Source organism: Triticum aestivum, chromosome 4A, assembly GCF_018294505.1.
Source record: "Triticum aestivum cultivar Chinese Spring chromosome 4A, IWGSC CS RefSeq v2.1, whole genome shotgun sequence".
Lineage (NCBI taxonomy): Eukaryota > Viridiplantae > Streptophyta > Magnoliopsida > Poales > Poaceae > Triticum > Triticum aestivum.
The window spans coordinates 609,183,447-609,254,456 of NC_057803.1; the positions used below are offsets into that span (position 1 = coordinate 609,183,447).

At 46.3% G+C, this 71,010-nt stretch overlaps 1 protein-coding gene, 1 non-coding gene and 1 pseudogene across 2 annotated transcripts; all 3 read right to left on the reverse strand.

Annotated features, from left to right (window-relative positions):
• Nucleotides 1–19,798: 19,798 nt before the first annotated feature.
• LOC123084049 (caskin-1) lies at nt 19,799–54,028 on the reverse strand. The gene is made up of 5 exons (XM_044505853.1): nt 53,530–54,028; nt 43,912–44,104; nt 23,271–23,897; nt 20,196–20,398; nt 19,799–20,067 (listed from the first exon to the last, which is right to left on the reverse strand). Exons 1-4 carry the CDS (start codon nt 54,026–54,028, stop codon nt 20,329–20,331), a joined length of 1,389 nt encoding a protein of 462 aa, XP_044361788.1. The 3' UTR covers nt 19,799–20,067; nt 20,196–20,328.
• Nucleotides 22,063–22,156, reverse strand: LOC123088893 (uncharacterized; annotated as a pseudogene).
• LOC123088891 (small nucleolar RNA Z103) lies at nt 22,410–22,505 on the reverse strand. The gene has a single exon (XR_006442151.1). It is a non-coding gene; the product is annotated as a small nucleolar RNA Z103 (small nucleolar RNA).
• Nucleotides 54,029–71,010: the final 16,982 nt, after the last annotated feature.

Here is a 71,010-nt window from a genome sequence, read left to right on the forward strand (position 1 = left end):
CGTCTCGGCGCTCTCACCTTCATCGCCGACGACTCCGCCTGGCTCCAGGAGGCTCCACTCGACGTTGATGCGCTCCCCGTCCGCGGTGCGACGCATTTTCGCGCATGTGTCCGCGGCGTTCTGCTGCGGCAACCGTCGACCCCGTATCGGTCGACTCCTCCATCGTCCACCCTCCCGGTCTCCCGCCAGCGCAAGCGCTCGGGCCGGTCGAGGCTTCAGCGATGGGTGAGGCACGCGGTGGCTCGCCAATCGGCCACCACCCAAGTTGCGGCAATCGAGCCCGACGAATCTCTCTACGGCTTGTTCGATCTGTCGACTGGCTCCGTAGAGACTGCATCCGAGTGCGGTAGCAGTGATCCAGCGGCGGAAATCTTGATGGTCGACGGGCCCCGCAGTCCCCCTGGCTTCGCCCGTGATGATGGAGCAGGTGACGGAGGCGACCCCGCACGACGCCACGAAGAGTACCAGCCCGAGCCACTCGACTCTCTGCAAAGAGAGGAACTTCGCCGCAGGAACGTGGATGCCCTGCGTACTCCCATCGCAGGAGAAACCCCCGAGGCTCGTGCCTTGGAGGAGGCGCGTCTGGCCAATTTGGCCGAACGCACTCGACTGGAGAATCTTCAGCGAGCACTCGACGAGCGCGCGCGGCAACGAGTTCCCGACACCAGTCGACGTCAACTCTTCCCGCCGACTCAGGTATATCGAACCCCAATCCAGAATTTAGCAGCTGCGACCCGTATAGCAGAGTCCATCCAGCCTTCGCAGTCGGAAGCTGGCAGAGGTTTGCTGCAGATCAGGGATCTGCTCCGGGCAGCAGGAGATCAGAATTCAGCCGTGTCTCAGTCGCGCAACAGAATTCACAGTCGATCCGTCACTGCGAATACGGTTCAGTCGGCTCACAGCCCCAGATCGCCTCCGCGGCGTGAAGGGCGCGAGAATCGGCGAGATCAATATGGTGACCGACTCGACCGAGATGATAGGCGTCGAGTGCCCCATTCCCCTCCGAGGGGTGGGTCTTACGCTCCTCGGCAGCAAGATGACAGGCGTCAGTACAGTACAGGGCGAAGGGTTCCAGTCGACCCCAGAGAACCAGGCTTCGACGCGCGATCCATTATCGTGCAAGGTTTGGTCGACCGGAACAGAGCCCATCGAGGCGGACTCGACAGAGATGCACCCACAAGCAGTCGAGTGCATGTTTCTGGTCCTGAATGTTTCAGCAGAGCTATCAGAGCCGCAGTTATCCCTCCCAATTTCAGGTTGGCAACAGGAGTCAGCAAGTTCACTGGTGAGTCTAAGCCTGAAACTTGGCTTGAAGACTACCGAGTGGCAGTTCAGATTGGTGGTGGGAACGACGAGGTGGCCATGAAGCATTTGCCCCTCATGCTGGAAGGTTCTGCCAGGGCATGGTTGACTCAATTACCTCCTAGCAGCATTTACACTTGGGAAGATCTGTCCCGAGTGTTCATCAGAACGTTTGAAGGAACTTGCAAGCGACCAGCTGGATTGACAGAGTTGCAAGTCTGCGTGCAGAAGGCTAATGAGACTCTCAGAGAGTATATTCAGAGGTGGATCACTTTGCACCACACTGTGGAGAATGTGTCTGATCATCAGGCAGTCTGCGCCTTCAAAGATGGCGTCAAGAACAGAGAACTGAGTTTGAAGTTTGGTCGAACCGGTGACATGACCTTGAGTCGGATGATGGAGATTGCTACCAAGTACGCCAACGGCGAAGAAGAAGACCGACTCCGAAGCGGCAAGCACAAGCCGAGTCAGTCGGAAAAAGGAAACACCAGTCGGAAACAGAAGCGGAAGGCTGAACCGGCAGCTCCTGGAGAGGCTCTGGCCGTGACTCAGGGAAAGTTTAAGGGGAAACCAAAAGGATCCTGGAACCCCAAGAAGGTAAAGGATAAAGAAGGGAACGACGTAATGGATATGCCATGTCACATCCACACGAAGAAAGACGAAGAGGGGAATATCATCTACCCGAAGCACACCACTCGCCAATGTCGACTCCTGATCCAGCAGTTTCAGGGAAAACAGTCTAAGGACAAGGAGAAGGAGTCGGACAAGGCTGAAGACAAGGAGGACAGTGAGGAAGGATATCCGCATATCAACTCCACTCTGATGATCTTTGCAGATGTGGAAAGCAAGAGTCGACTGAAAGTCATTAACCGAGAGGTGAACATGGTTGCCCCAGCAAAAGCAAATTATCTGAAATGGTCTCAAATACCCATCACATTCGACCAATCTGATCACCCGACTCATATTGCCACCCCTGGGAGGCAAGCTTTGGTGGTCGATCCAGTTGTCGAAGGCACTCGACTGACAAAGGTGCTGATGGATGGTGGAAGTGGGCTGAATCTGTTGTATGCAGACACACTGAAAGGAATGGGCATTCCGATGTCCCGACTGAGCACTAGTAACATGAGCTTTCATGGAGTTATACCAGGGAAGAAAGCCGAGTCACTCGGCCAAATAGCTTTGGATGTGGTGTTTGGTGATTCGAAACACTTTCGCAAAGAAAAGTTGACGTTTGAGGTCGTGGATTTTCAGAGTGCATATCATGCCATTTTGGGGAGACCAGCTTACGCACGGTTCATGGCTCGACCATGTTACGTGTACCTCAAATTGAAGATGCCCGGCCCCAAAGGAGTGATCACTGTCACCGGTGATAGGAAAAAGGCAGAAGAGTGCTTTCAGAAGGGCTCCAAGATTGCCGATTCCCAGGTGACAGCGGTCGAGTTCGAGGAATACAAGCAAAACGCAGATCCGAGTGACTTGCTGCGATCAAAGAAACCCGCCACAGAATCTGCATTCCAGTCGTCCGGTGAGACGAAGCCTGTTCACATTCACCCGACCGACCCCGATGCGGCTCCGACCCGCATCTCCACAACACTCGACCCCAAATAGGAAGAAGCGCTCATCCAGTTCCTCCGTGAGAACTGGGACATTTTTGCATGGAAGCCCGCTGACATGCCAGGTGTTCCCAGGGGACTGGCTGAGCATCGCTTAAGAGTCGACTCATCTGCAAAACCAGTCAAAGAGCATCTTCGGCGGTCCGCCGTCCAGAAGAGAAAAGCCATTGGTGAAGAAGTGGCTCGACTGTTGGCGGCAGGATTTATCCGAGAGATATACCACTCCGAGTGGCTCGCTAATGTCGTCATGGTTCCTAAGAAGGACAAGTCGCTCCGAATGTGCATTGATTTCAAGCACATCAACCGGGCCTGCCCGAAAGATCATTTTCCTCTCCCTCGCATAGATCAAATTGTTGACTCGACCGCAGGATGCGAGAGGCTATCTTTTTTAGATGCCTACTCCGGGTACCACCAGATCCGTCTGTACGGACCCGACGAGGTAAAAACAGCTTTCATCACTCCATTCGGGTGCTTCTGCTATATCACCATGCCATTCGGCCTCAAGAATGCCGGAGCCACATTTATGCGAATGATTCAGAAGTGTCTACTCACTCAAATCAGTCGGAATGTGGAAGCATATATGGATGATATTGTTGTCAAGTCACGAAAAGGTTCCGACCTGCTCGCTGATCTCGCCGAAACATTTGCCAACCTCAGAAGATATGATATCAAGCTCAATCCATCAAAGTGCACATTTGGAGTTCCTGGTGGCAAGTTACTCGGTTTTCTCGTTTCCGAACGGGGAATCGACGCTAACCCAGAGAAGATTGGCACTATTCTCCGAATGAAACGCCCTGTGCGAGTGCACGATGTCCAGAAGCTTACTGGATGCTTGGCCGCATTAAGTCGATTCATCTCACGACTCGGTGAAAAGGCATTGCCTCTTTACCGACTGATGAAGAAGACAGACAAGTTCGAGTGGACTCCAGAAGCTGATGCAGCGTTTGCCGAGCTAAAAGCTCTGCTCTCCACCCAGCCGGTGCTTGCTGCTCCAATCAGCAAAGAGCCTCTGTTGCTCTATATCGCAGCCACAGGACAAGTCGTCAGTACTGTGCTTACGGTCGAGCGGGAAGAAGAAGGAAAAGCTCTCAAAGTTCAGCGCCCAGTGTATTATTTGTCTGAAGTCTTGACTCCATCCAAGCAGAGATATCCTCATTATCAGAAGCTTGTGTATGGAATATACATGACCACAAAGAAGGTTGCTCATTATTTTTCTGATCATTCCATCACAGTCGTCAGCGACGCTCCACTATCAGAGATTTTGCACAACAGAGATGCAACTGGTCGAGTGGCCAAATGGGCGATTGAACTTCTTCCCCTTGATATCAAGTTTGAGGCAAAGAAAGCCATTAAGTCCCAGGCAATAGCAGATTTCCTCGCCGAGTGGATTGAACAACAGCAGCCGACTGAAGTTCACTCGGAGCATTGGACCATGTTCTTTGATGGCTCTAAGATGTTGAATGGTTCCGGTGCTGGGGTTGTCCTGGTTTCCCCCAGAGGAGATAAGCTCAGATATGTGCTCCAGATTCACTTTGATTCCTCCAACAATGAGGCAGAATATGAGGCCCTCTTATATGGGTTGCGCATGGCCATTTCACTCGGCGTCCGTCGCCTGATGGTCTATGGCGACTCGGATTTAGTGGTCAACCAGGTGATGAAAGAGTGGGACGTGAGAAGCCCAGCCATGACTGGATACTGCAGTGCAGTGAGGAAGCTGGAAAAGAAGTTCGAGGGGTTAGAGCTCCATCATATACCCCGACTGAAAAATCAAGCAGCTGATGATCTAGCAAAGATAGGTTCCAAGAGAGAAGCCATTCCGAGTGGTGTGTTCTTGGAGCATATACACACTCCGTCAGTCAAAGAAGATCCTTTCACCGAAGAAACTCCACAGCCCAAGAGTGCCACGGATCCGACTGAGGTTGAAGTCCCAGCGGTGGTCGACTTGATCATGGAGGTCTTGGTGGTCATTCCCGACTGGACAGTTCCATACGTCGCGTATATCCTGAGAAAAGAGCTCCCGGAGGATGAGGAAGAGGCTCGACAGATCGTCCGTCGATCTAAGGCCTTTACCGTAATCAAAGGACAATTGTACAGAGAAAGTGCGACTGGAGTTGGTCAGAAGTGCATAACACCAGAAGAAGGTCGACTCATCCTCAATGATATCCACTCGGGGACCTGTGGTCATCATGCGTCCTCTCGGACCATCGTGGCCAAAGCATACCGAGCCGGATTTTACTGGCCAAAGGCGAATGAGATGGCAAAAGAGATAGTGGATAAGTGCGAGGGATGTCAGTTCTACTCGAATATGTCGCACAAGCCTGCGTCAGCTCTGAAGACCATCCCACTCGTTTGGCCTTTCGCAGTATGGGGACTGGACATGGTCGGTCCTTTGAGAACAGGACGAAGCGGCTTCACGCATGTACTGGTGGCAGTCGACAAGTTCACCAAGTGGATAGAGGCTAAACCAATCAAGAGCCTTGACACCGGTACTGCTGTTAGCTTCATCAGAGAACTAATATTCAGATATGGAGTCCCGCACAGTATCATTACGGATAATGGGTCGAACTTTGACTCGGAGGAATTCAGAGATTTCTGCAACTCCCAAGGCACTCGGGTCGACTACGCTTCAGTCGCCCATCCGCAGTCGAATGGACAAGCAGAGCGAGCTAATGGACTGATTCTTAAGGGATTGAAGCCCCGACTGATGCGTGATCTCAAACACGCGGCTGGAGCTTGGGTCGACGAACTTCCCTCAGTGCTTTGGGGGCTGCGGACCACACCTAATCGGTCGACCGGAAGAACTCCATTCTTCTTGGTCTACGGAGCTGAAGCAGTCTTGCCGAGTGATCTTCTCCACAATGCTCCTCGAGTTGAAATCTACAACGAAGCAGAGGCTGAACAAGCGCGGCAGGACGCAGTCGACCTTTTAGAGGAAGAAAGGGAGATGGCTCTGATCCGGTCGACCATCTACCAACAAGATTTGCGTCGTTTCCACGCCAGAAATGTGAGAGGTCGAGCCTTCCAGGAAGGAGATTTAGTTCTCCGAGTGGATCAGCACAAACCACACAAGCTTGCTCCTTCTTGGGAAGGTCCCTTCATCGTCACCAAGGTTCTCCACAACGGGGCGTACCGTCTTTACAACGTCGAGCATAATATCGACGAGCCCCGAGCTTGGAACGCGGAACTACTCCGCCCATTTTATACTTAAGTTTTAACACTCGGATGAGTTGCAATAAAGTACTTCTGTAGTCCATGGACCTCAAAATAATAGTGTCATAGTTCCTCCATAATTTCTGTCACTTTTTATTTTTGTCCAATAAAATTCCCCCTCAGTGGGTGACTTAGCTGCGAATCCGTTTCGCCTAAGTTTGTAAAAATCCTACCGAGTGGTGAGCCAGACTCCCACTCGGAGGCTTAGCTGCGAATCCGTTTCGCCTAAGTTATCAAAATCCTACCGAGTGGTAAGCCAGACTTCCACTCGGAGGCTTAGCTGCAGTCCAAGGACTCGCCTAAGTTTATCAAAATCCTACCGAGTGGAGAGCAGACCTCTCACTCGGGGGCTTAGCTGCAGTCCAAGGACTCGCCTAAGTTATCAAAATCCTACCGAGTGAAGAGCAACTCTCACTCGGGGGCTTAGCTGCAGTCCAAGACTCGCCTAAGTTTAAAAATCCTACCGAGTGAAGAGCAACCTCTCACTCGGGGCTTAGCTGCAGTCCAAGCACTCGCCTAAGTTATAAAAATCCTACCGAGTGAAGAGCAACCTCTCACTCGGGGCTTAGCTGCAGTCCAAGCACTCGCCTAAGTTATAAAATCCTACCGAGTGAAGAGCAACCTCTCACTCGGGGCTTAGCTGCAGTCCAAGCACTCGCCTAAGTTATAAAAATCCTACCGAGTGAAGAGCAACCCTCTCACTCGGGGCTTAGCTGCAGTCCAAGCACTCGCCTAAGTTATAAAATCCTACCGAGTGAAGCCTCTCACTCGGGGCTTAGCTGCAGTCCAAGCACTCGCCTAAGTTATCAAAATCCTACCGAGTGAAGAGCAACCTCTCACTCGGGGCTTAGCTGCAGTCCAAGCACTCGCCTAAGTTATAAAAATCCTACCGAGCGAAGAGCAACCCTCTCACTCGGGGGCTTAGCTGCAGTCCAAGCACTCTCCTAAGTTATAAAAATCCTACCGAGCGAAGAGCAACCCTCTCACTCGGGGGCTTAGCTGCAGTCCAAGCACTCGCCTAAGTTACAAAAATCCTACTGAGTGAAGAGTAACCCTCTCACTCGGGGGCTTAGCTGCAGTCCAAGCACTCGCCTAAGTTACAAAAATCCTATCGAGTGAAGAGCAAACCTCTCACTCGGGGGCTTAGCTGCAGCCCAGTGCTCGCCTAAGTTATAGAAATCCTACCGAGTGGTAAGCCGGGCTTCCACTCGGAGGCTTAGCCGCAGCCCAGTGCTCGCCTAAGTGGACTAAAGAATAAGTCGATTGCAGTAAAGGCGCCTTGCTTTGAACCTGCAAAAGACATTTCGAGCCAAAGGCAATCTTATCCAAGCACCAAATTCAAGTTTGAATCGATATCTAAAGGAACCAAAAGTGCTCAGGCGTTAAGCCTGTTAAGGTTTATCGGTTACAATTCCACTCGGCATACCGAGGCAAATTTAAAGCGTCGAGCCAGAAGAAGTTTTTTACCCCTCCTGTGGAGGGCTGGAAGGTGCAACGAATTCATCAAGGTCGATTCCGTCGGCGATCCGAGTGGCAGCTGCAAGGAAAGTTTCCATAAAGGACCTGAAGTCGTGTTTCTTGGTGTTGGCCACCCGAAGAGCCGCCAGCTTCTCTTCTCGCGCATCTTTACAGTGGACTCGGGCCAGACACAGAGCAACATCTGCACCACACCGAGCCGAGGACTTCTTCCATTCCTGCACTCGACCAGGGATCGTGTTCAAGCGGGCCATCAGCGACTCAAGGTCATTCTGAAGTGTCTCCTCAGGCCAGAGCGTCGAGTCGATGCGAGATGTGGCGGCCTTCAGCCTTGCGAGATAGTCCACGACAGCTGCAACACGGGACTCCAGTCGGAAAACTTCCATGGCAACTTCGTCGTTCACCGGAGAATTGACGGGGTCGAGGTTTGGCTCCAGCCGGCTAGTTTCTTCTTCAAAGTTTTGACAAAATTCTGCAAGGGTGATCACTAAGTCAAAAGGATGGTCGAATGGAAAAACCACAATTGGAAATGTTTGCCAAGCATAAAGGTTTACCTTCAAGCATAAGAAACAGCCTCTTGGCAAGACCACTCAGGAAGGCCTCCAGATCGTTTTTCTTCCCAGTCAACTTATTGACTTGGTCGGTCAGGGCAGCTCTGTCAGTTTTTAGTCGACTGACCTCCTTGTTGGCGATCCCAAGAGCAGCTTTCAGATTGGTATTGTCTTGTTCAAGCTTGGTGACTGAAGCTAACTTCTCGTCAGCAAGCTTGATCTTCTCAGCTAGTTCGAGGTCTTTCTTCTGCTGGGCCTCCCTTACCTTGCCTGCAAGTTACAGCAAGATCAGATTTTGAAACAAGCAAGGGGAAAAGCAGTCGTCAGGGTCTCACCAAACATACCTTCGGTATCCTCCTTTGCCTTCGTCAGCTTCTCCTGAACCAACTTCAAGCTCAGCTCGAGTTGAGTGTGCTTGTTTTCCAGCTCAGAGTAGCGAGCCACAAGATCACAAGAGTTCTGCGAGGAGCCAATCGACTAAATGTCAAATATAATTCACTTCCGAGTGAAAAAGGAAAAAAACACACGTTTCTAAGACTACAGCCGAATACAAGCATTCGACCGTAGTCTCGGGGACTACACCCAGTGGGTGCACTCAGCATGCCCCCACTAATTATGTTGAAGACAAAGTCGACCAGTCGACCTCAAAAAAAACGAGATGTATTCTTTAAGACTGTGATCAACTGCAAGCAGTCGACCACAGTCTCGGGGACTACACCCAGTGGGTGCACTCAGCGTGAGTGGGTGACTACTATAAATTCCGGAAAGGAAAAGTTTTTGGCAGCATATCCAACAGAACAAGCTGTGGTCGACTGACCTGAACATTGCTCTGGAGGGCAGAACTGGCGTCATAAGCTGCCTGGCTCGCGTCCCGGATGGTCTTCAACTGCTCCATCATGATTCCCGCCTGGCGTATTGCCTCCTTCGCCGCGCCGGCTTGGTCCTCCGGGACGTGGTGCGTCGTGAAGAGAGAGGGCTGTGGAGCACTCGTCAATGGATCTGCGAAGGACACCGTGTGTCGAGTGGTGTTCTCTTCCTCCGCAATCAGAATCTCAGGCGCCGTCACATCCTGGGGCACCTTACTGGCGGACGCTTTCCTACTCCTCCTGCGCTTCAGTGGTTCTTCATCCTCATCATCATCAGGGAGATTGATAACAGTATTGGGTGGAGCTGCGGAGAAGAATCAGGATCAGAGATCGCGAGTCAGTCGACTAAGAACGGCGTTAAGAATACAGCACCTGGGTTCGAAGTTGCTGCGTCCTCCATCTCGTGGTCGTCAGCCCGGGCTGAGGTTTCAGAAGTAGCAGCACTGCAACTCCAAAGGATCAGTCGACTAAATTTCAGCGTCGACCAGAGACAAAGTTCACACAAAATAAGAAGACTTAAGCAGCACGATTACCCTGATATAGTGGGGATGGACACCTTCATCTTCGGCAGGAGCTTGATCGGCTTCGACGAGGCCGCCCTGGGCTGCTTCGGAGCCTTTTCAGTCGGCACCGGAGAGGTGGTCCGAGGGCGCTTGGTCGACTGAACAACGGTCGCAACCCCCTTGCCACGTTCAGTCGAAGGGTCATGGACAAGCTTTGACCGCCTTTCTGAGCGCGGTGGTACGACCTCCTCCTCCTCTTCTTCCTCGTCCTCAACGTCATCTTCATCACCGTCATCATCATCATCGTCGTCATCATCCTCTGCAACGTCCGAGTCCCATTCCTCCTCTTCCTGGCTCTCGCCCCCACTCGCCTCGCCCTCCTCAGTCGAAGCTTGTGCCCCATTGGGCATCGAGTACAGCTCGGTGAGAGCCTAGCAGATATCAAGACGAGGATCAGTCGACCAGTCGGCAGGATAAACGGAAATGAATGCGACAAGAACACAGTGGAGAGCAGAGCAAGTGTACCTTGTTTGGATCGCTGTGGTGGTCGAGTGGAGGAATCCTTCTGGCTCCGCGTGGGTTATCCTTATTCCGGTAACGGCTACCATCCATCTTTCCAGAGTGACATCGTCGACTGCTTCTGGATGGACTCTAGTCTCGTCTTCAGTCCCACAGTACAACCACATGCAGTGGCTCCGGAACTGAAGGGGCTGGATGCGACGCCTAAGGAAGACCTCCAGGAGATCCATGCCCGTCACTCCCTCCCGAACCAACTGTACCACGCGCTCCATCAACATCTTCACGTCAGCTTTCTCCTCCGGAATCAACTTCAGAGGGGAGGGCTTGTTCACTCGGTCCATGGTAAACGGAGGGAGTCCACTCGACTGCCCTGGCGTCGACTGGACCTGGCAGTAGAACCAAGTCGACTGCCAGCCTCTGACGGACTCGGGAAAGGTCATGGGCGGGAAGGTGCTCTTATTCCTCACCTGGATCCCCAGACCCCCACACATTTGGACAACTCGGGTTTTCTCATCACCTGGGCTCGCCTTCTTCACGGTCTGAGAGCGACACGTGAATATATGCTTGAACAAACCCCAGTGCGGTCGACAGCCCAGGAAACCCTCACACATGGACACGAACGCGGCAAGATAGGCAATAGAGTTTGGGGTAAAGTGGTGGAGCTGCGCTCCAAAGAAATTCAAGAAGCCACGGAAGAAAACACTCGGCGGCAAGGAAAATCCACGATCAACATGGGTGGCCAAGAGCACACACTCACCATCTTCTGGCTGGGGCTGCCACTCCTTCCCCAGAAGCCTTGCAGCTCCATGAGGGATCAAGCCCTCGTTGGCCATGTCGAGGAGGTCATTCTCTGTGATGGTCGACTGGATCCAGTCTCCTTGGACCCAGCCCTTCGGCAGGCGGGATCTGGACGAGGACCCGCCGCGGCTGGTGGATCTCCCCTTTGCCTTCTCCGACGCCGACGCCCTCTTCGCACGTTCCAGCGCCGCCGTCTTTTCCTTGGCCATGGTTGCCGGCGAGGTGCGCAAAGGGAAGTGGTGCGGGGGCGAGAGCGAGCACGCTGGGCGGAGAAGAAGGAAGCAGAGAGAGAAAGAGAGAATGCTGAGGCGCAGTACAGAAACCCTCGCCGGGCGCATTTATAAGGTCCCTTCCGAGTGGATGACAGGTGGGCCCGGTCAATCTAATCATATCAGGAACAGTTATGCAGACGGGATACGTGGCGAAGAAAGCGGCGCGGAGATCGAGGCGTCTATGTCCCGTCCCATCCGAACACCGCGGTCCGTTCCGCTTCGCGCGCGTCCCCAAATTTCGCATCCCACGGAATCCGCGAACAGCATATCAGTCTGTCAGACACGGGGTTTCCCGCGATCCGTCGCTCGGAGATCGTCGAAGCCCGAAAGATCACTCGATGAAAGAAGAGAATGGATCGAGTCGACCGAAGACAAGTTGCTCACTATCGACGAAGAAATTCTTTGGCCCAGAACAACGCACGACCAGTGTGCAAAGGTTAATCGGAAACGACATCAACTCCTTCCTCACTCGAAGCCTCAATCCATTCGGGGGCTAATGATGGGGACATGTACCTAGGGTAGGGTCATGGACCTGATCTAAGTACCTTACCCAAGGACACCCTTAGAAGAGGTCGCCTTCCAGTCGACCAACGAAGGACTCACTCGACTGACTGAAGGACTCGACCACGAAGATTCACTCGACCACCAGGAGGTCAAGAGGCACTCTGCACTGCAACGGCCTGTAATTAAGTAGGCTTTATGATAGTAAAGACACTTTATGTGGGGCGTTACCAGTAACGCCCCAGACTTAACTCACCTTAAACCCTCTCCTACGTGGGCTGGCTGGGGTCCTGGCGCACTCTATATAAGCCACCCCCCCACCACAGGCAGAAGGGTTCGGCATCTTGTAACTCATATACTCATAATCCACTCGACCGCCTCCGGGCTCCGAGACGTAGGGCTATTACTTCCTCCGAGAAGGGCCTGAACTCGTACATCCTTTGTGTTTACAACCTCTCCATAGCTAGGACCTTGCCTCTCCATACCTACCCCCCCCCCACTCTACTGTCAGGCTTAGAACCACGACACAAAGCACGAGGACCACCACTCTGAATCCCAATTCAACGCTTAAAGGATAAGAAGATTTGTTCTCTGGTCAGGTTCTGTAGCTATGGTTCATATTCCTTTGCTCTTGCATGACTGTATTTACTCATACCAACTATTTTCAAATTTGAAGGATGGAATTGAAACTCCAATGGCGCAACAGGTATGTTTTAAACCTGTTTCTTTAACTGGTTTGCTGTTGTAACCTGCTCTATGTTGATTTCAGTTTCAATTGAATAAACAGTTATGTTCTCATGTCATGCACATTACAAGTGTTGTTATTGCTCTATAGTTACCCACACTTATATTCTGTCTATTCTGCTTTGTCTTGAACAAATATTATTTGAACTGTGTCTCTATCTTGATTTGGCAACAAAAACAAGAATGATATAGACCATAAAGTGACCGTGGTACATAGATATATGTTTGTTTCATGTTGTTATCCTGTCCACTTTATTACTGAACTCATTTACCAAACATGGTAAACATGTGATGTGTCTGCTTGTTTTTCTTTTAGAATGCGGACAAAATATTGGAGAACAGTACCGCGTTATCCAATGGTAAAGGAAGTAATGCAGATAAGGTTCAAGATAGTGAGACATCCCTGTTGGTCTCCAACAAAGCTGATAAAAACTATCTGGACGACAGTGAGGGAACCCAAAAGTCCTGTCTTGATGTAGTGTTCGAGTTACTGGCCACTACTACTGGCACAAGCTCTTCGAACTCGCTGCCTGAATCAGTTCGTCTTCTTGAGTCTCAACTTCAAGTTGAAAGACATCGATCAGATGTGCTGCGACAGGAAGCTGAAGGACTGAGGAAGTCCCTGCAGAATTCAGATGCATATTTTCTGGTGCAACAGCAAGTACTGGAGGATTTAAGCGCCAAACAAGAGAAAGTTAATAAGCTTGCTAAGCATCTTGCCAGCATTATGGGTACGCAGGATATTGTTTCTTGAGATCTTCTGAAGTGGTTTCAGTTCTGGATTTGTTTTGCTGTGGCATTTATTTGTGCTGGTCGCCAACTTTGACAACCAGTGTATATGATATGCTGCTTTGTTCCCTATATTTGCACTGGTGGCGAACTTTGATGCCCAGTGGATGTAATATGTGTAATAGCCGTGATAGCCTAGCGTTAGTTGCTTGCTTATTTATTTCCTTGTTGTCTTGTTTATTTGTTTGCTTGTAGTCATTGCAGTTCTTTTTCCGCGGTTAGCTAGTGGCTGCAATAACCTATTTTTTAAAACTAGGCCACAATAACCATGGGCTAATATTTACTGTAGTGACACTGGGCCTTCTACGGGTCGTAGAAACAATGGGCCTTCTGCGGGACGTATTATCAATGGGCCTTATACGGGTCGTATAATCAATTGGCCAAACATGGGCCAAACAGACCGCATTATGGCCGTAAACCGGCTAGAGTTGGAATCGTCCGTTCATGGGCCGACCATAATGGTCCATCGTTAATAGGCTGTATTTGATGACGCTATGAAATCGGCCCAACATATTAACGGACCACAGGCCGACTGTAACCACGGGCTGAATTTGGCCCACAAGCAGAAAATGACAGTAACGGGCCGTAAGTAAACGAATGCTGGAAATGAGCCCAAGAATAAATGGGATCTGAGAAGGCCGAAAGATAACATGGGCTGGAAATGGCCCAACGGAATAACGGGCCGTTAATGGGTATAAAGTGATACACTGTTCATTACGGGCCAGTTTCACCACGGGCCATTAATGGGTGTAAAGTGATACACTGTTCATTACGGGCCAGTTTCACCACGGGCCGTTAGTAGGCCAAGAGTTACATAGGGCCTCATATGGGCCGAAAGACATCATGGGCCATACATGGGCCAGAAGTGAAAATGGGCTGGAATCATATTGGATGGCCCAGATGACGCTACTGGGCCTAATTCGAATAGGGCGTAACGGGCCTTGGGTTAGCGGGCTGTAAATGGACTATATTCGAACAGGCCGTTAACAGGCTTTCCATGGGCCGGCCCGCCAGCTTTTGACCAAGTCAAACGGGTCAGCCTTTTCACGGGAATGGGCCTCTATTGGGCCGTGCCACATGTCGATGTATCATAGGCGCCTTCCGTCCAATGAGTGGTTGCCATCTGTCCCAACAATGAGCCGACACGTGTTTCCTCCAGCCAATGATGATTTTACAAGTGGAAAATCCCCATTGGTCGGGGCTGTTAACGGGTTATCGAATCCAAAACCCGACCCGATAACTTAACGGCGTTCCGTTACGGTGGATGCCACGTGTCGGTCACCCTTGATGAAAGCACTTCTGTGACGCGCGATTTATCGTCATGTAAGTGGAAACTTCCGTGATGATAATTTTGTTAATGTCATGGAATACTTCTACGACAGCACAAGTATGACTATCTTGATTCTGTCATAAATTTGTCATGGATGTACATGCATGACAGAAAACGCGACCTACTGTGATAAACACGTATCATCACGGAAGTATATTTTTTTGTGTATGGACCCGAAGGTCTGAAGTAAACTACTCACACATCACCGAAGAGGCCATGGAGTTGATGTAGAGGCCCTTCGTGATTGATGCCACCTTCGGTGGAGCTCCGGAAAAGGCCCCAAGATGGGATCTCTTGGGTACAGAAGGTTGCGGCGGTGGAAATAGGGTTTCGTGGTGCTCTTGGTTGTTTTTGGGGTATATGAGTATATATAGGAGGAAGAAGTAGGTTGGTTGAGCCACGAGGGGGGAGGGCGCGCCCAGGGGGTAGGCACGCACCCCTGCCTCGTGGACTCCTCATTTGTTTCTTGATGTCCACTCCAAGTCCTCTGGATCACGTTTGTTCCAAAAATAACTCTCCTGAAGGTTTCATTCCGTTTGATATTCCTTTTCTGTGAAACATTGAAATAGGCAAAAAAAACAGCAATTTGCACTGGGCCTTGGGTTAGTAGGTTAGTCCCAAAAATAATATATAAGTGTAAAATAAGGCCCATTAACATCCAAAACAGATAATATAATATCATGGAACAATCAAAAATTATAGATACGTCGGAGACGTATCAACGGTCAACCAGATCAAGGTGTGTGCGATATACGCATGCGGTTCACTAGGCCCTTGTCGTTAGTGTGTGACCTCTGTGGCAACCGTTCGCTCCTCAGGCGCCTCTTCGTGTACCGTGGCAACCGTCCACCGACTCTTCTCCTTTCCCTCTCGATTTGGAACTACTGTCACACGCTAGCTCTTCCTCCCTCCTCCATTTGCCTTCACCCTTCCTTCTGCCATTGTTTGATCGTCTTCTCCATGAAGGCAATGGGCCGGAAATGACCCTGTTATTCTTGCCCCGATCTGAATGATGACGCGGTGGAGGAACTCATTGATCAGTGTGATGTCATCACCTCGGCTAGCATGGCAGGTTCGTTCAAGACCATTCTCGACTCAACTAATAACATCATTACAAGGAACCCAAGGGTCTAGAAGCGGTTTGATCTGCCCTATCTTCTTCGTTGTAACCCTGCTGACTAGCGCGGGGACAAGGGAAGCCTCGCCTTGTGTAAGTTGATGCCGCTTGATAATGATACGTATGATGTTAAGATACCATCGCTTGAGGGCAAGGCTTGGGCAGGCGCAAATGGAGATTGGGTTGTTTATATTGGGTACAACTGTGAGTGGGAACTTGTGAATGTGTACACTCGTCATCGGGTTCCACTTCCAAAAATCTCAGACGACTGCCCAGAGGTTGAGTACATCGATATTCTATGTGAGTTAAATACGATCATGCTGACTGTCGTCTACGGAAGATAGCAATTTGTCAAGTTCCCAACTACTCTTGGGATTACACGAACTATGAAGTTGTTGCTATCTTCGACAAGCTTGTTGCCGTCCTTACTTCCACACCTCGATGGATATTGCTCAAAAATCAATTTCTGTACACGGATGAGTACTGTGATGCAATTCAATATGAGGGTCTTGTGTTTGCTGCCACCACTCGTGGCACTGTTTTTGCATGGAATCCTGATGCTTTCGGTACGTTTGTCTTCCACCTTAATTATAATTGATTCATCCACATGCATGCGGGTTAGCTAGTTTCCCTTTACTAATTAACCTTCTTGTGTTTCCAAGGTCCTGTGAACATTCCACCACCTATACTTGAATTTTTTTATAACCAAGCGGGAGATGACGATGTTGATGATCACGAGCATGAGGACGAGCAAGACCCATATACTCAGTGGCTCCTGGCAACTTATTCCGATGGATCACCTCTTCTTGTCTGTATACAAGGCACTGCTGATGTTACTAAGGAAGCAGGTGTTGTCTCGCATGGTTGCACTCTCCGGACCGATTGCAACATCGGTTGCAGGGTATTCGGGATGGATACTAGTGTACTAGCGCCAACACCTTCTCCCTGGTTTAGTATTGAAAGTCTTGGAGGAAAATCACTCTTCCTTGGACAAAACTATCCAATGATGGTGGAAGGCGACCCAACTGCTGTTGACACAACGTTACTACCATTTATGAGAAGCAACTGTATCTATACCTCGGACATTAGTATGCTTCCCTACTGTCCCAATATGGGTCCTGACATAGGCCGCTTCAGCCTCGATGATCAGTCATGCGTTGGTCTCGAGATTGACAGTACCTGGCCCTTCCTAGAGAATCACTTCTGATTGAAAGCAAGCGTTTCCAACACCGACGAGTGGTTGAGCTGAAGTTCATTTCATCGCTTTGTTATTTGTTGTGTGAGAAAAACTTTACTATAATGTTTTGTTGGAAATGATCTATAATCCAACGTGTATCCTCATTGTCGTTGTGGGTTGATGACTTTTTGTATGTAATCAATGGTACAATTGCATATGCGTCCATCAACTCACGCCTGCTAGTGGTGTCCATATGAACAGTGCTAGTGATTTTAGTTGCAAAAATTAGATAGTGCTAGTGATATGTAGCTGCATATTTTGACAAATCGCAGTGTTACAAGGCTGACAAATGGCAATGTTACTAGATAAACAAATGTCAATCTTTCCAGTTTGACAAATGGCAACATACCCAAAATGACAAATATGCAAATCTTACCCAATTGTTTGTACGTGGTTGCACACGGGTCATGCAAAACAACCGTTTGCGTTGAAGGGATGCAGAAATCCTGCTCGGCACATTTTCCCTTGGCTTCCTGGGGAAACTATCGGTTTGCATACGGGTGTTCTAACTAAAACGTTTGCGATGAGTGTCTTATATTTAAAAACCATTGACGTTTTTTCAAAAGAAAATTGTTTGATAAGTCTGTACATTAAGAGAGAAAAACGCAAGTTCGTTCAAACCATATCTTTCATTTAGTCACACTGCGAATTTATATTCAAAAAAACTATTTCCGGCGGCGGAGGCAGCGGCGTGTCATGCCGTCATTGTCGTTGTCGTCCTCCGGGACGCCGTTGTTGAAGTCTTCCAGGCAGCACAAAATGTTCTTCACTTGTAAATCAAACATCAGGTCATCGCGCGATCGATGGGCGGGGCGCGGGAGGACGGCAACTGGTATCGCTAAGAGGTAGCGGTCGACGGCAGCGTCCCATGCCGCTGAGGGGGGCGCGCGCACGGGCATGGGTACGGGCGCGGCAGGTGCAGCCAAACGCATGGGGACCGGCGCAGCGATGGGTGGAGGGACGCGCACGGGCACAGGCGTGCTAGCACGTACACGGGCTCGCGCGGGTCCACAGAGACCTCGCTGACGCCCGCGGCTTCCAGCTCTGCGATAGTGCTCGGCGACCAGCCCGTCAATGCTACGGGGATGGTCGCTGGCACGGGCGCGGGGATGGGAGCTGGGATGGGAGTGGGGGCAGCAACCGCCACGGCCATCTCGTTCTGGGCCATGTCCATGAGGCCCCAGTCCTCCTTATTTTCTATCTCCTCCGACTCGGAGTCGATTTCACCAAACTTGAAGAGTAGTGGCAGATGATCATTCTGTGCCATGGCATTGGTGGAGGTCTGCGGGAGGGAGTGGAATGGGAGGCGAACAGTAAGGCCGTCCGTATTAAACAGCGGCTCGGGCGCCATTAACGGAGAGGAAGGCGAGCGGGCCATGAAAGTCAAAGGGCTCGCTTCCCAGTGAGCCTGCGTGGCGTACAGCTCGCACGCTTTCCGGTGAGCCTGCGCATTGGAGGACAACTTGCACGCCTCTCGGTCAGCCTGCGCACCGGACTACGCTCGCACGCCTCCCGTTCAGTCAAGGGCAAGCAGCTGTCCGCACGGCACCTCCTACAGCCATTAAAACCAAGACACGTGGCGTCACATGAATGGTTAACAGAACGCACACAGTTTGAATTATACAAACATTTGAGATATTAAAGTGGCAGCTATTTTCTCAAAATGCCTTTGTTGGCTGTCATTATTCGAGTGTGCCTTCTCTCAAAATGGACACAAAAAATACCACATCATGTCGGGTGCCATTCCATGATAGCATGCCAAGTTTCATGAATTTCAAACGAGTTTTGGATTTACTAGAATTTAAAAACCAGGCATCTCAATGTTTTGCCGGCAATCAACGGTTCCCTGGTGTTTGAAATTCATTCCTATTTTTTGCATTGGACCTAAGCATGCACCCAAGGACACAGAATTGATTTTTCAACCAATTTATATGCACTGGAGCATGTGCATGATGTTCAAATTTGAATTGTGCACATAAATGCATTGAAAACTTAGTTAATTCATAAAAATGTCCAAAAGAACCCCGGAAAATCACAAAAATTGACACAACACTCCTATTGTTCGATGTTGACACAAGAAAATTTTGGAAGCAATAAGAGGCAGTGGATACCGTTTCGTCCCCAAAGGTGGGGCATTCCCTACCGAAACCATGATGCTTGTTGTGAGAAGCTCTGATTTGTGAGAAGCATATACCCAAACCTGCCCTAAACGGGACAAAAAATTTACCACAGCATGTTGATGCCGCTCCATGAAAGCATGCCAAGTTTCATGAATTTCAGATGAGTTTTAGATTTATTAGAATTTAAAAACCAGGCATCTCAATGTTTTACCAGCAATCAACGATCACTACAAGAAATATGTCAACTTGCGACTATCACTATTGGTCACTGAAAGGTCAGTGTTTTTCATTTGCGACCTTTTTTGACCAAAATAAATGGTCAAAAGCTGGCGGTCGTAAACTGAAAATTAACGACCTTCTCTGTGAGAAGATCGTGGAAGGCCACGACCAAAACAAATGGTCATGGATTCTATGACCTTCTATTTTGGTCCCTAGTTGTCTGACCAAGACACGTCGGATCCGATGTGGCAAGCTGACGTGGCAAAATTGCAACCAATTGAATTGGTCGTCGGTAAGATTCATCCCGGTCCAATTCAGTGTTCTACATGGGCCAAGCCCATTAATTCAACCTTTTATGATATTTTTTGCTTGATGTTTTTGGGCCTTTTCTATAATGGGCCTTTACCTTTCCACATAGTTTGTTTCCTTTTTGTTTCTATTTTCTATTTGAGTTGAGGCGTGCTTATAATAATTCTAAATAGCTTTTCAGCCCAGGTTATTTTGGGCCATGGCATTTTAATAGTACAAGTATATTTGGGCCGTGGCCACTATCAGGTCCAGTAAGAACATTTTTTCTAGGAATTTAATGTTCAAGTAAAATGTACACAACACATTACAGGGAAATAGCACATACACCAACAGATAAATTTTCATTTCACTCCTATAGCTCACTACAACATAGACAGTACATGACACTTCATCCTTCAGTTTTTGCCAGGCACTAGATGAGTACATCTCACTTCAAATAAACAGTACTGTTCTCGGAAGCAAAATACGCCACCACACGCCATGGTGCGCCATCTTACTCGATCTGGCCTCAAGGAACTAGCAGCGCTGCTTGCTCCTTTGGCCCAGAGCTCCTTGCTGTAGAGGATGGCTGAAACTCGGATGTGGAGCTCCCTGCACATGACATAGTGTCAATGCTTGCAGCAACAGAAAGAACTCACATACCATAGAACTTGCACAGTAATGTATCAACCACCAAACAGTATGAAGCAAAAACGAACAAGAGGGGGAGGAGTTTATACCTGATCTTCTTGAGCCTCTCCTTAAGCAAAAGCATCATCCAAGGTGATCGTCTAAACAAGAACACTCCTTACGATTCTGGAAATGGACCAACACAGTAGTAGTGAAGCTATGCGGGGATCTTTCTGAAGCAGTTTATCGCTTCTTGGAGACACCAACAGTCTTTCCTCTCCTGCCCCAGTAGTGACGCAGACCACGATGGTTCCTGGGAAAGAGAGCAAGGTTTCAAGCATAAGTGATTGCTCATACATCTATGCACTAAGTTAAAATGCTACTGCAACAGTGAAGTTTTAAGGAATCGGCCATCAGGCATCAACATACATCTATTGGAAACAGAGCATTGTTATACAAATCAGCTGGGTCACATACAAGGTACACTATAAAGGTATAAATGAATACATTGACAATCATCAATACCAGATTGCAAGACATAACAATTATGTATCTAAGCAAGTCGACAATGGCATAGGGCAGGATATAAAATCTGGATACGAGTAATAGACAAACGAGTTCCAACAGATTGACTGAATTGAACTGCTATATAACCAACTTAGAGCTGGCAGAAGTTGTAGGTAAATAAACATCCATAGAGCTAACAGTAGCAAAAGATGACTTCGGTCTCTGCTTGACTAATGAATCAGTACATCGTCAAGTGAAAAATCATGAAGATCACACTATGATGTCCCTAACAACAGTAGAAGCTCAGAGGTGTGACAATATTTCGTAATATATAAGCCTTGGCTACAACTTTCCGCTTAACATGCAAATAAAAATCAACCACTTATTGCTTATTTCATGCTTCAATTTTTATTTTCAGTTTTGTTAGGATAATCTGTATGCATAGGTACAGTCCTATACTTGTTTGGGAAGTCAAGATATTCATGTCAAGAATTATATAGAGCCAAACAATCATTTAAGCATAGAAGGCACGTCATTTCTATATATAACTAAAGCATATTCAGCAAGCTACCGAAGCCAACAACTATGATTACTTAAGAAGGAAAATTGTCATCATAAGCCTATATTTCTTCTGGTTGCGCTCATGCACCACGAAACAACTTTAAAAATATAGAACCAATCCAGTACGGGAAATTGATATGTAGTAGAGTTGCCTTAACTAATATATTCTGCTAGCTAGTGTAATGAGATGGATGCAAACTCAGAATCTTTCTTAGCTTAAATAAGAGAAGATGGAAAAAAGAGCAGAGTCGAAGCAGGGGTTGATTGGAAGAAGTATCACTTTGTTGAAGCAATGCGAGGCTTGGCTTGGGTGACTAGCAGGTCCAATGCTGAAATGTTATTGAACATGAGGAGCGACAGTGACAACCCCACTGAAGAAACCACATATAGTCCTTTGTTGCGGCATCAGAAAACATGTAAGTAGCGAGCACATCATCTTGTAAGTATGAGGAAAACAAAATTGTTACAAAATTCAATACATACGAAAGAGATATGCATCCTTGAGAGGCCAGGCAGACAGACACAGAAATAGCCCGGCGTGTGTATGCGTCTATGTAATGTATAACAAGAAAATAGCAGGGGCGGATGTATCTGTACTTGTGCATTGCAAATGCAGATGTGCAGACTGAATTTTGTTCAGAGTAAATACATACAGACAGATAGACGGTAAATAATACTAGATTGGATGGGATCGACCACGAGAGTAGTTGATTCATTCTGTTGTAATATATTAGCTAGTGTAATATATGAGACTGTCAACCATCGAATTACAAAAGAAACAACATGAAATTGTTGTTATGGCCAAGCAGAAGAAATATCCTACTAATAAACAGTGATATATCAGGAGAATTATTAAAGCATAGAATTATCCACAATGGCCATATGAATACAGGCATCTACAATGGCTAGGAGGATCAGAATACTGGCTTGGTTTCTCTGAAGAGAAATAATAGAGCTCAGCATGTTCATTGCCAATCATCAGGAAAAGGATCATCATATCCTCCAAATCGAATGGCACATTGAAAACAAATAGAATGTTGTAGTAAATCTAGCACAGAGAAACCTACATCTGTTTGGAGAATTTGAGAATTACTATGACTCATACTCGATGGCCATATGAATAGATCCACTAGTAATCAGTTTTCACCGCATAATGGGCATATCAAAACATTAAAAAATACATCCATGGTGCCAAAGAAAGATAACAAACTACAAAACAGTAGCAAGCAATAAAGAACAAATATCTGTACTACTGGGCAGATCAGAGTCCTGGCTTGGTTTCTCCTAAAGAGAAATTATAGCGCTCAGCATGTTCATTGTCGATCATCTGGGGAAAGGATCATCATCTCCACCAAAGTAGTACATGTCCGTCAAGAAATTTGTAGATCATAGCTTAGGCTGAGCTAGTTAATTGTTTATCATCTAGGTAAAGGATCATCCTTATCTAGTTCAAACCAAGATAGGTACAGCATATAAAATGTAAAGAAAAATAAAGATAAAATATATCAACACAATGGCACATCTTAAAAGCATGAGATAATTTTGGAGGTACTAACGAAATTTCAAGCACCTAATTGGAGTACAACACAAAACAGAACAGAATGCAAGTACTAACACCACATGACAAAAGTACTAAGGCACTCCTTGCTACTTAAAACCAAATCAAGGTACAGAGCACAGCCAGGCCAATAGTTCAGCAGCGGTGCAGTACGGTCTTGCTGCTGTTGTCAAGTGCCATGGGTAAATGTCAAGAAGAATGTTATTGTAGCCATTACATCTGACAAGGGTCTCTGTGATGGTATCAATTCTACATCTGTTAAAGTCAGCAAAGCACTCCAGAAGATGACTTCTGGTAATTTGGTTCATGGTTTTCTTCTGTTATTTATATGGCTTGTACTCAGAACTATGGCTCATAACTCTAGTAATCAGGCCAGAGAAAGAAAGCAAGTATGTCATCTTAGGAGAAAAGGGGAGAGTTCAACTCATCCGTGACTCCAACCTGTCGATCAGAGCAAAGGCAGCTGGCCTAATATATCTCGAGATACAAATGGAGGCGCAGCGAACAGATCTCGCGATGCAGCGAGGGGAAGGGAGAGGTGGGACGGAGGGGATCTTACAGAAGAGGATGAGGCCCCCGAAGCCGGTGAGGGGCATAGGCGATGACGGATGGAGAGGTCGAGGCAGGCATCCCACATGGCGTCCAAGTCATGGTGGGCGGGGATGGCCTCGGCGCCGGCGCCGGGGCGGGAGCGGCAGGTGGCACGGGCGCGGGTGGAGCAGCGCCGGAGTTGTCGCAGGCGCGAGGTAGCAGGTCGCGGGTGCGGCCCCGTAGAGCGAGACTCTCCTGGCCGTGGCGGCGCGGCCCCTCGGCGCCGCGGAGGCGGCTGAGAAGGAGGGGAACGCCGCCGAGGAGGCAGTGGTGAGGGCGGGGGAGGCGGAGGCCTTGAGCGCGAACACCATGGGTGTGAGGGAGGGGAGGGAGGAAGGGGTTGACGGCGGCGGCAGCGGTGTGCGCGCGGGGTTGGATTGAATTGCGCCAGGGTGAGGGGAGGGCGCGGTGGTGTGCGGCGGCGGCGTGGGTCGTCGACGGTGAGGGTGGGGCGTCGGCTGCGGGAGTGGATGGGAGGGGTGGGGAGGGATCTGGATCTGGATGGGGGAGGAGGGCGGCGGAGGAGGGATTTGGATCGGGGAGAGGGGGACACCAGCTCCCTAGGGTTTCTCGGGAAGGAGGGGATCGAGAGACGCTGGATCAGCAGGAGGACGGATCAGATCGAATAAAGGGGGTGATCCGTGCGTCTTGATTGGTTCAAAAAATGAGCTATTAAAGATTACTCCTCTTAGTGCTAAAAACAGGGGGGTTGACGCAGCTACCCAAAATATTTCACAAAATGGCATCACTAAGATTTTTACTTAAGTTAGACCACCTTTCATGGATGATTACCAATTTGATTGCATTTTCGATCTTTCTAGCTATTTTGTGAAACAGCCAATTCGGTAAGAAGCGGGTCAAATTTGAACTACACTAGATGATACCACACACGTTGTTGCGGGAATGTTTTGCAATATATTCAGTTAGAATTGGTTGTATGGAACATGAATATTTGAATAATATATAATATGAGAAGCTGGAAATAAATATGATATGTGGTGTTTGATTATTGTATAATGTAAATATCATAATAGAATGTAAATTCTCATGCATGTTTGCATGTTGAGGTGGTTTTTATTATGCATGATTGCATGTTGTGGTGGACCTTCCTCCATGCATATTGAATGATAAGGTGGCATACTTGCATGTTGAGAGAAATAGGCTAGTGGGGGCTAGCTATTTAGATATAGAAGATGTGTTTTATAGTTTTCTATTTATTTTTTTCAAAAAACATTTTTAGTTACAAAAGTAGCTATTTCATCATGGACAAACCAAGAGTTTTGCATTATTAAGCACCTAACTAAGAACGGTCGCGCGGTCAAATTTGATAACATTTTGAAAGTTCTCAAACAATGTTGGATAAGGAAGTTCTCATTTTCTTTACACGGAAAATTCATTTTCCATTTTTCCGAGTGCCCGAATTGAGTTTTTTCGTGAAGGACCTACCATATATTTGTTTAAAATTTGGACCAAATCAATTTCTAAAATACTAGGCCATATTTAATTCACAATTGACCAAATGATTGGGTGTCAAAAGCCTTGATCCACCTCTGGTAAAAAAGACAAATTCCTGCCGATTCAGCAGGAAGCGGGTCAAATTTGAACTGCAGCTGCCTCATAGTTTGCTCTTATTTTTTCCAAAAATCTTTTCTAGGTACATAAATATCTATTTAATCAGAGAAACATCAAAAGTTTTCCAAGATTCAACCACTAGCTAGGAACGGTCAAACCCGTCGTTTTGATCGCATTTCGAAACGGGCATAAAAAATTAAAAAAATAAAAAATTGGAAAACCTTCGCATTGTGTCATTATATGTGACCAAGTTTCCAGGAAAAATAATAAACTTATAATACGACAATTATTCTAAAAAAGTGTTCTCAGAAATGAGCTATCATGCGTGAAGATTCAGGGTTTTCAAGCCAAATGATCAATCTTATGGCCACATTCATGGCATAGTTTGTTCAAATGATCTCATATGGTGCACAAGGGTGCATCTTGGAATTCCAAACAATGTTGCCTAAGGGAGTTTTCATTTTTTTTGCACGGAAAATTCATTTTCCATTTTTCGAGTGCCCGAATTGAGTTTTTTTGTGAAGGACCTACCATATATTTGTTGCAAAATTGGACCAAATCAATTTTATAAAATACTAGGCCATATTTAATCAGAAATACATGGTTTGGTGGCGATACATCGAGGTTTGGACGCTAGCCGAGGGGCCCAACTCCAAAGCGCGTAAATTCACATGCCCGCCGCGTGTTCACCACGTGACTGTGGCGTTAACATGCGTTTTGGGTGGCCTAGGCATGTCTAGTGGGTTGGGCACTCCCCAGGTAGGTCTAGGAATAAAATTACACCAGAAGTTTCTCGCAAGGAGGCCGAACTATGCTCAAATAAAAATTAGCAGCCAAGTGTTTGATTAGCGGTACGAGAAATGCACATGGCCAATTGGCGTGTGTTTTGGCTGAGGACGATCACCTACTAAGAAGACTGTCTTCACAAATTTTCAGCTCAAAAGGAGGAGCCTAGGTGGTACTTGCTTTGCAAAGTACCACATTGGACAAAAATATGAATGTTGAAGCTGGGCTCAAAATAATGAATGGATTGAGCTGAAATTTGGTGGAGAATGGTTATTTGGGCATAGGAAAACACTGTAGAAAATCGATGCTATTTGTACATGCCAAAGTGGTACTTCCTTCACAATGCTCTTCTCTAGACAGAAACTTGGGAAAATTAGCGAGAGAAATTGGATAAATGAAATGATCTCACATTTGGTGTAGGTAAGTTACATAGGCATGGCCTTGCACTGGTAAATTTTTAGATCATTTGGGTAAGCCTAGCTAGTACTTACTTCACAAAGCTTCTCTCGAGATATAAACTTTGGAAATTTCCTGAGAAAGATTTACCAGGAAAATGGAGTTTACTATTATCACGTGGCAATGATTTGGGTATGGAAGAGTGCCCAAAAAGTTTGAGGGTAATAGGAGGGGTCTAGATAACACTTGCTTTGCAACGTGCCAATCTGGCCATAAAATATAAATTGAACCTGGGCTCACATAGATGATTTGACTAAGCTGCAATTTGGAGGAGGGTGATAATTTGGTCATATGAAGGAACTTTACAAATTTCATGTCATTTGGATATATAAAAATGGTACTTCCTTCACAATGCTTCTAGGTGGACAAAAACTTTGGAAATTTGCCAAGGAAGATTTACTCAGCAAATGGAGGTAAATTTTGTCATGAGGCAATGATTTGGATAGGAAAGAGTGCCCAAAAATTTTGAGGGCAATCAAGAATATATAAATAGCACTTCCTTCACAAAGTGTTGTTCTGAACAGAATAGGAAAATGAATATTGTTGAATTATTTTTGAACTAGGCAAGGAAGGATTTTTACATATTTGACGAAGATATGACCCAAAGAATTTATGAGATTTTTTTGGGAATTTTGGGAATGACAGAAATATAGGTTGCTTCACAACCTAGGGCAAAAATTGACACATAGGCAAAACTGATGAGGTGGCGCCTAGTCATAGCAATCCACCACAATTTACAAGGTTATGACCATCTATATTGGTCGTGATCACTGATCAGCTAGAAATAAGGCAGCAGAGCAATGATGTCTGCTTTCTGACCATTTCGTGTAAGGAAATTGCGACATATCTGACCAAAATGGTCGTTATAGTCTAGGGTTTGGAGCCACCCGAACAGCTTTTGACCAATTGATCTCAAATGGTCGTAGATCTATGACCAATTCTTTCAGGGTCACTGATAGAAGGTCACTAGTTGACATATTTCTTGTAGTGGGTGCCCTAGTGTTTGAAATTCATTCCCATTTCTTGCATAGGACCTAAGCATGCACCCAAGGACATAGATTTGATTTTTCGACCAATTTATATGCACTAGAGCATGTGCATGTAGTTCAAATTTGAATTATGCACATAAATGCATTGAAAACTCAGTTAATGCATAAAAATGTCCAAACGACCCCTGAAAAATCCCAAAAATTGACACAACACTCCTATTGTTCCATGTTGACACGAGAAATTTTTTGAAAGCAATAAGAGGCAATGGATATCGTTTGTCCCCAAAGGTGGGACGTTCCCTACTGAAACCATCATGCTTGTTGTGAGAAGCACTGGTTTGTGAGAAGCATATACCTGAACCTGCCCCAAATGGGACAATTTTTTTAACACGATACGTTGATGCTGCTCCATGATAGCATGCCAAGTTTCATGAATTTCAGACGAGTTTTGGATTTACTAGAATTTAAAAACCAGGCATCTCGAATGTTTTGCCGGCAATCAACGGTGCCCTGGTGTTTGAAATTCATTCTCATTTCTTGCATGGGACCTAATCATGCACTTAAGGACACAGATTTGATTTTTCAACCAATTTATATGCACTGGAGCATGTGCATGTAGTTCAAATTTCAATTATGCGCATAAATGCATTGAAAACTTAGTTAATGCATAAAAATGAACAAAAGAACCCCGAAAAATCACAAAAATTGACACAACACTCTTGTTGTTATATGTTGACACGAGAAAAAATTTGGAAGCAATAAGAGGCTGTGGATATCGTTTCATCCCCAAAGGTGGGACGTTCCCTACCGAAACCATGATGATTGTTGTGAGAAGCTCTGGTTTGTTAGAAGCATATACCCAAACCTGCCCCAAACGGGACAAAAATTTTACCACGGCATGTTGATGTCGCTCCATGAAAGCATGCCAAGTTTCATGAATTTCAGACGAGTTTTGGATTTACTAGAATTTAAAAACCAGGCATCTCAATGTTTTGTCGGCAATCAACGATGCCCTGGTGTTTGAAATTCATTCTCATTTCTTGCATAGGACCTAAGCATGCACCCAAGGACACAGATTTGATTTTTCAACCAATTTATATGCACTGGAGCATGTGCATGTAGTTCAAATTTGAATTATGCAGATAAATGCATTGAAAACTCAGTTAATGCATAAAAATGTCCAAACGAACCCCGAAAATACCAAAAATTGACACAACACTCCTGTTGTTCTATGTTGACATGAAAAAAAAATTGAAAGCAATAAGAGGCAATGAATATCGTTTTGTCCCCAAAGGTGGGACGTTCCCAACCGAAACCATCATGCTTGTTGTGAGAAGCTCTGGTTTGTGAGAATCATATACCTGAACCTGCCCCAAATGGGACAAATTTTTTAACACGACATGTTGATGCCGCTCCATGATAGCATGCCAAGTTTCATGAATTTCAGACGAGTTTTGGGTTTAGTAGAATTTGAAAACCAGGCATCTCAACGTTTTGCCGGCAATCAACAGTGCCCTGGTGTTTGAATTGTTGGAAATATGCCCTAGAGGCAATAATAAAAGGATTATTATTATATTTCCTTGTTCATGATAATTGTCTTTTATCCATGCTATAGTTGTGTTATCCGGAAATCGTAATACATGTGTGAATAACAGACACCAACATGTCCCTAGTAAGCCTCTAGTTGACTAGCTCGTTGATCAACAGATAGTCATGATTTCCTGACTATGGACATTGGATGTCATTGATAACGAGATCACATCATTAGGAGAATGATGTGATGGACAAGACCCAATCCTAAACATAGCACAAGATCGTGTAGTTCGTTTGCTAGAGTTTTTCCAATGTCAAGTATCCTTTCCTTAGACCATGAGATCGTGTAACTCCCGGATACCGTAGGAGTGCTTTGGGTATACCAAACGTCACAACGTAACTGGGTGACTATAAAGGTATACTACGGGTATCTCCGAAAGTATCTGTTGAGTTGACACAGATCAAGACTGGGATTTGTCACTCCGTATGACGGAGAGGTATCACTGGGCCCACTCGGTAATGCATCATCATTATGAGCTCAAAGTGACCAAGTGTCTGGTCATGGGATCATGCATTACGGTACGAGTAAAGTGACTTGTCGGTAACGAGATTGAACGAGGTATTAGGATACCGACGATCGAATCTCAGGCAAGTAACATACCGATTGACAAAGGGAATTGTATACGGGGTTGCTTGAATCCTCGACATCGTGGTTCATCCGATGAGATCATCGAGGAGCATGTGGGAGCCAACATGGGTATCCAGTCCCGCTGTTGGTTATTGACCGGGGAGCGATCTCGGTCATGTCTACATGTCTCCCGAACACGTAGGGTCTACACACTTAAGGTTCGGTGATGCTAGGGTTGTAGGGATATGTATATGCAGTAACCCGAATGTTGTTCGGAGTCCCGGATGAGATCCCGGACGTCGCGAGGAGTTCCGGAATGGTCCGGAGGTAAAGAGTTATATATAGGAAGTGCCTTTTCGGCTATCGGGACAAGTTTCGGGGTCACCGGTATTGTACCGGGACCACCGGAAGGGTCCCGGGGGTCCACCGGGTGGGGCCACCTATCTCGGAGGGCCCCATGGGCTGAAGTGGGGAGGGGAACCAGCCCTTAGTGGGCTGGTGTGCCCCCCAAGGCCCACCCCTTGCGCCTAGGGTTGAAACCCTAGGGTGGGGGGGGGGGGGGGCTCCCCACTTGCCTTGGGGGGCACTCCACCCCCCTTGGCCGCCGCCCTCCTAGGAGATTGCATCTCCTAGGGCCGCCGCCCCCCCTAGGCCCCCTATATATAGTGGGGGAGGGAGGGCCTCTAACAAACGCCTTTGGTGCCTCCCTCTCCCTCTCCAACACCCCCTCCTCCTCCATAGAGCTTGGGGAAGCCCTGACGGAGTACTGCAGCTCCACCACCACCACGCCGTCGTGCTGCTCTTGGAGCCATCTTCCTCAACCTCTCCTTCCCCTTGCTAGATCAAGAAGGAGGAGGCGTTACGCTGACCGTACGTGTGTTGAACGCGGAGGTGCCGTCCGTTCGGCGCTAGGATATCCGGTGATTTGGATCACGTCGAGCACGACTTCCTCATCCCCGTTCTTTGAACGCTTCCGCGCATGATCTACAAAGGTATGTAGATGCAATCCAATCACTCGTTGCTAGATGAACTCTCATAGATGGATCTTGGTGAAACCGTAGGAATTTTTTTTGTTTTCTGCAACGTTCCCCAACAGTGGCATCATGAGCTAGGTCTATGCGTAGTTCTTCTTGCGCGAGTAGAACACAATTTGTTGTGGGCGTAGATGTTGTCAACTTTCTTGCCGCTACTAGTCTTATCTTGCTTCAACGGTATTGTGGGATGAAGCGGCCCGGACCAACCTTACACGTACGCTTATGTGAGACCGGTTCCACCGACTAACATGCACTAGTTGCATAAGGTGGCTGGCGGGTGTCTGTCTCTCCCACTTTAGTTGGAGCGGATTCGATGAAAAGGGTCCTTATGAAGGGTAAATAGAAGTTGACAAATCACGTTGTGGCTTTCACGTAGGTAAGAAAACGTTCTTGCTAGAACCCTCTTGCAGCCACGTAAAACTTGCAATAACAATTAGAGGACGTCTAACTTGTTTTTGCAGCAAGTGCTTTGTGATATGATATGGCCAAAGTTGTGATGAATGATGAATGATATATATATGTGATGTATGAGATTCATGTTCTTGTAATAGGAATCACGACTTGCATGTCGATGAGTATGACAACCGGCAGGAGCCATAGGGGTTGTCTTTATTTTTTGTATGACATGCGTGTCATTGAGAAACGCCATGTAAATTACTTTACTTTATTGCTAAACGTGTTAGCCATAGTAGTAGAAGTAATAGTTGGCGAGCAACTTCATGGAGACACGATGATGGAGATCATGATGATGGAGATCATGGTGTCATGCCGGTGACAGGATGATCATGGAGCCCCAAGATGGAGATCAAAGGAGCTATGTGATATTGGCCATATCATGTCACTATTATTATTTGATTGCATGTGATGTTTATCATGTTTTTGCATCTTGTTTACTTAGAACGACGGTAGTAAATAAGATGATCCCTCATAATAATTTCAAGAAAGTGTTCCCCCTAACTGTGCACCGTTGCGACAGTTCGTTGTTTCGAAGCACCACGTGATGATCGGGTGTTAGATTCCAACATTCACATACAACGGGTGTAAGACAGATTTACACATGCAAACACTTAGGTTGACTTGACGAGCCTAGCATGTACAAACATGGCCTCGGAACACAGAAGACCGAAAGGTCGAGCATGAGTCGTATAGAAGATACGATCAACATGAAGATGTTCACCGATGTTGACTAGTCCGTCTCACGTGATGATCGGACACGGCCTAGTTAACTCGGATCATGTTATACTTAGATAACTGGAGGGATGTCTATCTAAGTGGGAGTTCATTGAATAATTTGATTAGATGAACTTAATTATCATGAACTTAGTCTAAAATATTTACAATATGTCTTGTAGATCAAATGGCCAACGTAGTCCTCAACTTCAACGCGTTCCTAGAGAAAACCAAGCTGAAAGACGATGGCAGCAACTATACGGACTGGGTCCGGAACCTGAGGATCATCCTCATAGCTGCCAAGAAAGAATATGTCCTACAAGCACCGCTAGGTGACGCACCCGTCCCACAGAACCAAGACGTTATGAACGCTTGGCAGACACGTGCTGATGACTACTCCCTCGTTCAGTGCGGCATGCTTTACAGCTTAGAGCCGGGGCTCCAAAAGCGTTTTGAGAGACATGGAGCATATGAGATGTTCGAAGAGCTGAAAATGGTTTTTCAAGCTCATGCCCGGGTCGAGAGATATGAAGTCTCCGACAAATTCTTCAGCTGTAAGATGGAGGAAAATAGTTCTGTCAGTGAGCACATACTCACTATGTCTGGGTTACATAACCGCTTGACTCAGCTGGGAGTTAATCTCCCGGATGATGCGGTCATTGACAGAATCCTCCAGTCGCTTCCACCAAGCTACAAGAGCTTTGTGATGAACTTCAATATGCAGGGGATGGAAAAGACCATTCCTGAGTTATTTTCAATGCTGAAATCAGCAGAGGTAGAAGTCAAGAAGGAACATCAAGTGTTGATGGTGAATAAAACCACTAAGTTCAAGAAGGGCAAGGGTAAAAAGAACTTCAAGAAGGACGGCAAGGGAGTTGCCGCGCCCGGCAAGCAAGCTGCCGGGAAGAAGCCAAAGAATGGACCCAAGCCCGAGACTGAGTGCTTTTATTGCAAGGGAAGTGGTCACTGGAAGCGGAACTGCCCCAAATACTTAGCGGACAAGAAGGCCGGCAAAACAAAAGGTATATGTGATATACATGTAATTGATGTGTACCTTACCAGTACTCGTAGTAGCTCCTGGGTATTTGATACCGGTGCAGTTGCTCACATTTGTAACTCAAAGCAGGAGCTGCGGAATAAGCGGAGACTGGCAAAGGACGAGGTGACGATGCGCGTCGGGAATGGTTCCAAGGTCAATGTGATCGCCGTCGGCACGCTACCTCTACATTTACCTTCGGGATTAGTTTTAAACCTTAATAATTGTTATTTAGTGCCAGCTTTGAGCATGAACATTGTATCGGGATCTCGTTTAATTCGAGATGGCTACTCATTTAAATCCGAGAATAATGGTTGTTCTATTTATATGAGAGATATGTTTTATGGTCATGCTCCTATGGTGAATGGTTTATTCTTAATGAATCTCGAGCGTAATGCTACACATATTCATGGTGTGAATGCCAAAAGATGTAAGGTTGATAATGATAGTCCCACATACTTGTGGCACTGCCGCCTTGGTCACATAGGTGTCAAACGCATGAAGAAGCTCCATGCAGATGGACTTTTAGAGTCTCTTGATTATGAATCATTTGACACGTGCGAACCATGCCTCATGGGTAAAATGACCAAGACTCCGTTCTCAGGAACAATGGAGCGAGCAACCAACTTATTGGAAATCATACATACTGATGTGTGCGGTCCAATGAGCGTTGAGGCTCGTGGTGGCTATCGTTATGTTCTCACCCTCACTGATGACTTGAGTAGATATGGGTATATCTACTTAATGAAACACAAGTCTGAAACCTTTGAAAAGTTCAAGGAATTTCAGAGTGAGGTTGAGAATCAACGTGACAGAAAAATCAAGTTTTTGCGATCAGATCGTGGAGGAGAATACTTGAGTCACGAATTTGGTACACACTTAAGAAAATGTGGAATAGTTTCACAACTCACGCCGCCTGGAACACCTCAGCGTAATGGTGTGTCCGAACGTCGTAATCGCACTCTATTAGATATGGTGCGATCTATGATGTCTCTTACCGATTTACCGCTATCTTTTGGGGCTATGCTTTAGAGACTGCCGCATTCACTTTAAATAGGGCTCCGTCGAAATCCGTTGAGACGACACCGTATGAATTATGGTTTGGGAAGAAACCTAAGCTGTCGTTTCTAAAAGTTTGGGGATGCGATGCTTATGTCAAGAAACTTCAACCTGAAAAGCTCGAACCCAAGTCGGAAAAATGCGTCTTCATAGGATACCCTAAAGAAACTATTGGGTATACCTTCTACCTCAGATCCGAAGGCAAGATCTTTGTTGCCAAGAATGGATCCTTTCTAGAGAAGGAGTTTCTCTCGAAAGAAGTAAGTAGGAGGAAAGTAGAACTTGATGAAGTATTACCTCTTGAACCGAAAAATGGCGCAACTCAAGAAAATGTTCCTGAGGTGCCTGCACCGACTAGAGAGGAAGTTAATGATGATGATCAAGATACTTCTGATCAAGCTCCTACTGAAATTCGTAGGTCCACAAGGACACGTTCCGCACCAGAGTGGTACGGCAACCCTGTCTTGGAAATCATGTTGTTAGACAACGGTGAACCTTCGAACTATGAAGAAGCGATGGCGGGCCCAGATTCCGACAAATGGCTGGAAGCCATGAAATCCGAGTTAGGATCCATGTATGAAAACGAAGTATGGACTTTGACTGACTTGCCCGATGATAGGCGAGCCATAGAAAATAAATGGATCTTTAAGAAGAAGACAGACGCGGATGGTAATGTGACCATCTATAAAGCTCGGCTTGTCGCTAAGGGTTATCGACAAGTTCAAGGGGTTGACTACGATGAGACTTTCTCACCGGTAGCGAAGCTGAAGTCCGTCCGAATTATGTTAGCAATTGTCGCATACTATGATTATGAGATATGGCAAATGGACGTCAAAACAGCATTCCTTAATGGTTTCCTTAAGGAAGAATTGTATATGATGCAGCCGGAAGGTTTTGTCGATCCTAAGAATGCTGACAAGGTGTGCAAGCTCCAACGCTCGATTTATGGGCTGGTGCAAGCATCTCGGAGTTGGAACATTCGCTTTGATGAGATGATCAAAGCGTTTGGGTTTACACAGACTTATGGAGAAGCCTGCGTTTACAAGAAAGTGAGTGGGAGCTCTGTAGCATTTCTCATATTATATGTAGATGACATACTTTTGATGGGAAATGATATAGAACTCTTGGACAGCATTAAGGCCTACTTGAATAAGAGTTTTTCAATGAAGGACCTTGGAGAAGCTGCTTATATATTAGGCATCAAGATCTATAGAGATAGATCGAGACGCCTCATAGGTCTTTCACAAAGCACATACCTTGATAAGATATTGAAGAAGTTCAATATGGATCAGTCTAAGAAGGGGTTCTTACCTGTGTTACAAGGTGTGAAATTGAGCTCAGCTCAATGTCCGACCACGGCAGAAGATATAGAAGAGATGAGTGTCATCCCCTATGCCTCAGCCATAGGTTCTATTATGTATGCCATGCTGTGTACCAGACCTGATGTAAACCTTGCCGTAAGTTTGGTAGGAAGGTACCAAAGTAATCCCGGCAAGGAACACTGGACAGCGGTCAAGAATATCCTGAAGTACCTGAAAAGGACTAAGGAAATGTTTCTCGTTTATGGAGGTGACGAAGAGCTCGTCGTAAAGGGTTACGTCGACGCTAGCTTCGACACAGATCTGGATGACTCTAAGTCACAAACCGGATACGTGTATATTTTGAATGGTGGGGCAGTAAGCTGGTGCAGTTGCAAGCAGAGCGTCGTGGCGGGATCTACATGTGAAGCGGAGTACATGACAGCCTCGGAGGCAGCACATGAAGCAATTTGGGTGTAGGAGTTCATCACCGACCTAGGAGTCATACCCAATGCGTCGGGGCCGATCAAGCTGTTCTGTGACAACACTTGAGCTATTGCACTTGCCAAGGAGCCCAGGTTTCACAAGAAGACAAGGCACATCAAGCGTCGCTTCAACTCCATTCGTGAAAATGTTCAAGATGGAGACATAGATATTTGTAAAGTACATACGGACCTGAATGTAGCAGATCCATTGACTAAACCTCTCCCTAGAGCAAAACATGATCAACACCAGAATTCCATGGGTGTTCGATTCATCACAATGTAACTAGATTATTGACTCTAGTGCAAGTGGGAGACTGTTGGAAATATGCCCTAGAGGCAATAATAAAAGGATTATTATTATATTTCCTTATTCATGATAATTGTCTTTTATTCATGCTATAATTGTGTTATCCGGAAATCGTAATACATGTGTGAATAACAGACACCAACATGTCCCTAGTAAGCCTCTAGTTGACTAGCTCGTTGATCAACAGATAGTCATGATTTCCTGACTATGGACATTGGATGTCATTGATAACGAGATCACATCATTAGGAGAATGATGTGATGGACAAGACCCAATCCTAAACATAACACAAGATCGTGTAGTTCGTTTGCTAGAGTTTTTCCAATGTCAAGTATCCTTTCCTTAGACCATGAGATCGTGTAACTCCCGGATACCGTAGGAGTGCTTTGGGTATACCAAACGTCACAACGTAACTGGGTGACTATAAAGGTATACTACGGGTATCTCCAAAAGTGTCTGTTGAGTTGACACGGATCAAGACTGGGATTTGTCACTCCGTATGACGGAGAGGTATCACTGGGCCCACTCGGTAATGCATCATCATTATGAGCTCAAAGTGACCAAGTGTCCGGTCACGGGATCATGCATTACGGTACGAGTAAAGTGACTTGCCGGTAACGAGATTGAACAAGGTATTGGGATACCGACGATCGAATCTCGGGCAAGTAACATACCGATTGACAAAGGGAATTTTATACGGGGTTGCTTGAATCCTCGACATCGTGGTTCATCCGATGAGATCATCGAGGAGCATGTGGGAGCCAACATGGGTATCTAGATCCCGCTGTTGGTTATTGACCGGAGAGCGATCTCGGTCATGTCTACATGTCTCCCGAACTCGTAGGGTCTACACACTTAAGGTTCGGTGATGCTAGGGTTGTAGGGATATGTATATGCAGTAGCCCGAATGTTGTTCGGAGTCCTGGATGAGATCCCGGACGTCGCGAGGAGTTCCGGAATGGTCCAGAGGTAAAGAGTTATACATAGGAAGTGCCTTTTCGGCTATCGGGACAAGTTTCGGGGTCATCGGTATTGTACCGGGACCACCAGAAGGGTCCCGGGGGTCCACCGGGTGGGGCCACCTATCCCGGAGGGCCCCATGGGCTGAAGTGGGGAGGGGAACCAGCCCTTAGTGGGCTGGTGCGCCCCCAAGGCCCACCCCTTGCGCCTAGGGTTGAAACCCTAGGGTGGGGGGCTCCCCACTTGCCTTGGGGGGCACTCCACCCCCCTTGGCCGCCGCCCCCCTAGGAGATTGCATTTCCTAGGGCCGGCGCCCCCCTAGGCCCCCTATATATAGTGGGGGGGAGGGAGGGCCTCTAACAAACGCCTTTGGTGCCTCCCTCTCCCTCTCCAACACCCCCTCCTCCTCCATAGAGCTTGGCGAAGCCCTGACGGAGTACTGCAGCTCCACCACCACCACGCCGTCGTGCTGCTGCTGGAGCCATCTTCCTCAACATCTCCTTCCCCTTGCTGGATCAAGAAGGAGGAGACGTTACGCTAACCGTACGTGTGTTGAACGCGGAGGTGCCGTCCGTTCGGCGCTAGGATCTCCGGTGATTTGGATCACGTCGAGCACGACTTCCTCATCCCCGTTCTTTGAACGCTTCCGCGCGTGATCTACAAAGGTATGTAGATGCAATCCAATCACTCGTTGCTAGATGAACTCATAGATGGATCTTGGTGAAACCGTAGGAATTTTTTTTTGTTTTCTGCAACGTTCCCCAACATGAATTTCATTCCGTCTCTTGCATGGGACCTAGAAATTCGCCCAAGGACATAGATTAGATTTTTCAACCAACTTTAGTGCATTGGAGCATGTGCATGTAGTTCAAATTTGAATTATGCACATAAAATGCCTAGAAAAACCAATTAATGCATAAAAATGTCCAAACGAACCCCAAAAACTCACAAAAATTGACACAACACTCCTATTGTTCTATGTTGACACTAGAATTTTTTTAAAAGCAATAAGAGGCAATGGATATTGTTTCATCCCCAAAGGTGGGACGTTCCCTATCGAAACCATCATGCTTGTTGTGAGAAGCTCTGTTTTGTGAGAAGCTTATGCCCGAACCTGCCCCAAATGGGACAAATTTTTTACCATGGCATGTTGATGTCGCTCCATGATAGGATGCCAAGTTTCATGAATTTCATACAAGTTTTGGATTTACTAGAATTTAAAAACCAGGCATCTCAACATTTTGCCGGCAATCAACAATGCCGTGGTGTTTGAATTTCACTCCCATCTCTTGCATGGGACCTAGAAATGCACCCAAGGACACACATGTGATTTTTCAGCCAACTTTAGTGCATTGGAGCATGTGCTTGTAGTTCAAATTTTAATTATGCAGATAAAATGCCTAGTAAACCTAGTTAATGTACAAAAAGGCCAAACAAACCCCGAAAATTCCAAGATTGAACACAACATTCCGGTTGTTCTATGTTAACACTAGAAATTTTTTGAAAGCAATAAGAGGCAACGGATATCGTCCCGTACCCAAAGGTGGTACGTTCCCTATCGAAACCATCATGCTTATTGTGAGAAGCTCTGGTTTGTGAGAAGCTTATACCCGAACCTGCCCCAAATGGGACAAAATTTTCACCACAGTATGTTGATGCCGCTCCATGATAGCATGCCAATTTCATGAATTTCAGACGAGTTTTGGATTTAAAAACCAGGTATCTCAATGTTTTGCCGGCAACAAGAGTGCCCTAGTGTTTGAATTTCATTCTTATCTCTTGCATGGGACCTAGAAATTCACCCAAGGACACAAATGTGATTTTTCAACCAACTTTAGTGCATTGGAGCATGTGCTTGTAGTTCAAATTTGAATTATGCACATAAAATTCCTAGAAAACCCAGTTAATGTATAAAAAAGGCCAGATGAACCCCGAAAAATTCATTCCCATTTCTTGCATGGGACCTAAGCATGCACTAAAGGACACAGATTTGATTTTTCAACCAATTTGTATGCACCGGAGCATGTGCATGTAGTTTAATTTTGAATTGTGGACCTGAAATGGCTAGAAAACCAGTTTAATGTATAAAATGTCCAAACGAACATTGAATAATTACAATTCTTTTACGACACACATATAGTTGCATGTTCACTGCAGATAAAAGGTCTAGCAATTCAAACAACGTCCATTGTCGTTGTGACCCCATTTTGTAATTCAAATCAAGTAGATCCCACACGGTTTATTATCACCAACCATGTGAGATGTAGTACAAAATATCTTGGAGCATCATCGGTGTATAGTACGCCTATGGCTTAAGTGAGAAGGTGCGTCGGCTACAGTTCACAGCCGGCGTGTCAAGCACACTAGCTTGCTCCCCCAAAACTCCCGCCTCTGCATCCCTCGCAATCTTGAAAATATCTACCGCCCAGAAGGTTTTAATGTTTGATACCACACGATTAGTATGTGCGGACCATGTGCGATGTCTGTTACTCTCGCTCTGCTTCAGTCCCTTGATTTAAATTTTCGGTAGCCCCGGCATTTTACTCCCGCCTCTGCATCCCTCGCAATCTCAAAAATATCTGCTCGCCCTTGATCCAAATTTTCAGTAGCCCCTCCTTGTTACTCCCTCCTAGTAAAATTTTCAGTTGCCGCATTATTTCCTCAAACACAACCTCCGCTCACACAGACACACACAACCCTTGAAACCATTGGTAGGTCACCGCCATCGCCGGCGCCTCCATACTCAACATCTGCCTGTGTTCCGGGGAGCTCGAGGAGCCAATGGCCAAAAAGAGGTTTATCGCGGCATTTTCGCCCGACGCTGGCGAGGTGGCCGCCGAGGTGTCCCTGTCGTCCTCCGCGGGCCCGATCCGCCATCGCCAGTCCCCTAATCCACTCGTCGCCTCGCCCCTACGCCCGTTCAACGACTTCCCCGTCCTCCCTTGGACCTGACAGCTGACGAATTCCTACCTCGGGGTCCGGCAGCGGCGGTGGGGGACGTGGGTTGCTGAGATTACAGATTGAGAGACCCACACCAGTCGGTGGCTCGGTAGCTTCCACATGGCCGAGCTCGCGTCCATGGAGTACGACCGTTGGCAGGTCCGCTACTACGGCGCAGCGGCTAGGCTCAATTTCCCCTTCGGCACATGTCCGGTCCACCTCGTTTCGCTGAAGCCAGTGGTGGTGAGCTCGGCTATGGCGCGGGAGGACCGTGAGGCATGGGAGCCCCTTGAGGTCGAGGCCGCCGATGAGGCCTACATGCAAGAGCTCCGCCGGCATCACCCGGAGCTCGTGGAGGCGGAGCGGGCGATCTTTGCCGGGGTGGAGGGCGGCGAGGTTATCGCGCTCCCCTCCGATGACGAGGTCGAAGGAGGCGAGGACGGTGGCGCTGAGGGCGTCGAGGTTATCGCGCTCTCCGCTGATGATGAGGTTGAAGGTGGTGGCGCGGAGGGCGTCGAGGTGGGCCCTGAGGACAAGGAGATCGACGTCGACGAGTGGAGGAGTGCCTTCCCCAACGACCCCTACGATGGTACTGGCCCGTACCCGGCTTGCGGCACACCGTACATGACGAGGAAGGATTGACTCGACCTCTACTTCAACCGAAAGTAGTTTAGCTTAGTTTAAATTTATGTTTTATGCTCAGTTATGTAAAACTATCTGTGTTTATGTTTGAATGCCACTAGTAGAAAACAGGGCTTTGGTCTAGGCCGGGACAGCCCATTAGTCCCGGTTCAGTCCAGAACCGGGACCAATGGGGGCATTGGTCCCGGTTCGTGAGCCTAGGGGGCCGGCCGGGCCACGTGGGCCATTGGTCCCGGTTCATCTGGACCTTTTGGTCCCGGTTGGTGGGATGAACCGGGACCAATGGGTCTCGCTCCTGGCCCACAACCATTGGTCCCGGTTCGTGCCTCAAACCGGGACTAAAGATTAGACCTTTAGTCCCGGTTTGAGGCACGAACCGGGACTAATGGGGTTGAGACCTTTAGTCCCGGTTCGTGCCACGAACCGGTACTAAAGGTCCCATTTTCAAACTCTACCCCTCCTAGTGGATCGCCTTTTCAGTTTAAAAAAATAAAAGAAAATGATGGAAATGTCAAAAAAATAAAAGAAATTAAGTTTCCCATGTGATATGTGGTCTAGTTGTTGGGAAAATTTGCAAATGTGAATTTTGACTTTATTTGCAAAATCTCTGAAATTTGTAAAAATGGGCATAACTTTTGCATACTAACTCGGATGAAAAAGTTTTTTATATGAAAAATCATCTACTCGAAAAGGTACATCCGAATTTATAAACATTTTCAAAATCCTCAAAAACCTAATAGAAAAAAGTTACGGGGCTTTTAAGATCTAGAGTGAAAAAATCGAAAAAATTCAAACAGTGGGCAAACTATGGTCAAACAATGGTCAAACTAATTATTCTAGAATATTAGTGTTACTAAATAATTATTTCAGTTATTTCAATTTTGGTCAAATCTGGTCAAACTGTGGTCAAACTGTGGTCAAACAATGGTCAAACTAATTATTCAAGAAATATTAGTGTTACTAAATAATTATTGTTTTTTAAAACAATAGTTTCAAAATAAAACTATGAAATGTGTCACTTCATGCTCAAGTAAAATTCCTGAAGGTTAATAGGATTGACATCTTAGTATTGTTAGGAAAACAACAAGTGCAAACTTGGAGCGAGGGAGAATAGAACCCAGAAGTTAAGCGTGCTCAGGCTGGGGGAGTGGGAGGATGGGTGGCCATTCGGGAAGTTAGATGATTTGGAATGATGAGGGGTGATTAGAGGATAAATTGAGAAGTGATGAGGGGTGGTGATTACAGACTAGAGGTTAAAAAAATTCAGAAATTTGAAATTCAAAAAAAATTTAAAAAAAATAAAAACATAAAAAAAAGCATAAAATTTCCTTTAGTCCCGGTTGGTGTTACCAACCGGGACTAAAGGTGGAGCTCCACGTGGCCGCGCCCTTTAGTCCCGGTTCTGGATTGAACCGGGACTAAAGGGAGAGGCATTAGTACCGACCCTTTAGTCCCGGTTCCAGAACCGGGACTAAAGGCCCTTATGAACCGGGACTGAAGGCCCTTTTTCTACTAGTGTGCATGCTACTTTCAGTTGAACCTTCTTTGAACTTGATCAAATTGAAGTTTACAACCTTAAGTTTAGGGGATCGACTAGAAAAGGCCAAAAATTGATGGAGTATATATATCCACTAAGGGTTTTAGTCCTTTAACTTTTTAAGGATCTCCTAGATATGTCCTTATGACTTGTTTATTTCAGTTCTTCACAATGTGATGCTCTATATGTGCAACTATTTTCCGTGCAGTTCAATTTCATCAATAACAGTGTCAACAATACCACTATGAATTATGATATTTGGTTGCTGTTAAGGATATTGCAGTTAACATGCCTTTTCGTTTTTCAATTGTTGTTTAGAAACATGCATTGTACTGAATGACTAAATATGCAATCCCAGGCTACATAGCAACAAGGAAGAGTGTTACCTTAATGTTCTGATGATGTCTAGATACAGATGTAATAAAATCTTATATAATGGGATGGACGGAGTGTTGTACTACATCATTTTTCAATTGTTGTTTAGCTTCTAATATTAACTTGGTGCTTTTAGGTACATATATCATTGCCAAAGATCCACACTTCGACCCTTTCTGCGTATGGGGCAATGAGATACTCATGAACCAGCATCAAGTGAGGAAACTGATAAAGATTGTTATTAAAATGGGTCAAAAGATGTCAATCGAACTATTTTTTTACACTTTATGCAAGACAAAAGTGAACTGCAGGATGGTAAGTAAGAACCCTGTAGCCTTCTTTTTACTGCCCGTAATGAGTTGTGTTAGACAACAATATCTGAATCTTTTTTCTTTTGCAATGGATCCTAAAGCAGTTTACTCAAGATTACCTCTCAAACTACATGACTGGCGGCCGGCCATCACAAGGGGTTGGACTAGAGTCATGCATGCCTTCTGCATCCAGGAGAGCGCAATAGGGCCATTCCGCTTCACCTTGTTCAACAACTGGAATGTCTGTCTCCTCTTTGTTTACCATCTATAATAGTACAAGTATAGAACCCTGGTACATCATTCTTTATTTGGTGCTTCTGTAATTCTTAAACATATGTACCTGTGAATCGAATAATGATTGGTTGTTTGAACTTGATGGATATGAATAAAGCTATAGCCTACTTTCAAGTTTAAATTAGGTACAATTTTAAATAGCAGCAATTAATTAGGGAGAAATTATGTTGCGCAGGTCATTACGGCACACACGGTTGGTAAAACACAAACGTTTGTGATATACACCATAATCTGAGACGGTTCACAGAGAGGAAACATGTGCAAGCATGCACACAGTTGCCGTTTGCAAAGTGTGTGTGATGTCAGACACTATCACATACGGTGCGGGAAAACTAAATGTGTGTGATTGTCTACCTATCATACACGGTTTATAATCATGAACTGTTTGTGATGTGCCAGGCATCGTAAAATTCCCGTGCCTAGAATCTGCCTGGAAAACTCCCATGCTTGGAATCTGCCTAGTTTTAGGCAGAACCACAAAACTCCGACTGCGATGGCAATACGAGCATAAACGAGTAGCAAGGATGAAGCATTTGGGATATTCGAGATATCGGAAACGGTTATATAGGGACAACTATATGCATCAAGGCTCCCTATCCCAGACGGTTTGTGGGTCATGTGGGATGGACCCCCCTATCGCCCACACTCACTTGGCGACGGTTCCATATGCCGTCGCGGAAAGGGGTTAAAAACAGTTTGTTTAGGACCGATGTGCACCAGTGACTCTCTCCAGGTATCACCTTACATTCTAGGCACACACATGCCTATCTTCTCTTCTCGAGAGGATGAAATCAATCTGGCTAGAGTGTTGGCCACTACTAAAAGTCACCATATGTGATTCTCTCTTTCTAAAAAGGGTGCTAGCTACAATCATGTCGTAGGCTAGAGCAAAACTTAAGACATCTTCTCCTTCTTGATTCCTGGTACCGTAGCCAAGGCGCACATGCACCCCTTCAAAACCTGTGTTAGATGTACCCACGTGGCCATTAAAGTCTCCTCCTATATATGAAGAGCTTCTTGCCAATCGGTACACTCCTGACAATGTCTTCCAGGCCTTCCCAGAACTCCCTCTTGGTATTCTCATTGTGGCCTACTTGCGGGGCATATGCGCTGATAACATTCAGAACTAAATCCCCAACTCCCAGCTTGACCAGGATAATCCGATCCCCATGTCTCTTCACGTCTACCCCTCCATACTTGAGGCTCTTGTTGATCAAGATGCCTAGGACATTTTTGCTTTCAGCCGTCCCCGTGTACCACAGCTTGAAGCCGGTACCCTCCACCCCCTTCGCCTCCTGTCCCCTCCATTTAGTTTCTTGGACAGAAAGTATATCAACACCTCTTGTCACCGCGGCATCAACTAGCTCCCGAAGCTTCCCTGTCAGAGACCCTGTGTTCCAGCACTGGTGTAGAGATGTGCTATACAAACGGTTTTTACCCCCTTTCCACGACGGAGTTTTAGACCATCGCCTAGTGAGTGTGTGCGATAGGGGGGTCCTTCCCACAGGACCCAGAAATCGTCGGGGATAGGCCCTCCGGCCACATAGGCGGGGGTAAAATGAGCTCATGTGCAATCGGGCGAGGCATCGAAACCCAATCATTTCCGTTCGTATGTACATCCCACATGGTGAATCCCAGAAAAACATTTTCGTTCGTATGTATATCACACATAGTTTTTTGTGTGGAAACGTTTGTGCAAGGTGGCCTAACGCAAATAGTTCTCTGCCAGAAGCCATGTGTGATTGTTAGTTGATCCAACACGCCTACTTTCTAGAAACCGTGTGGGTTGTTTGAGTTCATCGCCCACGGTGTTGTCTGAGTAACCGTCTGCAATAGGAAACCCCAATAAGCAGCGTAATTAGCCTATTATTGATAATCCATGTAGTAATCAAATTGACATATCTTATAAAACACACCAAATATTTCATATATATGTATAAGTATAACGACAACTAGGATTTCATAATCGAATTACATCAAATAGCTTCAGCACTCAGTTACACCATTACACAACAGCACCAGGTTTCACATGCAACATCGAAAACCTTTGGAAAGTAGCATTATACACGGTAATAGACAGATGAATCTCATCTAGGAAACTACAGAAGTGGAAGGCAAATATTGAGCCTTCAGTGATGTTGAATGTCCTTGCAACTTTAGGCCAGTGGCTATGGATAATTGTCCGCCCAACCTTAGTCCTCTTCAGGAAGACTTCAATATTGTATCATGGGTGTTGAATGAATACCTTCCTCACCTTTTGACCATGCAGGTGGTTTGAGAGGAAATCATCGGTGAACTGCTTTGAAAAGTACTGAAAACAAAGATATGCATAAATCACTGTTATAACTTTTGAAATGGCGCAAGGGGTAAAAACAAGGTAAAAGAGTTAGTAGCATCCTATAATTGACTGATGTCTTCTTCATTGTGCAAACAAAGATCTTGCTATTATTCGTCGCAAGTTTCTTCATCCTAACAATCTTTCTGAGTTTCTTGACTTGACTGGTATTCATGGACATCTCATTTCCCCATATGCAAAATGGATCGAAAAGTGGGTATAAGCCTCTGACAGCAGGACCTACATGTGCAAGACCAAATTGTAAGAAACCTAAAAGTGGGTCTAAGCCTCTGACAGCAGAACCTACAACAGGACCTAACTGCACAATAATGTGCTATTAGCGAAAGGACCATGCATGAGCAAACCTCGATGGTAAACCGCAGTGTCTCCCATTGTTTCCCTGCAACACATATAAGGAAGATCTTGATCAGGCTAACTGAGAGCTGCCATACTATCAGTAGAATATGTATTGAGTACAGCAAAATTCGATTTATTTCTCACATGCATAACAATACAAAATTGTACCCACAGCAAATGAAAATCAAATTGCAGAATTGAACCAAATAGTTAAATGGACAACAGACCAAATGAACCAAAATAGTTAACTGGGCATGACATTGCAGAATAGAAACATGTACTAGAAGATAAGACAGTTAACAAAACAAAGAATGCTTGAGAACAGTACTACGAAATGTAGCAATTGTTGGACCAAACTATTAACTGAACATTACATTTCAGAGGACCAAACTGTTAGTTGAACATCAGATTGCATATTAACATTATAGAGGACAAATCACTAGAAGGCACTAGCGATGGCCTCGAGAAAATAGCATGAACTATATTTTAAAGTAGACAACCACATGGTGGTGTCAACGGTGGCCTCGAAGACGAGGTGCTCCTCTAAGATCTGGCGGTCGGCACGCATGGCAGCCATAGTGACCTTGTGTGCGCGTGCGGCCGCAGATTGCTTCTCCGCAGCCAGTTGCTACTGAGCTCCATGTTATACTACGTACAAAATGGTTGTGGGCGGCGCTTAATTGGAGGACCGGGCCAGTGATTTCGGTGGAAGGTGCCGCGCCGTCGGTCGGGGCATGTGGGACGGGGAAGGATGAGGATGGTGTGCGTGGGGTGTGGATTACCTGACCATATCGATGAGGCCGTGCGACAAGAAGAAGGGTCGGCAGCGAGGAGGCTGCGCAGCAAGAAGAAGGGTCGATGGTGAGGAGGCGGCGCTGCAAGAAGAAGGGTAACCGGCGAGGAGGCGGCGCTGCAAGAAGAGGGTCACCGGCGAGGAGGCTGGGCTGCTAGTAAGCAGCAGTGAAGGTTTGAACTTGGAAAAGCAAGGAGGAACAGTGGAAATGTGGCTTTTTGTGGAGGGAGGGGCAGTGAGATAGATATTTCCACGGTGGCAGAAAAAATTCGCTCGGTGCCACGAGAAACTGGTGCGCAAGTGTGGTTCATGCGCGGGCGGTGGACTGTAGACGATGACGCTTCCTGCGCAAGCCAGACAAGACGATGCGCCAAGATATTTTATATCGCATCCCACACGATTCTTGCTAATAAAGTGTTTGTGGTATACCTGATTTTGTCATTATGTTTTGAAAGACAAAATGGTGTCACGAAGAGAAAGGATGGTGTTTGAATTGCTAGAACATTTATGTACAGTGAACATGCAACTACATGAGTGTCGTGACTAAATTTGGAATTATTCTGGGTTCGTTTGGTATTTTTTATGCATTAATTGAGTTTCTAGGCATTTAATGTGCATAATTCAAATTTGAACTACAAGCACATGCTCTAGTGCACAAAAGTTTGTTAAAAAATCACAATTGTGTCTTTGGGTGAGTTTATAGGTCCCATGCAAGAATGAGAATGAAATTCAAACATCTGGGCGTCGTGGCTCGGTCGGGAACATTGAGAAACTTGGTTTTTAAATTCCTGTAAATTCAAAACTTGCCTGAAAATCATAAAACTTGGCATGGTGTCATTTCATGGCACCAACATGTTGTGGTAAAAAAATTGGCCGCATTTGGACAAGTTTTGGTATAATCTTCTTGCAAACCGGAGCTTCTCTCAAGAAGACTCATGGTTCCCGAGGGGGGGACGTGTCACCTTTGTGTGCGAAATGATGTACGCAGCCCCCTTGATTGTTTACAAAGGAAACATAGAACTATATGAGTACCATGTTAAAATTTGGAATTATTTCGGGTTTGTTTGGCATTTTTTACATTAATTGAATTTCTGGGCATTTAATGTGCATAATTCAAATTTGAACTACAAGCACATGCTCCCGTGCAGCAAAGTTGGTTGAAAAATCACATGTGTATCCTTGGGTGAATTTCTAGGTCACATGCAAGAAATGGGAATGGAATTCAAACATCTGGGCGTCGTCGCTCGGCCGGAAATATTGAGAAACTTGGTTTTTAATTCCTGTAAATCCAAAACACGTATGAAAATCATAAAACTTGGCATGGTGTCATGACATAGCACCAACTTGATGTGGTAATTTTTTTGGCCGAATTGGGACAAGCTTTGGTATAAGCTTCTTGCAAACCGGAGCTTCTCTCAAGAAGGCTCGCGGTTCCGAGAGGGAACGTGTCACCTCTGTGTGCGAAACAACATACACTACCTTCTCCCGCCTTGATTTTTTTACACATGTAGCTTATACCAAATAGGAGTTTCGTGCTAAAATTTGGAATTATTCTAGGTTTGTTTGGCCTTTTTATACATTAATTGATTTTCCAGGATTTAATGCACATAATTCAAATTTGAAGTACAAATGCATGCTCCAGTGCACAAAAGTTAGTTGGAAAATCATTTATGTGTACTTGGGCGAATTTCTAGGTCCCATGGAAGAAGTGGGAATGGAATTCAAACATCTGGGCATCTTGGCTAGGCTGGAAACATCAAGAAACTTGGTTTCAAAATTTTCGTAAATCCAAAACTCACCTCAAAATCATGAAACTTGGCATGGTGTCATGACATGACACCAACATGATGTGGTAAATTTTTTGTCCGATTTGTGAAGGCGCACACATTAATAATCAACAAAGTCATTTTGGAACAAGTGTTGTCACGTTACAAATTGGAAACACAAGTATTATTGAAACCATGAGCGTTCTACTTACCATTTGTGTGCCACCACGCGTCCCCTTCTTTTATTGTCTAGGAGGTGTCGTGCAGGGTAGCTATTTGAGTACGGCAGGCGTGCGATCAGACCCCTACGCGTGCTCATCAGGAGGAGAGCCCTTTGACCTCTATCTGCCGCCCACCTCCCTCCCAATGTCTCCATTAATGGCGCCCGAGCCCCTATTTCATGGCGTGGCTATGTCTCACTCGACTGTTGATGTAAGATCCGACAGACCGATATAGCATTGACTACGACTTATAGCAAGACTGTTAAATATAAGGACAATGACAGTGGATAATGATTGTCTTACATATTTAGGAAGAAAATTAAAAAAGCCACATGCGGCAACGCCCGAAATACACAAGGGCAAAAGAAGAAGGAAGACAAGGATCTGGCTCACTGATCTCTACTTTCTTGATACGTTGCTGCAGGCCACGGGAACTAGTCTCCACGGCGAACGGGTATGAGCTCTTTGGTGTCCTCAGGACGCTGCTTGAGAGCATCCACAGATTCCTCCACCAGCCTTTGGCACTCGATGCAGAGCATGGCATTCTCATCCATAAGTTTCTTGACAATGACGCCAGTCCTCTGCAACAAGGCAGTGGTCTCCTCGTGCTGCTTCGTCCTTCCGGCGATCTTCGCCCTTAGCAGGTCGCACTCGGTGCAGAGCTTTGCCTTGTCCTCCCCTAGTCCCCGGATGGCGCTGGTAGCATTTTCAAACGAGGTATTCATCTTGTCCTGCTGCTTCATCCATTCGGAGATCCGGCCCATCAGGTCATCGAGCATAGCACGCATGCGCCTGTGAGAGTCCTCGCCTGCCCACGAGACATTTTCCCAGGCCGCCGAGGTGCGGAAGGACATTTGTGTTGCATTCGTGGCGCGGAGGGACATCTCTGCTGCTTCCACGGCGCGGCCGGACCAGTCTGCTGCATCGACGGTGTGGCGGAACCTCTGTGCTGCTTTGGCGGCACGATGGGACCTCTATGCTGCTACGGCCGCGCAACGGGACATGTCAGCTACTTTTGCGGCGAGGCAGGACATATCTCGTGCTTCCGCTTCCATGATCGCCTCTCCCTGGTAGTAATCTCTTGACCCAGAACTCACACTAGCCATGGCAGGCGCAAGGGAATGACAATGAATGACTTGTTTGTTTTTGTGGATGAGGAGTTGAGGAGGAGTAGTATTTATAACCAAGTACTAATACACTCCTAAGTGGGAAACCGTTTAGATTTTGATCGGTGTGAATAGGTTTGCAATTAAATATAGCATGGTGGTAATTTAGAATGTGACAGGTAAACAATTGTCTGGTGTGTGCTAGGCGCCCCCCTCCCACATATATATAGGTGGGAGGGAGGGAGGAGCAGCCATAGGAGATGCCCAAGTAGGAGGAATCCTACTTGGAGTCCCTCCAAAGCCACGCCCCTCCCCTGCCATATTTAACCGAGGGGGGAGGAAAGAGGGGGGAGGGAAGGAAGTGGGAATCCTAATCCATACTTTCCTTTCCCTTCTCCCCTTTCCTTCTCCTCCTTAGGCCAGCCCATATGGGGGGCGCACCAGCCCCTTGTGGCTGGTGTGTTTCCCCTCTTGGCCCATAAGGCCCATATCTTTTGCCTGGGGTGCCCGGAACCCCTTCCGGTAACCCGATAAGTACCCACTACCCCCCGAAACACTTCCGGTACTCGTTACCTCTCGACCATTTCGAGACTCCTCGTCATGTCTGTGATCTCATCCGGGACTCCGAACAACATTCGGTCACCAAATCACATAACTCATATAATACTATATCGTCATCGAACGTTAAGCGTGCGGACCCTACGGGTTCGAGAACTATGTAGACATGACCGAGACACCTCTCCAGTCAATAACCAATAGTGCAACCTGGATGCCCATATTGGCTCCTACATATTCCACGAAGATCTTTATCGGTTGAACCGTTATGACAACATACATAATTCCCTTTGTCCATCGGTATGTTACTTTTCCGAGATTCGATCGTTGGTATCTTCATGCCTAGTTCAATCTCGTTACTGGCAAATCTCTTTACTAGGATGATGCATTATGGAACAAGTAAAGAGACTTGCCGGTAATGAGATTGAACTAGGTATGATGATACCGACGATCGAATCTTGGGCAAGTAACATACCGATGACAAAGGGAATCACATATGTTGTTACGCGGTTTGACTGATAAATATCTTCATAGAATATGTAGGAACCAATATGAGCATCCAGGTTCCGCTATTAGTTATTGACCGGAGATGTGCCTCGGTCATGTCTACATAGTTCTCGAACCTGTAGGGTCCGCACGCTTAATGTTCAATGATGATTTGTATTATGTGTTATGTGATTTGATAACCAAAGTTTGTTCGGAGTCCCGGATGAGATTACGGACATGATGAGGAGTCTCGAAATGGTCGAGAGGTAAAGATTCATATATTGGAAGGTTGCATTTGGACACCAGAATGGTTCCGAGTGGTTCGGGCATTTTTCCGGAGTACCGGGAGGTTACCGGAACCCCTGGGAGAAGTATTGGGCCTATTGGGCCTTATTGGAGGAGAGGATAAAGGGCCAATTGAGAGCGCCCCCCCCCTTGCCCAAACTGAATGGGACTAGGGGAGGGGGCCGGCCCCCCTCTTTCCTTCTCCCTCTCTCTCCCTTCCCTTTCCCTCCGGTAGAAGAAAGGAAAAGGGGGGCGAATCCTACTTGGACTAGGAGTTCAAGTAGGACTCCCCCCTGGCGCGCCCAACCTGGCCGGCCTCCTCTCTCCCTCCCTCCTTTATATACATGGCCAGGGGCACCCCAATAGCACATCAGACAATCTCTTAGTCGTGTGCGGTGCCCCCCTCCACAGTTTACCACCTCAGTCGTATCGGCGTAGTTCTTAGGCAAAGCCCTGCGCCGGTAATTTCATCATCACCGTTGCCACGCCGTCTGCTGATGGAACTCTCCCTTGTCCTCAACTAGATCAAGAGCTCGAGGGACGTCATCGTGCTGAACGTGTGCAGAACTCGGAGTTTTCATACGTTCGGTGCTTAATCGGTCGGAACGAGAAGAAGTTCGACTACATCAACCGCGTTGTCAAACGCTTCCGCTTTCGGTCTACGAGGGTACGTAGACACACTCTCCCCTCTCGTTGCTATGCATCACCTAGATAGATCTTGCGTGATAGTAGGAATTTTTTTGAAATACTGCGTTCCCCAACAGGATCGATGGCGATGGCGGCTACTGCCCACCTACATCAAGAAATGGGTACCCCTGAGGTCCAATCTTGGTGGAGAAGATGCGGGCGATGACGGCCGAAGCTCTCGGCGTCGCGGGCTGGCTAGAGGAAGCGGAATTACCGAAGAACTGTGGCTGGAGCTACAGCATAAAGGCGGGTGCACACGGATATGCTAGAGTTGCTTTTAGTGTAGTGATGGGGTCCTTTGGAAATCTGTACTCTTTGGTAAAAGAACAACCAAAGGCATCGAAGATCGAGAAGTAGTAGCACATTACACCAACTGTGAGACAAAGTCCAAAAGTGGTCAATAGTTAGACCTTAGGCCCTTCTCAATGCTCCACCTTGTACAGGTGCTAAGGCAGCCATGTAGGCTAAAAAGCTGATGTGGCAAAGTAATTAAGAGGAAAGAGATTAGTGTGGCAACCCCAGAAAGAAACAATGCCAAGCGAATGAACCTAGGCAAAATAATTAAATGAAAGAAGCCCACCACTGCATGGAGGACATTAGGCCCCTCCCAATGCTCCATCTTGTACAGGTGCTAAGCCTATCATGTAGGCGAAAAACTGATGTGGCAAGATAATTAAGAGGAGAGAGATGGGTTTGGTGACCCCAGGAGGAACCAATACCAACCGCGAGAACCTTGGCAAAACGTTTAAGTGAAGCATACTCACCAGTGCATGAAAGAGTTTAGCAGTTAAGTTAGTAAATGAAGAGAGCTTAGCTACAACAAGTTAAGCACCTATGCACTCGGGACTACAGTTGCTAAACTATTTAATGTGCTTAGCACCTCATCTAAGCACTTGTGCATTGGAGGAGGTCTTAGTTGCTAAATCATTCAATGAAGGGAGCTTAGCTACAACAAGTTAAGCACCTATGCATTTGGGGGCTTTACATGCTAAAGTCTTTAATGTGCTTAGCACCTCATCAAGCACCCCATGCATTGGAAACGGTTGACTATTATTCTTAGTAGGTTGTGCGATACTACCTTCGTCCTGGTTTATTAGTCCTTTACGTATTTTGTGCGAAATTTTGACCATAGATTTAACTAATAAATGTTATTGCATGTCAGCAAAAAAATCATTGGATTCATATTTGAATATAGTTTTCGATGATATAATTTTTTGTGACATGCATTAAATTTTTGTTAGTTAAGTTTATGGTCAAAGTTTGACACAAAATAAGAAGAAAACTAATAAATCAGGATGGAGGTAGTACTTCCTTCATAATTACACGACTTTCTAGTTTCATAAATCTCACTAATAATACACACGAAAAATATCATAAAAGCTATACTGTTGAAAATTTTGTTCGAATATGAATTCAACAACATAATTTTGCTCCCCGCTTAGAGGTTAAATGACATACATGATTCACTTTGCATATTAGTTTTGACCTCAGTCAAATTTTATGAAGTTTGACCAACTTTATCAAAAACAATCTAAAGTCTCACAATAAAAGAATGGTATGTAAATATATTGAATGATAATTCTAGTAATATTAATTTGTGTTGTGAATGTTAATTTTTTTAGAAGCTTGATCAAAGTTTAGATAGTTTCATTCAAAACAAAGCTAATATGCGAAGTAAATGAAAACAAAGGGAGTACATGCTCTATATTGAACGTTAGAGCATCTCCAGCCGTTCGGCCCCCCAGGGCGCCGAAAAAGAGCCGCCTGGGGGCGAGCCGGCGCTAGATTGGCGCGTGGGGGCGACTTTGTTCCCAGTCGTCGGCCCACAGGATGCCCCGGGTTCGGCGATGTTCCGTACAAATATATGCAAACTCGGCGATTTTTGCACGAACTTGGCGAAAATTCATTGAAATTTGTACAGAAAACATAAAGCCATGCAAACTACGCCTAAACTACGCCAAATTACGCCTAGCTGCCGCTGCCGCCGTCGTCTACATGCCGAGAAGCCTGTAGAAGCGGGTGTCGTCGTCGTCGTCATCGCGCGCGGCTGGCTTGGGCCGGTGTCGTCCCTGCTGCAGCCCTGGGCAGGGGCGCCGAGGCGTGGTGGCACGCTGGACGGCCCGGCCTCGTCCTCCTCGTCGCTGTCGAGGACGATGAAACCGCCCTCCTTGCGCCCGCGGCACCGGGCCTGGAGCTTCGCGTACGCCCGGTGCTGCCGGCGTACCTGCTCCCGGACATAGTCCTCCTTCGCCCACTTGAGGGAAGACTCGGGGGGCCGCCATCTCGACGTGCTTCCGCTTCACTGGGAGCAGCCCCGGCTCCGGCTTCGGCCGGACCAGGCGGAGGGAGCCACGCGGGGACGGCCGGCCACCCTCGTTGATGACGAGGGCGTCGCTGCGGGTGCGGCGCCCCAGCGGCATCTCCTCTGGCTCGGGCTTGAGGGGGCGGAGCGCGGTTGGCGAGCCAGAGCCGGACGACGAGGACGACCCCGGCTCCATCCGCCGTGGCGTCCAGGAGCTACCACGGCGGTGAGAGAAGGACGGCCTCGGCGGGTACTTGAGGCGCGGTACGTTGCCGGTCTCGATGTGGTCGAGGACGGCCTCGAGGGTGCGGTGCGCCTGGCATGCCCCACCACTCGCGCCGTCCGTCAGCGTTGAGGCGGCCCCGCGGGATGAGCTGTTGGTGGAGGTGATCTGCTCCTCGCGGTGGCGTTGGAAGTACATGGTCTAGAGGGTGTGGCCGTCGGTGGCGTAGCGCGGCTCGTTCCGCTGCTCCTTCTTCAGGGATGAGCGGATGCGGGCGATCTCGGCCCGCCACGCCGCCCCTTCGGGCACTGGTGGCATCGGGACGCCGCTGGCGCTCAGTCTCCACGTCCCCGGCACCCGCATGTCCGGGGGCTCCGGGTACTCGGTCTCGTAGAGAAGGCGCGCCTCCAGCTCTTGGAGGTGGCGGCGACCGAAGCCGTTCGCCGCCTCGCCGTCGCCTGGGTACCTCTCGGTCATCTTTTTCATCGGCGGGAAGAGGGAAGAGTGTTGCTTTCTGCGCCAGAGAGGGGGGAAATGAGGGTTGTGCCGTCCACCGGCCGGGAGGTCGCCCTTTATAGCCGTAGCTAGGCAGCGACGGGCTGCATGTCGGGCGACGCGTGGCAGGACGCACGTCGCGGCGCGTTGACTGCGCTATCCGTGAGGCATCAATGGAGGCTGACCGATGAGGCAGCGTGGCAGCCTTGGCCAGCCAAATTGATTCCCACGGAAACCGAGGCGATGAGGGCGACGAAGCGGCGTCTCGCTGACTCGGCGGGCCCATCCTCTTTCACGCCAAAAACGCTCGCCTCGGTGCCCCCCAGTGCGCCCGGTTCGGCCTGGGTCCGTTGGTGCCAGTTTCGGTCCAAACCGGCGAAAAACAGGCTCTTGGGAACGCGACTGGGCCGGTTTTTAAGCGCCGGCACGGAAAAGTCATTTGGGAAGGGTCTGTTGAGGGCGCGGCTAGAAATGCTCTTAGCTAGGCTGCTTTGAGTGCAACTGTGCAAGTTGGCCATATTGAACGTCAGCTAGGCTGCTTTGAGTGCAAGTTGGCCACTGGTCCTTGTCGGCCCAATTGGAGAGTCAACGTTCAAAGGCATCACCATAACTTAGCACTGTTGAGCTTGAGAAATGCTTTTCTGGCTTCGTCTTCACACCTTTCTTTAACAACTCAGTTAAAGGCTTGCTGATAGCTCCATACCCCGGTACAAACCTCCTGTAATAACCCCTGTAACCCTCGGAGTTCTCTGACATTGTCTGGTTCTGGCCAAGCTGTCATGCCCTCTACCTTGTTTGTATCAGTAGACACCCCAATTTCATAAATAATGTATTTCCTTTATGAAATTTAGCTCACCCACAAAAAGTTTGTTCTGCCGGAACACTTCCTCTAGCAACTTGACATGCTCCACCATGGTAGAACTGTAAAGTAGCCTGCACGAATTTTCATAAGACTTGCCCTTGTCTAGAGTATGCGTGTTGATAGGTTTTACAAAAATGATTATTCTCGTCCATTTCAACGAATAAGGTGTGCGGGCATCTCTAAATGCAACTTTAAGCATATACTAGATTGATAATACATTTATATTGTACTATTTTTTAATACAAATTCAACGGTGTAATTTTCTTCACATATAACACACTTTCTATTGGTTGAACTTATGATTAAAACTAAATTCCGCATACATGCACGTCTTATTCCTTGAAGTATAGGGAGTATATATTTTTAGCTCTGGAGATCTGGAGACGGTCTTTGGGCGGTAAGCAGCCTCTCCTTGCAAATGGTTGTGCGTGTCTTCCTCCTCGTTTCATGTGAACAGACTAGGCTCTGCTTTAAGACTAGCCACAATGGAGAGTGTTATACACTAGTAACATACACATATTCCTAGACTATATTATTACTTTCATAGTGGGTAGTAACTTAAGCGTGATAACATGCAAAGATTCATTTATTAGGTTATAGACTCATATTGTTGAGGAACATAGTAATTTCAAAAAAATTCCTACGCACATGCAAGATCACGGTGATGCATAGCAATGAGAGGGGAGAGTGTTGTCCACGTACCCTCGTAGACCGAAAGCGGAAGCGTTATGACAACGTGGTTGATGTAGTCGTACGTCTTCACGGCCCGACCGATCAAGCACCGAAACTACGGCACCTCCGAGTTCTAGCACACGTTCAGCTCGATGAGAATTCTTGGACTCTGATCCAGCAAAGTGTCGGGGAAGAGTTCCGTCAGCACGACGGCATGGTGACGATCTTAATGTTCTACCGTCGCAGGGCTTCGCCTAAGCACCGCTACAATATTATCGAGGATTATGGTGGAGGGGGGCACCGCACACGGCTAAGAGAACGATCACGAAGATCAACTTGTGTGTCTAGAGGTGCCCCCTGCCCCCGTATATAAAGGAGCAAGGGGGGAGGTCGGACGGCCCTTGGGGCGCGCCAAGGAGGGGGGAGTCCTCCTCCTAGTAGGAGTAGGACTCCCCTTTCCTAGTCCAACTAGGAAGAGAGAAGGGGGAAAGAAAGAGAGGGAGAGGGAGAGGGAAAGAGGGGCCGTGCCCCCCTCCCCTAGTCCAATTCGGACTCCTCATGGGAGGGGGCGCACCACCTCCTAGGTTGCCGCCCTCTTTCTCCCCTCGGGACCACTAAGGCCCAATACTTCCCTGGGGGTTTCCGGTAACCCTTCCGGCACTCCGGTTTTCTCTGAAACACTTCCGGTGTCCGAATATAGCCGTCCAATATATCGATCTTTATGTCTCGACCATTTCGAGACTCCTCGTCATGTCCATGATCACATCCGGGACTCTGAACAACCTTCGGTACATCAAAATATAAAAACTTATAATGAAACCGTCATCGTAACGTTAAGCGTGCAGACCCTACGGGTTCGAGAACAATGTAGACATGACCGAGACACGTCTCCGGTCAATAACCAATAGAGGAACCTGGATGCTCATATTGGCTCCTACATATTCTACGAATATCTTTATCAGTCAGACCGCATAACAACATACGTTGTTCCCTTTGTCATCTGTATGTTACTTGCCCGAGATTGGATCGTCGGTATCTCAATACCTAGTTCAATCTTGTTACCGGCAAGTCTCTTTACTCGTTCCGTAATACATCATCTTGCAACTAACTCATTAGTTGTATTGCTTGCAAGGCTTAAGTGATGTGCATTACTAAGAGGGCCGAGAGATACCTCTCCGACAATCGGAGTGACAAATCCTAATCTCGAAATACGCCAACCCAACATGTACCTTTGGAGACACCTGTAGAGCACCTTTATAATCACCCAGTTATGTTGTGACGTTTGGTAGCACACAAAGTGTTCCTCCGGCAAACGGGAGTTGCATAATCTCATAGTTACAGGAACATGTATAAGTCATGAAGAAAGTAATAGCAACATACTAAATGATCGGGTGCTAAGCTAATGGAATGGGTCATGTCAATCACATCATTCTCTAATGATGTGATCCCGTTAATCAAATGACAACTCATGTCTATGGCTAGGAAACTAAACCATCTTTGATTCAACGAGCTAGTCAAGTAGAGGCATACTAGTGACATACTGTTTGTCTATGTATTATGTTTCCGGTTAATACAATTCTAGCATGAATAATAAACATTTATCATGATATAAGGAAATAAATAATAACTTTATTATTGCCTCTAGGGCATATTTCCTTCTGTCTCCCACTTGCACTAGAGTCAATAATCTAGTTCACATCGCCATGTGATTTAACATCAATAGTTCACATCACCATGTGATTAACACCCATAGTTCACATCGTCATGTGACCAACACCCAAAGGGTTTACTAGAGTCAATAATCTAGTTCACATCGCTATGTGATTAATACCCAAAGAGTACTAAGGTGTGATCATGTTTTGCTTGTGAGGGAAGTTTAGTCAACGGGTCTGCTACATTCAAATCCGTATGTATTTTGCAAATTTCTATGTCAACAATGCTCTGCACGGAGCTACTCTAGCTAATTTCTCCCACTTTAAATATGTATCCAGATTGAGACTTTGAGTCATCTGGATCAGTGTCAAAACTTGCATCGACGTAACCCTTTACGAAGAACCTTTTGTCACCTCCATAATCGAGAAACATATCCTTATTCCACTAAGGATAATTTTGACCAATGTCCAGTGATCTACTCCTAGATCACTATTGTACTCCCTTGCCAAACTCAGGGCAGGGTATACAATAGGTCTGGTACACAGCATGGCATACTTTATAGAACCTATGGCTAAGGCATATGGAATGACTTTCATTCTCTCTCTATCTTCTGCCGTGGTCGGGTTTTGAGTCTTACTCAACTTCACACCTTGTAACACAGGCAAGAACTCCTTCTTTGACTGTTCCATTTTGAACTACTTCAAAATCTTGTCAAGGTATGTACTCATTGAAAAACTTATCAAGCATCTTGATCTATCTCTATAGATCTTGATGCTCAATATGTAAGCAGCTTCACCGAGGTCTTTCTTTGAAAAACTCCTTTCAAACATTCCTTTATGCTTTGCAGAATAATTCTATATTATCTCTAATCAACAATATGTCATTCACATATACTTATCAGAAATGTTGTAGTGCTCCCACTCACTTTCTTGTAAATACAGGCTTCACCGCAAGTCTGTATAAAACTATATGCTTTGATCAACTTATCAAAGCGTATATTCCAACTCCGAGATGCTTGCACCAGTCCATAGATGGATCGCTGGAGCTTGCATATTTTGTTAGTACCTTTAGGATTGACAAAACCTTCTGGTTGCATCATATACAACTCTTCTTTAATAAATCCATTAAGGAATGCAGTTTTGTTTATCCATTTGTCAGATTTCATAAAATGCGGCAATTGCTAACATGATTCGGATAGACTTAAGCATAGATACGAGTGAGAAACTCTCATCGTAGTCAACACCTTGAACTTGTCGAAAACCCTTTTCCGACAATTCTATCTTTGTAGATAGTAACACTACTATTACCGCCCGTCTTCCTCTTGAAGATCCATTTAATATAAATGGCTCGCCGATCAATGGGCAAGTCAATCAAAGTCCATACTTTGTTCTCATACATGGATCTCATCTCAGATTTCATGGCCTCAAGCCATTTCGCGAAATCTGGGCTCATCATCGCTTCCTCATATTTCGTAGGCTCATCATGGTCAAGTAACATGACCTCCAGAACAGGATTACCGTACCACTCTGGTGCGGATCTCACTCTGGTTTACCTACGAGGTTCGGTAGCAACTTGATCTGAAGTTACATGATCATCATCATTAGCTTCCTCACTAATTGGTGTAGTAGTCACAGGAACATATTTCTGTGATGAACTACTTTCCAATAAGGGAGCAGGTACAGTTATCTCATCAAGTTCTACTTTCCTCCCACTCACTTCTTTCGAGAGAAACTCCTTCTCTAGAAAGGATCCATTCTCAGCAATGAATATCTTGCCTTCGGATCTGTGATAGAAGGTGTACCCAACATTTTCTTTTGGGTATCTTATGAAGATGCACTTCTCCGATTTGGGTTTGAGTTTATCAGGTTGAAACTTTTTCACATAAGCATTGCAACCTCAAACTTTCATAAATGACAGCTTAGGTTTCTTGCCAAACCATAGTTCATACGATGTCATCTCAATGGATTTAGATGGTGCCCTATTTAATGTGAATGTAGCTGTCTCTAATGCATAACCCCAAAATGATAGTGGTAAATCGGTAAGAGACATCATAGATCGCACCATATCTAATAAAGTACGGTTACGATGTTCGGACACACCATTACACTGTGGTGTTCCAGGTGGCATGAGTAGTGAAACTATTTCACATTGTTTTAACTGAAGGCCAAACTCGTAACTCAAATATTTTACTTATGTGATCATATCATAGAAACTTTTATTTTTGTTACGATGATTCTTCACATCACTCTGAAATTCTTTGAACTTTTCAAATGTTTCAGACTTGTGTTTCATCAAGTAGATATACTCATATCTGCTCAAATCATCTGTGAAGATCAGAAAATAATGATACCTGCCGTGAGCCTCAATATTCATCGGACCACATACATCAGTATGTATGATTTCCAATAAATCTGTTGCTCGCTCCATTGTTCCGGAGAACGGAGTCTTACTCATCTTGCCCATGAGGCATGGTTCACAAGCATCAACTGATTCATAATCAAGTGATTCCAAAAGCCCATCAGCATGGTTTTTCTTCATGCGCTTTACACCAATATGACCTAAACGGCAGTGCCACAAATAAGTTGCACTATCATTATTAACTTTGCATCTTTTGGTTTCAATATTATGAATATGTGTATCACTACGATCGAGATCCAACGAACCATTTTCATTGGGTGTGTAACCATATAAGGTTTTGTTCATGTAAACAGAACAACAATTTATTCTCTTACTTAAATGAATAACCGTATTGCAATAAACATGATCAAATCATATTCATGCTCAACGCAAACACCAAATAACACTTATTTAGGTTCAACACTAATCCCGAAAGTATAGGGAGTGTGCGATGATGATCATATCAATCTTGGAACCACTTCCAACACACATCGTCACTTCACCCTTAACTAGTCTCTATTCATTCTGTAACTCCTGTTTCGAGTTACTACTCTTAGCAACTGAACCAGTATCAAATACCGAGGGGTTTCTACGAACACTAGTAAAATACACATCAATAATCTGTATATCAAATATACCTTTGTTCACTTTGCCATCCTTCTTATCCGCCAAATACTTGGGGTAGTTCCGCTTCCAATGACCAGTCCCTTTGCAGTAGAAGCACTCAGTTTCAGGCTTAGGTCCAGACTTGGGTTTTTCACCTGAGCAGCAACTTGCTTGCCGTTCTTCTTGAAGTTCCCCTTTCTTCCCTTTGTCCCTTTACTTGAAACTAGTGGTTTTGTTTACCATCAACACTTGATGCTTTTCTTGATTTCTACCTTCATCGATTTCAGCATCGCGAAGAGCTTGGGAATCGTTTCCGTTATCCCTTGCATATTATAGTTCATCATGAAGTTCTACTAACTTGGTGATGGTGACTAGAGAATTCTGTCAATCACTATTTTATCTGGAATATTAACTCCCACTTGATTCAAGCAATTGTAGTACTCAGACAATCTGAGCACATGCTCACTGGTTGAGCTATTCTCCTCCATCTTGTAGGCAAAGTACTGTCAGAGGTCTCATACCTCTCGACATGGGCATGAGTATGAAATACCAATTTCAACTCTTGGAACATCTTATATGCTCCATGGCGTTCAAAACGTCTTTAAAGCCCCGATTCTAAGCCGTTAAGCATGGTGCACTAAACTATCAAGTAGTCATCATATTGAGCTAGCCAAACGTTCATAACGTCTGCATCTGCTCCTGCAATAGGTCAGTCACCTAGCGGTGCATCAACGACATAATTCTTCTGTGCAACAATGAGGATAAACCTCAGATCACGGACCCAGTCCGCATCATTGCTACTTTCATCTTTCAACTTAGTTTTCCCTAGGAACATATCACAAATAAAATAGGGAAGCTAAACGAGAGCTATTGATCTACAACATAGATATGCTAATACTACCAGGACTAAGTTAATGATAAATTTAAGTTCAATTAATCATATTACTTAAGAACTCCCACTTAGATAGACATCCCTCTAATCATCTAAGTGATCACATGATCCAAATCAACTAAACCATAACCGATCATCACGTGAAATGGAGTTGTTTTCAATGGTGAACATCACTATGTTGATCATATCTACTATATGATTCACGCTCGACCTTTCGGTCTCCAGTGTTCCGAGGCCATATCTGCATATGCTAGGCTCGTCAAGTTTAACCCGAGTATTCTGCGTGTGCAAAACTGGCTTGCACCGTTGTAGATGGACGTAGAGCTTATCACACCCGATCATCACGTGGTGTCTGGGCACGACGAACTTTGGCAACGGTGCATACTCAGGGAGAACACTTTTATCTTGAAATTTAGTGAGAGGTCATCTTATAATGCAATCAAAATAAGATGTATAAAAGATAAACATCACATGCAATCAAAATCTGTGACATGATATGGCCATCATCATCTTGTGCCTTTGATCTCTATGTCCAAAGCATCGTCATGATCTCCATCGTCACCGGCATGACACCATGATCTCCATCATCTTGATCTATATCAATGTGTCGTCACATGGTCGTCTCGCCAACTATTGCTCTTGCAACTATTGCTATCGCATAGCGATAAAGTAAAGCAATTATTTGGCACTTGCATCTTATGCAATAAAGAGACAACCATAAGGCTTTTGCCAATTGCCGATAACTTCAACAAAAGCATGATCATCTCATACAAAAACTTATGTCTCATCACGTCTTGACCATATCACATCACAACATGCCCTGCAAAAACAAGTTAGACGTCTTCTACTTTGTTGTTGCAAATTTTACGTGGCTGCTACGGGCTTAGCAAGAACCGTTCTTACCTACGCATCGAAAACCACAACGATAGTTTGTCAAGTTAGTGTTGTTTTAACCTTCTCAAGGACCGGGCGTAGCCACACTCGATTCAACTAAAGTTGGAGAAACTGACACCCGCTAGTCACCTGTGTGCATAGCACGGCGGTAAAACCAGTCTCGTGTAAGCGTACGCATAATGTCGGTCCGGGCCGCTTCATCCAACAATACCGCTGAACCAAAGTGTGACATGCTGCTAAGTAGTATGACTTATATCGCCCGCAACTCACTTGTGTTCTACTCATGCATATTACATCAACGCATAAAACCTGGCTCGGATGCCACTGTTGGGGAACGTAGTAATTTCAAAAAAAATCCTACGCATACGCAAGATCATGGTGATGCATAGCAACGAGAGGGGAGAGTGTTGTCCACGTACCCTCGTAGACCAAAAGCGGAAGCGTTATGACAACGCGGTTGATGTAGTCGTACGTCTTCACGGCCCGACCGATCAAGCACCGAAACTACGGCACCTCCGAGTTCTAGCACACGTTCAGCTCGATGACAATCCCCGGACTCCGATCCAGCAAAGTGTTAGGGAAGAGTTCTGTCAGCACGACGGCATGGTGACGATCTTGATGTTCTACCATCGCGGGGCTTCGCCTAAGCACCGCTACAATATTATCGAGGATTATGGTGGAGGGGGGCACCGCACACGGCTAAGAGAACGATCACGAAGATCAACTTGTGTGTCTAGAGGTGCCCCCCTGCCCCCGTATATAAAGGAGCAAGGGGGGAGGCCGGTCGGCCCTTGGGGCACGCCAAGGAGGGGGGAGTCCTCCTCCTAGTAGGAGTAGGACTCCCCTTTCCTAGTCCAACTAGGAAGAGAAAAGGGGGAAGGAAAGAGAGGGAGAGGGAGAGGGAAAGAGGGGCCGCGCCCCCCTCCCCTAGTCCAATTCGGACTCCTCATGGGAGGGGGCGCGCCACCTCCTGGGCTGCTGCCCTCTCTCTCCCCTCAGGCCCACTAAGGCCCAATACTTCCCCGGGGGTTTCCGGTAACCCTTCCGGCACTCCGGTTTTCTCCGAAATCACCCGAAACACTTCCGGTGTCCGAATATAGCCGTCCAATATATCAATATTTATGTCTCGACCATTTCGAGACTCCTCGTCATGTCCGTGATCACATCCGGGACTCCGAACAACCTTCGGTACATCAAAATATATAAACTTATAATGAAACTGTCATCGTAACGTTAAGCGTGCGGACCCTACGGGTTCGAGAACAATGTAGACATGACCGAGACATGTCTCCGGTCAATAACCAATAGCGGAACCCGGATGCTCATATTGGCTCCTACATATTCTACGAAGATCTTTATCGGTCAGACCGCATAACAACATATGTTGTTCCCTTTGTCATCGGTATGTTACTTGCCCGAGATTCGATTGTCGGTATCTCAATACCTAGTTCAATCTCGTTACTGGCAAGTCTCTTTACTCGTTCCGTAATACATCATCTCGCAACTAACTCATTAGTTGCATTGCTTGCAAGGCTTAAGTGATGTGCATTACTGAGAGGGCCCAGAGATACCTCTCCGACAATCGGAGTGACAAATCCTAATCTCGAAATACGCCAACCCAACATGTACCTATGGAGACACCTGTAGAGCACCTTTATAATCACCCAGTTATGTTGTGACGTTTGGTAGCACACAAAGTGTTCCTCCGGCAAACGGGAGTTGCATAATATCATAGTCACAGGAACATGTATAAGTCATGAAGAAAGTAATAGCAACATACTAAATGATCGGGTGCTAAGCTAATGGAATGGGTCATGTCAATCACATCATTCTCTAATGATGTGATCTCGTTAGTCAAATGACAACTCATGTCTATGGCTAGGAAACTTAACCATCTTTTATTCAATGAGCTAGTCAAGTAGAGGCATACTAGTGACATACTGTTTGTCTATGTATTCACACATGTATTATGTTTCTGGTTAATACAATTCTAGCATGAATAATAAACATTTATCATGGTATAAGGAAATAAATAATAACTTTATTATTGCCTCTAGGGCATATTTCCTTCACATATTGCATTGGGAAATGTGATATTACAATAACTAGCTAAGTTACTACGACCATCTTTCCCGCTCGGGCGACTCGGGCGGGATCTAAAACCCTAGTCGTCGGGGGTCCCCATCCGTCCTTCCCTCCCTCCGCCACCGCCGAAGGACGCCGCCGGCTACAGCCCGGGGCTGATGGCGGTGGTGGGGGTCTTCCCTCTTGCCTGCGCCGTGCGGGCGGTGCGGAGCCCCGCGCGTGGGTGGCACAGCCAATCTGGCCTGGCGGCGCGGCAGGCCTGCCTTCCGGTGGCGGCGTGGCGGCTGCCTCGGCCAAGGGCGGCGATGGTGGGGTGCGGCAACCGGCCCTGCCTCGGGCTGCGTGGCGGCATTCGGCGGCGGCGGTCGGTTTTGCGGCGACACAATGTCTGACCTTGGATCGGCGGTGGCGGTATGGAGGGCCTGGTGGTTGGGTCGGCACCATGCGGGTTCTGCCCTCCGGACAGATCTGATCTGGCCGGTGCGGCCTGCTCCATGTGCGACGGCTTAGATCGACAGCGACCCGTGCACACAGTACGTGATGAAGGTTCTTCGAGCGGATCCGGGTGAAAACCTTATGCTCGGCCTGATGCTAAGACTGGCATTGGTGGCACCCTGTGGTGTCATTACCTTCTTGAAGGCATCGCCGTGGAGAAGCTCTAGACCTCTATCCGCTACCTCCGGGGGAAACCCTAGATCAGTTGATGGGATGACGGCGACGCGTTGGTGTCGTTTCTTCCTTGGGGGCATCATTCTTAGAGGCGTACACAGGTTCGAGGGACCAGCGGGCGCCTTTTTTGGTGGAGCGGTACTTCATCCTTCACATTGATGACGGCGGATCTCGGCGGCGTGGTGTAGTGGAGACTCGGCGCCCGATGCGCGGTGATGGACTCGCACAGGTGGAGGTAGTTGTCTGGCGTCAAGGTGGCGTCGATGGCGGCGTGGCCTGACAAGGTAGAAGCCTCAATATCTGCTCTGAAGACGGACCTGTGGAAGATGGCGGCGACGACACATGTGAGTGCGTCAGACCAGTTTATGCCCCAGACCCGGTATGTGACTCGGCTGGGGTTTCTGGCTTTTGATGATAGGCTTAGGTGAGTAGACCGGGTATTTGGCCCAGGTAGCACCCCTTCATCATATGGATAAGAGTAGTGACATATGTTGCCAAGATGGCGGATTCAGGCATTTTGTTGTACTACTTTGTAAGGTACTCGTGAATAATCAATAAAGTGGCCGTATGCATCTCCCAGATGCAGAGGCCGGGGGCCATCCTCCTTTTCTAAAAAAAATCTAAGTTACTACAACTACCTCTCTCCTCATTAACTCATTGCCACATAAGCAAATTTGCTGAGTTGGACTCTATGTTACTGCTGAAGTTACTACCACTGTGGCTAGTCTAACTGCAAGTTGGCCAGAGGTCACACGCAATGCAGCGGACAGTCCAAGGAGAGTCATGTGACCGGCACGGTTTTCCATGACGCTGCTTTTATTTTTATTTTATGTATGTTTTGGTGAGGAGCATGTGGCCGTTTGTATCGTGTACCATGTACTCCAGATTTTAAGAAGCATTCAATCGTTGCATGCAAGATTAAGAATTTTTTTTATCAATGAGCCTAGTCATAGTGGGGAGTAACTTAGTGTTGGGGAACGTAGCATAAATTCAAAAAATTTCTACGTGTCACCAAGATCTATCTATGAAGAGACTAGCAACGAGGGAAGGAGAGTGCATCTACATACCCGTGTAGATCGCTAAGCAGAAGCGTTCAAGAGAACGGGGTTGATGGAGTCGTACTCGTCGTGATCCAAATCACCGGAGATCCTAGTGTCGAACGGACGACACCTCCGCGTTCAACACACGTACAGCCCGATGATGTCTCCCATGCCTTGATCCAGCAAGGAGAGAGGGAGAGGTTGAGGAAGACTCCATCCAGCAGCAGCACAACGGCGTGGTGGTGATGGAGGAGCGTGGCAATCCTGCAGGGCTTCGCCAAGCACCGCAGAAGAGGAGGAAGAGGTGTTGGAGAGGGAGAAGGAGGCAACCAAAGGCATGGGTGAAAAGCCCTCCTTCCCCCACTATATATAGGACGGCCAAGGGGGGGGGGGCGCCGGCCCTAGGAGATCCAATCTCCTAGGGGGGGGGGGGCGGCCAGGGAGGTTTCCCTCCCCCCCCCCGAAGGCACCTAGGGGTGCCTTCCACTAGTGGGACTCTTCCCCTTTCAAAACCCTAGGCGCATGGGCCCCTTGGGGCTGGTGCCCTTGGCCCATGTAGGCCAAGGTGCACCCCCTACAGCCCATGTGGCCCCCCGGGGCAGGTGGACCCACCCGGTGGACCCCCGGGACCCTTTCGGTAGTCCCGGTACAATACCGATGACCCCGAAACTTGTCCCGATGGCCGAAACAGGATTTCCTATATATAAATCTTTACCTCCGGACCATTCCGGAACTCCTCGTGACGTCCGGGATCTCATCCGGGACTCCGAACAACATTCGATAACCACATACAAACTTCCTTTATAACCCTAGCGTCATCGAACCTTAAGTGTGTAGACCCTACGGGTTCGGGAGACAAGCAGACATGACCGAGACGTTCTCCGGTCAATAACCAACAGCGGGATCTGGATACCCATGTTGGCTCCCACATGCTCCACGATGATCTCATCGGATGAACCACGATGTCAAGGACTTAATCAATCCTGTATACAATTCCCTTTGTCTATCGGTACGACACTTGCCCGAGATTCGATCGTCGGTATCCCGATACCTTGTTCAATCTCGTTACCGGCAAGTCTCTTTACTCGTTTCGTAACACATCATCCCGTGATCAACTCCTTGATCACATTGTGCACATTATGATGATGTCCTACCGAGTGGGCCCAGAGATACCTCTCCGTTTACACGGAGTGACAAATCCCAGTCTCGATTCGTGCCAACCCAACAGACACTTTAGGAGATACCTGTAGTGTACCTTTATAGCCACCCAGTTACGTTGTGACATTTGGCACACCCAAAGCACTCCTACGGTATCCGGGAGTTGCACAATCTCATGGTCTAAGGAAATGATACTTGACATTAGAAAAGCTTTAGCATACGAACTACATGATCTTGTGCTAGGCTTAGGATTGGGTCTTGTCCATCACATCATTCTCCTAATGATGTGATCCCGTTATCAACGACATCCAATGTCCATGGTCAGAAAACCGTAACCATCTATTGATCAACGAGCTAGTCAACTAGAGGCTTACTAGGGACATGGTGTTGTCTATGTATCCACACATGTATCTGAGTTTCCTATCAATACAATTATAGCATGGATAATAAACGATTATCATGAACACGGAAATATAATAATAATCAATTTATTATTGCCTCTAGGGCATATTTCCAACAGTCCCCCACTTGCACTAGAGTCAATAATCTAGTTCACATCGCCATGTGATTAACACTCACAGGTCGCATCGCCATGTGACCAACATCCAAGAGTTTACTAGAGTCAATAATCTAGTTCACATCACTATGTGATTAGCACTGAATGAGTTCTGGGTTTGATCATGTTGCTTGTGAGAGAGGTTTTAGTCAACGGGTCTGAACCTTTCAGATCCGTGTGTGCTTTACAAATCTCTATGTCATCTCCTAGATGTAGCTACCACGTTCTATTTGGAGCTATTCCAAATAACTGTTCTACTTGGAGCTATTCTAAATTGTTGCTCCATTATACGTATCCGGTATCTCTACTCAGAGCTATCCGGATAGGTGTTAAGCTTGCATCGACATAACCCTTTACGACGAACTCTTTTACCACCTCCATAATCAAGAAAATTCCTTAGTCCACTAGTTACTAAGGATAACCTTGACCGTTGTCCTGTGATCCATTCTTGGATCATTCTTGTACCCCTTGACCGACTCATGGCAAGGCACACTTCAGGTGCGGTACACAACATAACATACTGTAGAGCCTATGTCTTAAGCATAGGGGACGACCTTCGTCCTTTCTCTCTATTCTGCCGTGGTCGAGCTTTAAGTCTTAACTTCATACCTTACAACTCAGGCAAGAACTCCTTCTTTGACTAGTCCATCTTGAACACCTTCAAGATCATGTCAAGGTATGTGCTCATTTGAAAGTACCATTAAGTGTTTTGATCTATCCTTATAGATCTTGATGCTCAATGTTCAAGTAGCTTAATCCAGGCTTTCCATTGAAAAACACTTTCCAAATAACCCTATATGCTTTCTAGAAATTCTACGTCATTCTGATCAACAATATACTCATCAGAAATTCTATAGTGCTCCCACTCACTTCTTTGGAAATACAAGTTTCTCATAAACTTTGTACAAACCCAAAATCTTTGATCATCATCAAAGCATACATTCCAACTCCGAGATGCTTACTCCAGTCCTTAGAAGGATTGCTGGAGCTTTGCATACTTATTAGCATATTTTAGGATTGACAAAACCTTCCGGTTGTATCACATACAACCTTTCCTCAAAAATCGTCGAAGAAACAATGGTTTTTGGCATCCTATCTGCAAGATTTCACAAATAATGCAGTAATCGCTAATATAATTCCAACAGACTCTTAGCATCGCTACGAGTGAGAAAGTCTCATCATAGTCAACTCCTTGAACTTGTCGGGAAACATCTTAACGACAAGTTGAGCTTTCTTAATGGTGACATTTACCATCATTGTCCGTCTTCCTTTTAAAATCCATCTGTACTCAATAGCATTACGACCATCAAGTAGTTATCCCAAAGTCTACACTTTGTTTTCATATATGGATCCTTTCTCGGATTATATGGCCTCGAGCCATTTTGGAATCCAGGCCCACCATCGCTTCTCCATAGCTCATAGGTTCATTGTTGTCTAGCAACATGACTTCCAAGACAGGATTACGTACCACTCTGAAGTAGCACGCATCCTTGTCATCCTACGAGGTTTGGTAGTGACTTGATCTGAAGTTTCATGATCACTATCATAAGCTTCCACTTCAATTGGTGTAGGTGCCACAGGAACAACTTCCTATGCCCTGCCACACACTAGTTGAAGAGACGGCTCAATAACCTCATCATGTCTCCACCATCCTCCCACTCAATTCTTTCGAGAGAAACTTTTCCTCGAGAAAGGACCCGATTCTAGAAACAATCCCTTATTTCTTTCGAATCTGAGACAGGAGGTATACCCAACTGTTTTGGGTGTCCTATGAAGATGCATTTATCCGCTTTGGGTTCGAGCTTATCAGCCTAAAACTTTGTCGCAGCCCCAAACTTTTAAGAAATGACAGCTTAGGTTTCTCTAAACCACGGTGTCATCTCATCGGAATTACGTGGTGCCCTATTTAAAGTATATGTGGTTGTCTCTAATGCCTAACCCATAAATTATTGTGGTAATTCGATAAGAGACATCATGGTATGCATTATATCCAATATGGTGCAGTTATGATGTTCGGACACACCATCACACTATGGTGTTCCAGGCTGTATCAGTTGTGAAACAATTTCCACAATGTCTTAATTCTGTGCCAAACTCGTAATTCAGATATTCATCTCTATGATCATATCATAGATATTTTATCCTCTTGTCACGATGATCTTTCAACTTCACCCTGAAATTACTTGAACCTTTCAATAATTCAGACTCGTGATTCATCAAGTAAATATACTCAACATCTACTCAAATCATCTGTGAAGTAAGAACATAACAATATCCACTACACGCCTCAGCACTCATTGGACTGCACACATCAAAATTTATTACTTCCAACAAGTTGCTTTCTGGTTCCATTTTACTGAAACCAAGGCTTTCAGTCATCTTACCCATGTGGTATGATTTGCATGTCTCAAGTGATTCAAAATCAAGTGAGTCCAATTGGTCCATTTGCATGGAGTTTCTTCATGCATATACACCAATAGACATGGTTAGGATGTCTCAAACTTTTCAAAAATGAGTGAGTCCAAAGATCCATCAACATGGAGCTTCTTCATGCGTTTTGTACCGATATGACTTATGTGGCAGTGCCACAAGTAGGTGGTACTATCATTACTATCTTTGGCATGAACATGTGTATCACTACGATCGAGATTCAATAAACCATTCATTTTAGGTGTAAGACCATTGTAGGTATTATTCAAATAAACAGAGTAACCATTATTCTTCTTAAATGAATAACCGTATTGCGATAGTCATAATCCAATCATGTCTATGCTCAACGCAAACACCAATCTCGATGGTAGAGGGAGCGTGCGATGCTTGATCATATCAACATTGGAAACACTTCCAACACATATCGTCAGCTCACCTTTAGCTAGTCTCCGCTTATTCCGTAGCTTTTATTTCGAGTTACTAACACTTAGCAACCGAACCGGTATCTAATACCCTGGTGCTACTAGGAGTACTAGTAAAGTACACATCAACACAATGTATATCCAATATACTTCTATTGACTTTGCCAGCCTTCTCATCTACCAAGTATCTAGGGTAATTCTGCTCCAGTGGTTGTTCCTCTTATTACAGAAGCACTTAGTCTCGGGTTTGGGTTTAACCTTGGGTTTCTTCACTAGAGCAGCAGCTGAATTGCCGTTTCATGAAGTATCCCTTCGTGCCCTTGCCCTTCTTGAAACTAGTGGTTTCACC

Coding starts and splice junctions, on each gene's coding strand:
- LOC123084049 (XM_044505853.1), bottom strand. CDS start 54,028: ATGTACTTCCAACGCCACCGCGAGGAGCAGATCACCTCCACCAACAGC. Junction 44,105..53,529: donor AGGACTATGTCCGGGAGCAG/GTACGCCGGCAG, acceptor GCTGGAACACAG/GGTCTCTGACAGGGAAGCTT. Junction 23,898..43,911: donor TTGATCAACAAGAGCCTCAA/GTATGGAGGGGT, acceptor CTGCTGATCCAG/CGTCTCTCGATCCCCTCCTT.